This window comes from Silene latifolia, chromosome X (assembly GCF_048544455.1).
Source record: "Silene latifolia isolate original U9 population chromosome X, ASM4854445v1, whole genome shotgun sequence".
Classification (NCBI taxonomy): Eukaryota; Viridiplantae; Streptophyta; class Magnoliopsida; order Caryophyllales; family Caryophyllaceae; genus Silene; species Silene latifolia.
In genome coordinates, this window is record NC_133537.1 from 265,556,358 (window position 1) to 265,628,446 (window position 72,089).

The 72,089-nt window shown below is 40.0% G+C and overlaps 2 non-coding genes across 2 annotated transcripts; both read left to right on the top strand.

The window, feature by feature from the left end:
* Positions 1 to 18,886: 18,886 nt before the first annotated feature.
* On the top strand, positions 18,887 to 18,993 carry LOC141624464 (small nucleolar RNA R71). Its single transcript, XR_012534270.1, has one exon. It is a non-coding gene; the product is annotated as a small nucleolar RNA R71 (small nucleolar RNA).
* Positions 18,994 to 28,235: 9,242 nt separating this feature from the next.
* Positions 28,236 to 28,342, top strand: LOC141624019 (small nucleolar RNA R71). The gene has a single exon (XR_012533830.1). It is a non-coding gene; the product is annotated as a small nucleolar RNA R71 (small nucleolar RNA).
* The last annotated feature ends 43,747 nt before the right edge of the window (positions 28,343 to 72,089 follow it).

The following is a 72,089-nucleotide window of genomic DNA, read 5'->3' on the forward strand; positions in this document are numbered from 1 at the left end:
TACATTTCTCAAACACATCCTATAGGTGTGACCTTTAGGGACCAGTTGATCACCGCCATCTGTATGATAATAACGTCAAACTTTCTAGCAAACCAACCGTTATTAGGTAAACGTTAATCAACTGATTAAATATACGAAGTATACCCTTGTGAACCTGTAAGAGATTTACAAATGTTATCACACTAATTTTGTGGAGGACACAAGCTCCAACAAACTCCCACTTGTCCTCACAAGTGTATGTGCGATAACCGATTCTCATATCCTAAAATTTCTACCACTCAATGTAAAATAATTTGCAAATCCGTATTCACAAAGGTCGTATTTTACAAGCGATCTGCATCAAGAGTGGTTTTCCCGACTAGAGAGTAACTTAACTGATAAACGAATCAACATTCGAGCATGGCCATGCATTTCAGTTACAACTCCTCGAGTGGCCCTGAGAAATAACTATACCTGATAAGGGTTGGATATTTTTCTTAACTCGAATCCTGCAGATGTAAGCACAGTATGAAATGACCCAGAAAAAATCTACTTAGCCTCCGATTCACGGCACCGTGAGAAAGAAACCAAAGTCACCCAAAAACTGCCTTAATCTCAAGAGACAGTTGATAGTCAAAAGAATCGACTCTAGGAACACAATGGATGTCCTATCCACGACCTGGCACCGAATGTTTTTAAACATTTAGGACTCCATTACGTTGTCACAAAAAGTTGTCCTACGAGGTATCGTTATAATCTCGCATCTGTGATCGATCAGTCAACCGTTTGACTTATGGCTCGTTGAACCCACCATCAATCGACTGCACAATATAATAGCCGGAGTTATTAGCTCACATTGGCGATTACGGACCAAAACAAATATAATGTAATTCAGTTCACTTTGTGGCGTTCAATGTTTCAGTACAATCCACATGAAAAACAAAATATTATATATAAAACGATGAAGTTATAAATAGTATATGAAAAAGATAATGTATCAAATCCATAATCAAGTACTACAACTCAGGAACACGTTTAATTCCCATGGAATTAACATGCCCTACATGCTTATCATAATTCAACGGTTTAGTGGGAGGATCCGCGATGTTATCATCCGTCGCAATCTTGTCTATCATTATCTCCTCTTGCTCCACGTAATCACGGATCATGTGAGCTTTCCTGGAAGAATGTATGCAACAAAAAATATTGCCGAACAAATGAGATGGCACAAGGAAAATCCTCGTACACCGGGAAAGACGTGTCATCCGAGTGATGGGGAGGAATGGAAGCGTTTTGATATGATCTATCCTGATTTTGCCGATGAACCCCGCAATGTGCGACTTGGCTTGTGTACAGATGGGTTTTCTCCATTCGATCAGTTTGGTAAACCTTATTCATATTGGCCTGTAATAGTCACTCCATACAACTTCACTACTACAGATACAGGCTATAACAACGGTCAAAAACCGTTGTTATATAAAAAAGCGGACGTTGTTAAAGCGTCCGTTGTAAAAGGTTTTAACAACGGTTGGTTTTCTTAAGGAAACCGTTGTTAAAAATATTAACAACGGTTTTAAGTATAAAACCCCGTTGTGGAAAGTGTGACTCAATTTTGGGGGGAAAGTTATAACAACGGGTTTTAATATACAAAACCGTTGTTATAACTAAAGACAACGGGTTGTTTGTAAATAACCGTTGTTGTTTGTTCTTAAAAAATAAAAAAAATTAAATTAAATATTACTAGATGCATGCATAATTACGGCCCGTTAGAATTCAGATGCATGCATTATTATCGACATCACTTTGTACATATGAACGGATAATATGGAATGAGAAGGGTTAGTAATAAGATTTGAAGCAGCATTATTGAGAGATATGATGATGATTATGGCACAACTTCCTAACATATATATTAATTAAAAAGCAACTCAACCCACACATTGCTTAGTATAAATACATTGCATTATCTCAACTAACATTTCCATTATCTCAATATATTCATCTCCAAACCCTAACTGCTAAAACAAACTCTACTTAATCTTTCAAAACAAACTCCAAAAACTCCAACAAAATGAATGATTTCATCCTTAAGACTCTTACCATGATCGAGAACAACAACAACTTCATCCGCCGGTTCCTCCATATTGAGGAAAGTTTCAGGAGCTACCTTGCGGATGCTCGATCCGCACCGAAGCACGCCAAAGAAGATGGCTTGACGGAGCGGCAGCGATTGCGGCTATATGACGATATAGCAATCTGCCGAACGGAACCTCCAAATAGCCAAGGAGGAGAGGACGGATACGATAGAGCAGAATAAGATCCTCTATGAAAATATAAGAATTGCATTTTTATATATGTAATTTTTTTTTTAATTTATGTATTTATAAATATATATATATATATATATATATTAATTATGTTTATCTTGCTTCTTCATCTTGCTTCTTCATTGTTTTACTAACTAATTATGCGAACAATACTTAAACAAATAACATAATGGTCGATAAAAACACATACATGCAAAAGAAATAAATAGAAAAAGAAAATAATGACGATGAAACTAACAGTGATCTGACGGCGAGATTTACCTGATAAATACAGAATGTAATAGACGATGAAATCAACAGTGACGGCGAGAAGATAAAGCGACGATGAGAAAGTGAGAAAGAGAGAAAGAGAGTGTGTGTTTTGTGTTTGTTTGTCTGTTGTGTTTGTGTTTGTGTATTAAGGGTTGTGTTTTGTGGCTGCAGCAGACTTCTGTTTGTGTGGTTTATAGTATGGAAGGTATTGACAACAGTTATTAAACAACAACCGTTGTGAAATATGTTTTAACAACGGTTGTAAAAAACACCCGTTGTTAAATAAGTTTTAACAACGGGTTTCAAAAATAACCGTTGTGATTACTTTTCACTAACTTTGCGCCAATTTTGCGCCAAATTATTAACAACGGTTGTGCATGTGTGACCCGTTGTTAAAACTAATAACAACGGTTTTTATAACCATACCCGTTGTAATTTATTTTAGTAAAATTAGCGCCATACATTCTAAAATGTCTATTGTGATTTTCGTGAATAATCGTTGTTAAAGGGGCGTTGTAGTTGCCTGGATTTGTAGTAGTGCTTACCACCTTGGTTGTGCTTGAAAAAGCAATTTATCTTCTTGTCACTTATTGTTCCAGATCCAAAAAGTAATTTAGATGTTTATTTACAACCGTTGGTGGAAGAGTTGAAACATTTGTGGGAAGTTGGTGTGGAAACATATGATGTGTCCAAAAAGCAAAATTTTCAATTAAGAGCTTCACTTTTATGGACAATAAATGATTTTTCCGCTTATGGAATGTTATCGGGTTGGTCTACTGCTGGGCAAAAGGCATGTCCTTGTTGCATGGAAGAGAGTAAAGCATTTTATCTCCCTAATTACAAGAAAATAAGTTGGTTTGATTGTCATAGACACTTCTTATCGGAAAGACATGGACATAGGAGGAACAAGAAATCTTTCTTAAAAGGTAAAGAGGTGCGTGACGATGCTCCGGATCGACTTCCGGGGGATGAGGTATGGGAGTTGATATGTGATTTTTCAACTACTGTTGATGGTACAAAAGAAGAGTTTAAAGAGTTGGAAAAAAAATGGTTGGTTTAAAAGAAGCATTTTTTGGGACATTCCGTATTGGAAAACAATGTTAATTAGGCACAACTTGGATGTAATGCACATAGAGAAAAACTTTTTTGAGCTACTGATTCATACGATTATGGATGTAAAAGGAAAGTCGTGTTATACTATTGCTGCAAGAAAAGATATAAAGAAATTTTATGACCGTCCCAAATTGCACATTCGCAAAGACGGGTCAAAGCCAAAATCCATTTTTACTCTTGACAAATCTCAAAGGAAGGTATTGTGTGAGTGGTTACGAAAGTTGAAGTTTCCAGATAGATATGCATCAGATTTTAAACGATGTGTTGATATGAAGAAGATAAAGTTGCAAGGCTTGAAAAGCCATGATTGTCATGTCTTCATGGAACGATTATTACCCGTTACTTTGAAACATCTTCTCCCGACTACCGTGTGGAATGCAATTGTTAAGATTAGTCAATTTTTTTGAGATTTATGTTCCTCTTCAATATGCGTTGATGACATGATACGTCTCGAAGAGCAAATACCAGAAATATTGTGTAAACTTGAGATGATCTTACCTCCTACATTTTTTAATTCCATGGAGCATCTATCGGTTCACTTGCCTTACGAAGCCAAAGTTGGAGGACCCGTCCAATATAGGTGGATGTATCCATTTGAAAAGTAATAAAAGTTAACTAGTATTATTGAAATTATAACTATTATTCTTTTATACACTTTAATTTTTTTAACTTTATCAACTTTTAATTAAGCTCTACAATTATATTATAGGTTTCTTAAACACACGAAGAAAAAAATTGGTAACAAAGCTCGGGTAGAAGGTTCTATATGCAATGCATATTTAACAGAAGAGATTGCAAATTTTTGCTCACTTTACTTTGAAAAACATATAGAAACCAAGGCAAAATACTTGAAAATTGACAAAGAGGATGAAATTGATGCAAGTTTACCCGAGTTTTTTTCAAACTCATGATGATGAAGGTTGCTCAACAATTGGGGGAACAAGATATTTGGATGACAAAGAATATAATCGTGCTCACCTTTACGTTCTATCTAATTGTGAAATCTTAGAGCCATATGAAATGCAGTTTGTGACTGATTTCATGAAAGAGCATCCTAATGTGAGCAGGGATGATGTTTGGAATAAACACGAGGAGCAATTTCCATCGTGGTTTAAGAAGCATGTTATTGAGTTGAATATCGAAGATGATTTGATAAGGAGTTTAGCCTCTGGTCCTTCACGAATGGTTAGAACCTGGAATCGATACCTAGTTAATGGATTCAATTTTCATACATTCAACTATGGTAAAAATAAGGCTAGATGCAATTATGGTGTCACTATTTCTTGTCTTGATGACAATGACTATTATGGTATAGTAGAGGAAATATTTGAGATGTGCTATAATGGGTGTGACCGTGCTTATAAGTTTGTCTTATTCAAGGTTGAATGGAAGGATAATTCTATGGCCGGAACAAGAGTACATGAACGTTACAAACTCGTAGAAGTGAATCATACTCGAACATATTCTAAGTATGACCCATTTATACTCGCACATCAAGCTCATAAAGTGTATTTCTCTTCTTATCCATGCACGAGGAATGATAGAAATCAAAAGCAATGGTGGGCAGTCTTTAAGACAAAGGCAAGATCAAAAATAGATACCTCTTTTTTCCAAGAAGAAGTAGTATCAACTAGCACAATTTTGTCTCCAATTGAAGAAATCAGTTACGAGAATGGGAATGAAGAGGGTGAAGAGTTGGAAAATGAGGAAGAGGAGGAAGAGAATGGAGAAGATGTAGAGTTGGAGGAGTGGGAGGAGGAAGTAGATAATGATAATGATAATGATAATGATGATGATGATGATGATGATGATGATGATGATGATGATGATGTTGATGATGATGTTGTTGATGATATGATGATGAGGAGGAGGATGAAAATGAGGATGACGATGAAACTGATGAAGAGGATGATGAGGACTAGTGTTAGTTATATTGGTAAATTTTTTTAATTTTATTTTATATTTTATTGCAATTATGTTTTTATTTTACTAACAACATTGTTTAATAATTTTTTTTTTGCAATTGTAGATGGCAGGAGGTCGCGCAGGATGAGGTAGACAGCGAGGCGGGGGTAGTCAGCGTCGTAGTATGTCTTCTTTAGAGGAAGAGGAGACAGAGATTGAGCAACAGTCGGTCGAGGAATCGACCAATGATGACTCATCAGATCAGGGACTCGAGATTCAGTGGACTACGGATGGGAAGATGATCATCATCCGGCTGGTCTTTGGTAAGATATATGTTACTCATATGTTCATTTCATATACTCCATTAAAGTTACAATATTCAGTCTTTGTTTAATATAAACGCGTACTTGTATTTAACATATTGTATTTCAGGTTTAACTGCAGAACGGTTGTTAGTGGTTGTTCGGCAAGTACGAAATAGAAGATGACGGGGGATGTTCCTACTTGTTGGACTGACGCTACGCCCCAACAAAAAGAAGAATGGTTCAACATCTTTCGGGTATGTTTTTGTATATATTTAATTTGTTAATTTATATCTAAGTTTCAATTATTAATTTATACTAATAAAAACTTTTTATAGAAATCATTTGATTGGCCGTCGGGTTTGGAACATATTGTCCGTGATAGGTACAACGCTATTTGTACTTAAAGATATAGAGATCTCATCTATAAGACCGTGAGGAGGAAAAAGGAGCCCGAGCATTTGAAAGGTGTGTATTATTTTATTAGTTTGATTACTTGTATTTAGTTATAATAAATTTACGTGACCATTTTATTTTTTCTAACACTATTTTGAATTTTAGGTGGCGCATATGAAGGTCTAATGAAGAAACGTGCAACCCCGGAATTTAAGATCAAGTCGGAGCGAGGTTCACTCAACAACAGAGGAGGAAAGAAAGAAGGCATTGTTGAGGCTACTCACTATGGGGGATCTCATTCTTTCTTGGATCGTGTTTTGGGAGTAAGTATACATAACAACACCTTAGATTATTATTAAAAAAATTTAACCATGAAAACCATGAATTTATGCCTTGTTTGTTTTTAGAAGGGGAAGAAAAAAGGTAAGGTAGAGATGACGGCTCCCGAGCTCTTTGCAGACACGCATAGCAAGGTTGATGATAAGGGTAATAGGCATTGGACTAAGGCGAAAGACAAGGAATTACATGTAAGTTTCATTTAATTAGTCAATTTCCCTTACTAACATTACTTATTATAGGTAAATTTTTCATGTAAAAATAACCTTTAATGATATTTGGTTTGACTTGTAGGATGCTTATTTGCGTGAAAAAGAGAACACCCCCAATAGGCCCGATAATGATATTTGGTTTGACTTGGTTGAGGGGTACAAAAAGGGCTCGGTGTATGGAACCGGAGAAGCTCATGGAGTTTTCTTCAAGGCGCCAAAAGCAAGGACTTCTTAAAAGTCAAAACAAACTTATGAGCCGGGAATTCTAAGTGTCTTACAAGCACAACTTGATGAAGAAAGGCGCCAAAACGCCGAAGAAAGGCTCCAAAACGCCGAAAGGGATCAACAAATGCGGGAAATGAAAGCAAAGTTCGACAAGATGGAAGCCTTCTTCAGTTCGTGCAACTCCGGTCCCCGTCCCCATTGGTAAGATCCTAATGATCCATCCGGAGGAGGTGCTTTTGGCGCGGGTGCTTCTTTTACTTGTACTTGACTTATGTGCCCCTTTCCCAAAACCTAAGAACATGGTAGTGTTAGTTAGACTTGTGACGGATTTGGTTTGATGAGGATTTGTTGGTAAACTTGTTAACTTGGTTTATTCTCATTTTATATATGAGATTTGGTTATTGGTGTTCCATTTGTGTTGTGTTGAGAGTTTGGTTTGCTCAAGTTGGTGTTGTAGTAATAGAAATGCAGGTACGAGCAATGAAATGGATTGGGTAGTTGTAGATACCTCATTTCTGTACCTCCCGCAAAACACCCGGTGATGATTGGGCCGCATGTTTGGTACACTGAACGATTTATGACAATTTGTAAGTTTATCGTCAAGTGATAGCTCAAATACTTGTGTCTACCTCATGGTCGTCATCTAGGTGTCATTACGGTCGTTTTGGCAGTAATTAGAGTTCATTTGGAGTCCGGGTCAAAAACCGTCTTCATTTCCTAAAACCGTCAAATCCCGAGTCAGAGTAATGTGCTTGTCTACCTAAGGTTAGGATGTCATAAAATGTTGAGATTATATCTCATTTTGAGTCTCATGTCACTTCATTAGGCTAAGCTAAAAGTTTACATTACAAAATGTGCATTTCATTTAGCTAGAATGATAACCCGACCTTTAGGCCCGTTTTACGAGTTGATAACGACTGTTTTGGGTTAGGCCTATTTCACAGAAAATTTAGATCTCGTTCTTAGCTTTCCAACGCCACCTAAATCACCTTATTCCGAGTCTATTAGAGAAAGTTATGCCTAAAATACGACAGGCTGTCAAACGCGCTTTCTTGCGCAGGAGGAACCCGCTGAGGAAAGGACGCGTCAAGTACTGCGCCTCTTCCAAGGAACGCAGCATCTGCTGCTCCTTTTCCTCAAGGTTTTCTTTTTGTCCAAGTTCACTGTTCTTCTCGAGACATGGAGATTCAACCTCAGTAATCCCCCAGCGAGAGTTCATGACAGCCGATTGTTCTTCTCGAGACATGGAGATCCAACCTCAAGTTTTTGCCAGAGTTCGCTTGAGACCGACCCAAGCAGATTTCCCCCAGCAGTTCCCGCCTACGTCCTACTACCCTTGACATTTTTGTTTCCTCACCGAGTTCAACAAAGGTGTTGTTCTCTAGAAGTTCCCACACCCTAGCACAATCCTTACATAACTTTTAGGTCTTATCCTTAGCTCCTACGCTTACCCTTAGCTCCTACGCTTAACCTTAGCTCCTATGCTTAACCTTAGCTCCCACGCACCTCCGGAAACATCTCGAGAAATAAGTCTCAGGTATGGTCTCTTCTTATGGCTGGCGAGCTTCCTTACGTAGTCTAATGGACTTTAAACGACCCTCCTCGATAGTCGACATACTCTAATATGTTCCCGACGATAGGTCCTTGGTTCAGACCCCTTGAGCCGCCTCGCGTCGCCATAGTCGTCAGGTTGTAATCTTCGTTTGACCTGATGGTTATACTTTGACTTTCGCCTTGTCCAAGCCTCAATCAAAGTGGGGGCTCTGAAGATACCTCATTTCTGCACCTCCCGCAAGCCACCTGGTCGTGATCCCTTATGAGGGGTTTAGTTTTCAGTACTTGTCGTTAGGAGCACCTAGACCAAAACATAATTTATAACTTCACAAACAACTCTACAATTAGTAAAGAGGCAAGTAAAGGTCGGATCCCAAGGGACGGGAATTGAGATGAGATTTTCTATTGCAACTAGTGGTGTCTAAGGGTGTCACAATTTGGGGTTTGAAGTAGAAGATCACTAAACTAAATAGCAATAAAAGTAAACAAGCAAGATGATTAAAAAGGGATGTAAACAATTTATAAAAGGCACTAGGGTGTCATGGGGTCATAGGGGATTCATGGGAATTGATCATACAAACATATTCTCAAATTATAAGCAAGCAATTATTGTTGTGATGGAACGAGTTGGTTTATATCTTACAATCCTAGGAAAGTTTGGGTCCCGGAGCCGAATCGATTAGATTGTACAACACCTACAAGTCGACTTAATCTTCCCTACTAAACTATATGCATGTTCTAATGAGACTCGAGTTGGTTTATGTCTTACAAGTCTCATTGAAAAGATAGGTGATGGGTAAAAAATGCAAGGATTCATAGGCTCACATTTCATCAAACATAACATGTGCATAAGTTGAGATCACAACAAGCAAGCAAATAAACTATGAAAACATATTAGATTAAGCATGAATCATTCCCCATGTTGGTTTCCCCTAATTACCCATTAACCCTAGCTAAGGAAACTACTCACTCATTATCATGTTGAACATGCTAGCAAGGTTGTCAATCATACCAACAAAGTGAAACATGATGAATAAATGAAGATAATTAACAATAATTAAAAAGGGATTAAGAGAATTATACCTACTAATGATTCCAATAAGAAAGTAAAGAATAATAGTAGTACTTGATGATAGATTGGAAGGTTGTCAATCTCCCAATAATAACCCAAATAGTCTTCAATTACCCAAAATAAAGGATGAACAAGAGAGAGATTAAGGAAATAAAACTTGTATTAAAACTTGATTAAATGTTGATTACAAGATTAAAGAGAGATTTGATTGATATTAACTACTCTAAAGATTGCTAAGAAGAACATGCTCTTCTAATTAGACTAATGGGGTATTTATAGTGGGGATTAGTTACATAAATTAGGGTTTACTAAGGGCTTAAATGACGATTAAGTCCTTGAGGAATCGCCGGTCTCTAGGGAGACTCCGGTCTCTTTTTCGCCGGTCTTAGAAAAAGATGAACATCCTTCCTTGAAGTTTGTAGAAGACGAAATAGCTGTAAGGGAATCCGGGCGTCTTAGGCACGGGACGGGCGGATTTGGGTGTTTCTGGACGGGCGTCCAGCTGGGGAAGACGCTCGGATTGGCGGGGTTTTGGACGGGCATCTTGTGGAGGAAGACGCTCGGATTGTACCTCCTGGACGGGCGTCTTGTAGACAATCCGCCCGGATTGTCTTACAGCTTCGTTCCTTCTTCTTTTCTTCCTTTTTTTTCATAGAATCCTTGAGGATTTCCTCGGGGATGCAAGGATCTTTTCTCATCATTGCCCATCTACTATAGTATGTACAAAGGCCTTCTAATCTTGTCTCTCCTTGATGCTTGGTCATTGAATTCAATCAATTTAGCTTCATTTTGCCATGAAAATGCAAGGTTTGCACTCCTTTCCTACCAAGGACACAAAACCTCAAAGAATATGCAAAACAAAGGACTAAAGACAATAAATGACCCAAATATGCACTAAAAAGCATGGGAACAAGGCTAATTCGGGGACTAAATATGCTCTAATTATGGTCACATCAAATATCCCCAAACCGAACCTTTGCTCGTCCCGAGTAAAGAGGTGACAAAGATTAGGACCATTATTTAAACTAACCTAATAACATAGCCGATATGAGATAATTAGCGGGTCTCACTCCGCCCCTTCAACTCACAACAAGACAACCATGAGGTAGGATGCCTTCTTGTAAGGCAACGTGGGTTTCGTTTTAGGAGTTTGCTTTGTTGTTGTTTTTCCCCCCAATTTCTTTTGGCATTTGACATTTGAGAACACTTTCTTTTGCCATTACTTTTGATTTTTGGCATTTCAATACTTGACAACTTTTCAACTTTTCTTTGCATTTTCTTTTTGAAAATTTTCAAAGTCACCCCATATGTAGTGAGGGTGCCTTATATTTGAAGCATAGGAGTTCTATTTTTGCTCCTCTTTTCATTTGATGCATTTTGCAAACTTTCTTTCACTTTTTATTTCATTGAACTCAAATCAATTTCTTTCTGTGCCCATTCCCTATGATGACAAAAATGTGGTAGAACATGGATGATGGATGGATGCATGGTTTCAAGGGTCATCTTGGAATAAACGGTAGCCAAGGAGTTATCACACCACAAGGTACTTTTGACTACGCCTTAATCCATGGGTCAAAGGATACTAGCATGACACATCCTAGGGTGTTTTACAAGTATTCTAACAAGCAAAGTCTTAAGAAGAAAAAGCATCTACTAGGGCCTACATACACTTGTCAAGCTTCCCAAGTAGACGGTTTCACAAAATTTTTCTAACCATCCAAACTACATGCCATGATGCAACTAACATATATACAACCTAATGCATATGATTCTACCAACTAATATGCCAAGTATTCTAAATGCAATCCTAAATTCACATTGTTATACCACATCAATCAAAATAAAGCCACATAGTCATTAACATAAGGAGGAAAAAGGAGATTGGAAAGATCATACCATGCGGTCTTCAATATCCTCATGTCTCGGATGTGGCGTAGTCAATCAATGTGAACAACGATAGAATAAATACAATATATACAACAATATATACATGACTACACTACAAAGGAAATGAACTTGTTTTTGGGTTTTCAATTTTTCAAATTTTTTGAAATTTTTATTGTTTTTCGAAATTTTTTGATTTTTTTGGATTTTTGAATAAAAGTTAAGTTAGAATTCCCCATCCCCACACTAATATGGGCATTGTCCTCAATGGCCAAAATGATGGGAAATTATGCAAACATGATGCATGAATTCTACACTAAATGCAAGCTATACTATACTACACTACATGATGCATGGGTTTTTGTTTATGACGGAGAGCGTAATTTAGATTACCTCCCGTTGCGTATGCATGTACTTCCTCAAACCGAGATAGACATTATTTCTAATGTCCTAAAGTTGGGGTAGTTCATGCACACAAGATGCAATGCATGAAACTAAATTTGTCATTTTGGATTTTCAAAAGTGGGAACAATAAGAACACCTCAATGGGGCCGAGGTGTTAGTCCTCTATGTTGCTAGGACTCTCCAACCATGATCAAGATAAAATAAATAAAACAAAGAAAGAAGTAGACAAACCTCAAGAGGGTAGGAGCCTCCAAAGCTTGCTAGTCTTCCACCATATCATCATTGTCATCATCTTCCTCAATAGAAGTGTACTCATCACCACTTCCCTCTTCACTTCCTTGCTCACTTCCTTCATCATCTTCTTCTTCTTCATTAGCCTCTTCTTCTTCATTTACCTCTTCATCAATGCCTTTATCAACAACCTCATCACCGACAACCTCATTGTCACCCGGTCTCTCACCCCTAGATGCACTTGGAAAGAAGACTTCCCTATCCGCCCAACTAGGCAAAGGACATGAAGGATCAAGTAGTCCTTGCCTATCTAAATGGAGGAGGGGTGGATATTGGGCTAAGTATGCATCTTCCCGGTCCTTATAAGCTTGTTTGTGCACCTCTTGCATAAGTAGAGTCATGTAGTCATTGCCCGCTTCAACGCCTTCGGGTTTGAACTCTTGATATTTGAATGGATAGGGTGGTGTGACAATGGAGGAGAAGGGCATTTCAATTTCACCCCTTTGTTGACGGATGATGTATTCGGCTTCCTTTGAGAGGGGAAGAAGGTAGTTTGTTCTATGAACACTCAAACGGCATATCTTGGAAGGCAAAGTAAAAGATCTAGCATCATTGGTGAGCCACCCATATTTGGTGTCAAGAGGATTATGCGTAACCCACTTGTACTTGTTAATCATGGCATCCATGTCAATGAGATGACCCCCTTTTTTTGCCACATACTTGCTATCCTTGTTGAAATTCGGATCAAAGTACGTGGCCAAAAGAGTAACTCGACCTCCATTTACGATAAAAGCGGTGCCTTGCTTTCCACAATCAACATTGAGCCATATTTCCACCAAAAGCCTTAGAGAATTGTAAGGCTTGGTGAATTACCTTCCAATATTTAAGGCCGACTCAAGTAGAATACAATCGAGCTTGGTAAAGTGGTTAGTGTCTTTTCTTGCAATGATAGTATTCCCGATAACCTTGTGCCACACTCTAATGCCCGGATGGTGGACTAATAGAGCGCGACAAGCATGAAAGTTCTCAAATTTCTTCCCGAAAATCGCCTCCCAAAGAGGAGCGGGGTCATATTTTTCGGGCTTCTTGTAATAACGAGGTGAATCACTAAGACCTAATGCTTTACTCAAGTCATCAAAGGTGATGCGCCTATTCACATTGGCATGGCAAAACTCGATGTATTCTCTAGTCTCTACCTTAGTCACTTTCAATGAACTCAAGAATTCCAAGGTAAGGGAGGGGTATGTCAATTCTCTTGTAGCAAACAATTTTCCCAACCCCATGGCTTCAAAGAAGGCTTTTGTTTGTTCAAGGACACCCAATTTGTTCAAGGCATCTTTACATATGAATTTGGTGGGTAGAAAGGATTTCTTAGCATACTTGGCAAATGTATCCCTATGGGAGTTAGAAATGAAAATTACCTCCGGATAGTTTGATAATTGAGCAATTTCCGGAGTTGATGATGTTGTTGCTTCCAAGGGAGGATTTTGTTGTTGTTGAACTTCCAAGTTTGCACTAGCAACCACCATAGCCAATGAAGCTTTCTTTGCTTGAAGACATTGTTGCCTTGTTGAGAGTGCCTTTGCCTTAGGTGCCTTTGTTGATCCTTTTGTTCTTGCAATTGATGAATATACCAAGAAAAGAGTGAAAATCTTCAATTTCCAATTATACCCAAATCGATTTTAAGATGAAAGGCTTTGCCTTTGTATTTCGAAAATCGACTCAAAGGTTGAAGATTTTGGTGCTCGGATTGATTTTTGTTGGAAGAGGAGTGATTAATTGTTGTTAAAAGGAAGTTTGGATTTGATTTTGTTGAATTTGGTTGAGGAAATCTTGTTTTGGTGATGGAGAGGATGAGGGTTTTGGGTTTTGGGGTTTTTGGTAGTGTTTTGAATGAATGAATGAAGAAATGAATGTGGAAGGGGTATTTAAAACACCCGAAAATTTTGAAACTGCAGGGGAAGACGGGCGTTTTTCCTTCGGGACGCTCGGATTCTGCCTATTCTGGGTTCAGGATTCTCGCCTAAAGACGGGCCCCCCAAGGGCACGTGTCGTGAGCTAAGCCAGCGCACCGGATGCGATGCGGTGGCCGCCTTGAATTAATTTTGACCGGCGGCGGGTTGAATCCTTTGCAGACGACTTAAATACGCGACGGGGTAGGGCGTCTTTCAGCTGGGACGCTCGGATTCTTTGACTGTGGGACGAGCGGATTCTGCTGAAGACGGGCGGATTCTGATACAACAAGCTTTCTTATTTTGCACTGGCAAAAAGACGGGCGTCTTTCTGCAAAGACGAGCGGATTCTAAAGACGGGCGTCTTTCTGCAAAGACGAGCGGATTCTTCAAGACGAGCGTCGTCTCTGCTGGGACGCTCGGATTCTTCGACAGTCCCAAATTGGACGGGCAGATTCTGCCAAAGACGGTCGGATTCCCTAAAGACGAGCGGATTCCCCTTAAGGATGCTCGGATTCTCCCTGATCTACCCGGATTCAGTCCCATCCGTGCACTTGCATATCCCGTGTCATATTCATTCTTCAAATCCCGTGTTCCTCATTGTAGGGGCACTACTAAGGCATGAATAGCCTAGGCAATTGTTATCCCCACACTAAGCTAAAGCACTACACATCAATGAAATCATTAGTCCCTCCCTCACTTCTCTCAAAAATGATAATTACCTTGATCAAAGTGATCGAGGCCATTTCGTGTTCACAATTAAGCATATGTGGTCGTTGGTCAATGGTCGATACAAAACACAATTTATACTTCACAAACAACTCTACAATTAGTAAAGAGGCAAGTAAAGGTCGGATCCCAAGGGACGGGTATTGAAATGAGAATTCTATTGCAACTAGTAGTGTCTAGGGGTGTCACAAATTGAGTTGGTGTAGAAGGTCACTAAACTAGAATAACAATGAAAATAAACTAGCAAGATGAATGAAATAAGGGGTGTAAACAATTGATTAAAAGCACTAGGGTGTCATGGGTTCATAGGGGAATTATGGGATATGATCATACAAACATGTTCTCAAATTATAAGCAAGCAATTATTGTTGTGATGGATCGAGTTGGGTTATGTCTTACAATCCTAGGAAAGTTTGGGTCCCGGAGCCGAATCGATTAGATTGTACAACACCTACAAGTCGACTTAATCTTTCCTACTCAACACATGCATGGTCTAACAAGACTCGAGTTGGGTTATGTCTTACAAGTCTCATTGAAAAGATAGAAGATGATAGTAAATGCAAGGATTCATAGGCTTAGCATTTCATCAAATATAACATGTGCATGTATTAAGATCAAAACAAGCAAGCAAATAAGATATGAAAGCATATTGATTTAAGCATGAATCATTCCCCATGTTGGTTTCCCTAATCACCCATTAAACCCTAGCTAAGAGACTACTCACTCATTATCATGTTGATCATGCTAGAAAGGTTGTCAATCATACTAACATAATGAAACATGATGAATAAATGAAAGTAATTAACAATAATTAAAAAGGGATTAAGAGATTATACCTACTAATGATTCCAATAATAAAGCAAGAATAATAGAAGTACTTGAATCCTAGATTGAGAGGTTGTCAATCTCCCAATAATAACCCAAATAATCTTCAATTACCCAAAATAAAGGAAGAACAAGAGAGAGATTAAAGAACTAAAACTTGGATTAAAACTTGATTAATACTTGATTACAATATTGAAGAGAGATTTGATTGATATTAACTACACTAATTATTGATAAGAAGAACATGCTCCTCTAATTAGCCTAATGGGGTATTTATAGTGAAAATTAGGGAGGATGCATTAGGGTTAACTAAGGGCTAAACTAGTAATTACACTTTTTAAGTTGAGCAAGGAGACTCGGTATTTTCCGAGAGAAGGGCTTCTCTTTTCGTAGCTTGAAGAATGAAATCCGTCTTTGTGCGGTGAATCCGTGCGGATTAGAGTCGGGACGGCCGGATTTGGGCTGTGCAATCCGAGCGGATTCGGGAGAGGGACGCTCGGATTGTTGAGGGGGAATCCGAGCGGATTCCAAGGAGGGACGCTCGGATTGTCGGGCCGGACGGACGGATTGTCCGCAATCCGTTCGGATTGTTGGTCAGCGTCAATTCTTCTTCTTTTCTTCCCTTTTCTTCATAAATTCCTTGGGGATTTCCTTGGGGACGCAAGGATCCTTTCTCAACATTGCTCTTCTACTATGATATGTACAAAGGCCTTCTAGTCTTGTCTCTTCTTGATGCTTGGTCATTGAATACAATCAATTTAGCCTCGTTTTGCCATGAAAATGCAAGATTCTTACTCCTTTCCTACCAAGGGATCAAAATCTCAAAGAATATGCAAAACAAAGAACTAAAGATAAGAAATGACCCAAATAGGCACTAAAAAGCATGGAAACAATGGTAATTCGGGGGCTAAATATGCGCCAATTATGGTCACATTACAAAGCATAAAAATCCAAAAATGACAAAAATGCAATGTAAGAATTAAAATGCAAGTTAGGGAGTTAGAAATATTTACAAATGGTGGTTTAGGGAGGACTCCACCAAACTCTCATCCTTAGTGAGATGTCATGGGGGCATGTCCAAGGTGTTGTTGATGTTGCTCAACACCTCGAAAAAGTAGTCAAAAGCTTGTTCATTATCATGATAAAGATCTTCAATAGACCTTTGCCCTTGTTGTCCTTCATGTTGGTCTTGATTGATAGCATTACCAATGTAGGGATTGAAAATCCCTTCAAACTCGTCGTCCCAAAGACCACAAACTTCATCTACTTGATCACTAAAGATCTCTTGAGTTGATAGAGACAACTCTCCCATTTTCTTGTCTTGGCCAATGAGGCCATCCTCTTCATTGCTTGACTTTGGTGAGCTTTTCAAGCTCTCTTTGTTACAATTCACTTGCTCTTTGAATGGAGCATCATCAATTTTCTTCTTCCATTGGAATTCCGACTTCTTCCTATCATCCTTCCGGCTATAATGATCAACCATAAAATATGGTTCATGCAAACGGGGAGCTCTCATGGTCTTGTCAAGATTGAAAGTTATGCTCTCATCTCCCACTTCTAGAGTGAGCTCTCCATGCTTCACATCAATCACCGCACCCGCGGTGTGCAAGAAAGGTCTTCTTAGAATGATTGGAATGTTGGAGTCTTCTTCCATGTCAACAATGACAAAGTCCACCGGGATGAAAAATTTCCCAACTCTTACGGGAACATCTTCCCATATCCCTAATGGTGTCTTCGTCGATCTATCGGCCATTTGGAGTGTGATATTGGTGCATTTAAGCTCTCCCATCCCTAACCTTTTACTCACCGAGTACGGCATAACACTCACACTAGCCCCTAGATCACATAAGGCTTTGTTGATCGTGGTGTCGCCAATGGTACACGGTATTGAGAAGCTTCCCGGATCTTTAAGTTTTGGAGGTGAACTCCCTTGAAGTATTGCACTACTCACCTTAGTGAAGGCGATAGTCTCAAGCTTCCGGATCGACTTATTCTTTGTGAGGATGTCTTTCATGTATTTTGCATAGGCCGGCACGTGATTGATTAATTCCATAAAAGGAATTAAGACTTCCAAATTCTTCACAATTTCCATAAATTTTCAAGTTGGTCATCAAATTTGGGCTTGGCTTGACGACTTGGAAAAGGAAGTCTAATCACAATGGGCTCCTTCTCCTTGACCTTGTCTTCATTTTTCTTTGAAATTTCTTCTTTTGATGGTTCTCCATCCTTGGAGTTTTGCACAACTTCTTCTTTGTCACTAGCTTCCACAACTTCATCCTCAACTTGCTTCTTCAGTGCTTCATACCTTGTACCACTCCTCAAGTGAATGGCACTAACCGTTTCATGTCTTGGGGGATTACTTTGAGATGGTAATTGCCCCTTTTGTCTTTGTGAGCTTGAAGATGCTAGTTGAGTCAATTGGGTTTTCAACATTTTGGTGTGAGCTAGGATGTTGTTGATGGTGATTTCCTTTGCTTGACTATCCTTTTGCATTTGAGTGAAAAACTCTTGTTAATTCTTTTGCATTTGGAGGACCGCTTTTTGAACATCAAAACCTTGGTCATTTTGTTGATTGTATGGAGTTTGATTTTGGTAACCTTGGTTTTGGTTGTAAAAGGGTCTTTGATTTTGGTTTCTCATGGGAGGTGGGGTGTATGTTGGTTGAGGGTTTTGAACATTTTGGCTTTTGTATGAGAGATTTGGATGGAATTTGGTGTTTTCATTGTAATAGTTTGAATAAGGGGTACCACTGTTGTATGCTTGAAAAGCATTCACTTGTTCATTTGTTCCCCTACATTCACTTTGGTCATGTCCCAAAGTTTCACAATTCTCACATATCCCACTTGGGATTGATGAAGATGCCGTCATGGCATTAACATGATGCTTTGGTGATTTTTAGGCTTCTTCAAGTCTAGCCATAGCTTTTTCAAACTTCAAATTGATGGTATCAATGTGAGCACTAAGTTGAGCACCCAATTGAGTAATGGAGTCCACTTCATGCTTTCCTCCTCTAGTAGCCTTGCGAGGTCTACTATATTGTGAGTTATGGACCGCCATTTCCTCAATTTTGTTCCAAGTTTGATTGTCATCAACTTCGGTGAACATTCCATTTGATCCCATGTTGAGAATGTTTCTTGAGTCTTCATAAAGACCGTTCCAAAATTGTTGTACCAAGAACCACTCGCTAGGTCCATGATGAGGACATGAGCGACAAATTCCTTTGAATCGCTCCCAAGCTTCATACAAAGATTCCTCATCTCTTTGCTTAAAGCCCGTAATTTGAGCTCTTAGCATGTTAGTCTTTTCCGGTGGATAGAACTTTTTGTAGAAAGTTAGAGCCAACTTCTTCCAAGAATCAATTCCGAGAGTAGCCTTATCAAGGCATTTCAACCATTGTTTCGCAATGCCAATTAGAGAAAAAGGAAATAAAACCCATCGAATTTGGTCTTGAGTTACACCGGTTTGAGAAATCGCATCACAATAGTCGCAAAAAGTTTCCATATGAGAATGAGGGTCTTCACTAGGCATCCCCCCAAATTGGCTTCTTTCGACTAATTGGATAAATGCGGATTTGGCAATAAAATTTCCGGTTAAGTGTTGTGGTGTGGGAGTACCATTGGGTAGGTTCTCCTCGGTTGGTACGGAATGTGATGAAAACTTAGGCATTGTGGGTTGATTTTGTGTTGGATTTTGCGTTTGGTTCTCCTCGCCTTCTCTTGCAAAAGGGTTGATGAACTCAATATTATTTGGTTGAATATCTACAACCTCACCAATACCTCTCATAGTTCTCCTAACAAGTCTTCTATTGGTTGTCAAAGTCCTTTCAATTTCGTGATCAAAGGGTAACAAGTTACCTTGTGATCTTCTAGACATGCAAAATATCAAACAACTCGAAAATAATTAGAACAAACCTTGAGGAGTTTTACTTCCACAAGGCAAAGAAAGACACAACTAATAACAATACAAGAAAATCTAAATCAAGTTAACACCGTCCCCGGCAACGGCGCCATTTTTGGTCGTGATCCCTTATGAGGGGTTTAGTTTTCAGTACTTGTCGTTAGGAGCACCTAGACCAAAACACAATTTATAACTTCAAAAACAACTCTACAATTAGTAAAGAGGCAAGTAAAGGTCGGATCCCAAGGGACGGGAATTGAGATGAGATTTTCTATTGCAACTAGTGGTGTCTAAGGGTGTCACAATTTGGGGTTTGAAGTAGAAGATCACTAAACTAAATAGCAATAAAAGTAAACAAGCAAGATGATTAAAAAGGGATGTAAACAATTTATAAAAGGCACTAGGGTGTCATGGGGTCATAGGGGATTCATGGGAATTGATCATACAAACATATTCTCAAATTATAAGCAAGCAATTATTGTTGTGATGGAACGAGTTGGTTTATATCTTACAATCCTAGGAAAGTTTGGGTCCCGGAGCCGAATCGATTAGATTGTACAACACCTACAAGTCGACTTAATCTTCCCTACTCAACTATATGCATGGTCTAATGAGACTCGAGTTGGTTTATGTCTTACAAGTCTCATTGAAAACATAGGTGATAGGTAAAAAAATGCAAGGATTCATAGGCTCACATTTCATCAAACATAACATGTGCATAAGTTGAGATCACAACAAGCAAGCAAATAAACTATGAAAACATATTAGATTAAGCATGAATCATTCCCCATGTCGTTTCCCCTAATTAACCATTAACCCTAGCTAAGAAAAGTACTCACTCATTATCATGTTGAACATGCTAGCAAGGTTGTCAATCATACCAACAAAGTGAAACATGATGAATAAATGAAGATAATTAACAATAATTAAAAAGGGATTAAGAGAATTATACCTACTAATGATTCCAATAAGAAAGTAAAGAATAATAGAAGTACTTGATGATAGATTGTAAGGTTGTCAATCTCCCAATAATAACCCAAATAGTCTTCAATTACCCAAAATAAAGGATGAACAAGAGAGAGATTAAGGAAATAAAACTTGTATTAAAACTTGATTAAATGTTGATTACAAGATTAAAGAGAGATTTGATTGATATTAACTACTCTAAAGATTGCTAAGAAGAACATGCTCTTCTAATTAGACTAATGGGGTATTTATAGTGGGGATTAGTTACATAAATTAGGGTTTACTAAGGGCTTAAATGACGATTAAGTCCTTGAGGAATCGCCGGTCTCTAGGGAGACTCCGGTCTCTTTTTCGCCGGTCTTAGAAAAAGATGCGCATCCTTCCTTGAAGTTTGTAGAAGACGAAATAGCTGTAAGGGAATCCGGGCGTCTTAGGCACGGGACGGGCGGATTTGGGTGTTTCTGGACGGGCGTCCAGCTGGGGAAGACACTCGGATTGGCGGGGTTTTGGACGGGCGTCTTGTGGAGGAAGACGCTCGGATTGTACCTCCTGGACGGACGTCTTGTAGACAATCCGCCCGGATTGTCTTACAGCTTCGTTCCTTCTTCTTTTCTTCCTTTTTCTTCATAGAATCCTTGAGGATTTCCTCGGGGATGCAAGGATCTTTTCTCATCATTGCCCATCTACTATAGTATGTACAAAGGCCTTCTAATCTTGTCTCTCCTTGATGCTTGGTCATTGAATTCAATCAATTTAGCTTCATTTTGCCATGAAAATGCAAGGTTTGCACTCCTTTCCTACCAAGGACACAAAACCTCAAAGAATATGCAAAACAAAGGACTAAAGACAATAAATGACCCAAATATGCACTAAAAAGCATGGGAACAAGGGTAATTCGGGGACTAAATATGCTCTAATTATGGTCACATCAAATATCCCCAAACCGATCCTTTGCTCGTCCCGAGTAAAGAGGTGACAAAGACTAGGACCATTATTTAAACTAATCTAATAACATAGCCGATATGAGACAATTAGCGGGTCTCACTCCGCCCCTTCAACTCACAACAAGACAACCATGAGGTAGGATGCCTTCTTGCAAGGCAAGGTGGGTCTTGCCAAAAGGGCGACACATCCAAGCATTAAGCACACAAAATCAAGTAATGGATGCATCTACAAAAGAATAGCCACTTTCCTCATCTAAGTGGCTGAAATTATCTACAAGGGAAACAATTCAAGGGTACACACTCCTTCATAGATGCAATTTCTTCAAACTACTAAGCCTAGAAGGATACCAATAAATCACCTCCAAATTGTGTCAAGCTAGGGTACGTTTGTCCTCAATCGTTAAATGCTTTTGTCAAGAATAGACTCCCTATGGTGTTAGAAACACTGGAGGATCGCGGAATTTCCCCTCTTGCCTAGACAAGAAGAAGGGTCGTCCCCTCTCTACCATGCACAAAAATGGATACGATTGATAAAGGGATCGATAGATATTTGAGTTTCATTTTAGGAGTTTGCTTTGTTGTTGTTTTTCCCCCCAATTTCTTTTGGCATTTGACATTTGAGAACACTTTCTTTTGCCATTTCTTTTGATTTTTGGCATTTCAATACTTGACAACTTTTCAACTTTTCTTTGCATTTTCTTTTTGAACATTTTCAAAGTCACCCCATATGTAGTGAGGGTGCCTTATATTTGAAGCATAGGAGTTCTATTTTTTCTCCTCTTTTCATTTGATGCATTTGCAAACTTTCTTTCACTTTTAATTTCATTGAACTCAAATCAATTTCTTTTTGTGCCCATTCCCTTTGATGACAAAAATGTGGTAGAACATGGATGATGGATGGATGCATGGTTTCAAGGGTCACCTTGGAATAAACGGTAGCCAAGGAGTTATCACACCACAAGGTACTCTTGACTAGGCCTTAATCCATGGGTCAAAGGATACTAGCATGACACATCCTAGGGTGTTTTACAAGTATTCTAACAAGCAAAGTCTTAAAAAGAAAAAGCATCTACTAGGGCCTACATACACTTGTCAAGCTTCCCAAGTAGACGGTTTTACAAAATTTTTCTAACCATGCAAACTACATGCCATGATGCAACTAACATATATAAAACCTAATGCATATGATTCTACCAACTAATATGTCAAGTATTCTAAATGCAATCCTAAATTCACATTGTTATACCGCATCAATCAAAATAAAGCCACATAGTCATTAACATAAAGAGGAAAAAGGAGATTGGAAAGATCATACCATGCGGTCTTTAATATCCTCATGTCTCGGATGTGGCGTAGTCAATCAATGTGAACAAAGATAGAACAAATACAATATATACAACAATATATACATGACTACACTACAAAGGAAATGAACTTGTTTTTGGTTTTTTAATTTTTCAAATTTTTTGAAATTTTTATGGTTTTTCGAAATTTTTTGATTTTTTGATATTTTTGAATAAAAGTTAAGTTAGAATTCCCCATCTCCACACTAATATGGGCATTGTCCTCAATGGCCAAAATGATGGGAAATTATGCAAACATGATGCATGAATTCTACACTAAATGCAAGCTATACTATACTGCACTACATGATGCATGGGTTTTTGTTTATGACGGAGAGCGTAATTTAGATTACCTCCCGTTGCGTATGCATGTACTTCCCCAAACCGAGATAGACATTATTTCTAATGTCCTAAAGTTGGGGTAGTTCATGCACACAAGATGCAATGCATGAAACTAAATTTGTCATTTTGGATTTTCAAAAGTGGGAACAATAAGAACACCTCAATGGGGCCGAGGTGTTAGTCCTCTATGTTGCTAGGACTCTCCAACCATGATCAAGATAAAATAAATAAAACAAAGAAAGAAGTATACAAACCTCAAGAGGGTAGGAGCCTCCAAAGCTTGCTAGTCTTCCACCATATCATCATTGTCATCATCTTCCTCAATAGAAGTGGACTCATCACCACTTCCCTCTTCACTTCCTTGCTCACTTCCTTCATCATCTTCTTCTTCTTCTTCATTAGCCTCTTCTTCTTCATTTACCTTTTCATCAATGCCTTTATCAACAACCTCATCACCGACAACCTCATTGTCACCCGGTCTCTCACCCCTAGATGCACTTGGAAATAAGACTTCCCTATCCGCACAACTAGGCAAAGGACATAAAGGATCAAGTAGTCCTTGCCTCGCTAAATGGAGGAGGGGTGGATATTAGGCTAAGTATGCATCTTCCCGGTCCTTATAAGCTTGTTTGTGCACCTCTTGCATAAGTAGAGTCATGTAGTCATTTCCCGCTTCAACGCCTTCGGGTTTGAACTCTTGATATTTGAATGGATAGGGTGGTGTGACAATGGAGGAGGAGGGCATTTCAATTTCACCCCTTTGTTGACGGATGATGTATTCGGATTCCTTTGAGAGGGGAAGACGGTAGTTTGTTCTATGAACACTCAAACGGCATATCTTGGAAGGCAAAGTAAAAGATCTAGCATCATTGGTGAGCCACCCATATTTGGTGTCAAGAGGATTATGCGTAACCCACTTGTACTTGTTAATCATGACATCCATGTCAATGAGATGACCCCCTTTTTTCGCCACATACTTTCTATCCTTGTTGAAATTCGGATCAAAGTACTTGGCCAAAAGAGTAACTAGACCTCCATTTACGATAAAAGCGGTGCCTTGCTTTCCACAATCAACATTGAGCCATTTTTCCACCAAAAGTCTTAGAGAATTGTAAGGCTTGGTGAATTCCATTCCAATATTTAAGGCCGACTCAAGTAGAATAGAATCGAGCTTGGTAAAGTGGTTAGTGTCTTTTCTTGCAATGATATTATTCCCGATGACCTTGTGCCACACTCTAATGCCCGGATGGTGGACTAATAGAGCGCGACAAGCATGAAAGTTCTCAAATTTCTTCCCGGAAATCGCCTCCCAAAGAGGAGCGGGGTCATATTTTTCGGGCTTCTTGTAATAACGAGGTGAATCACTAAGACCTAATGCTTTACTCAAGTCATCAAAGGTGATGCGCCTATTCACATTGGCAAGGCGAAACTCGATGTATTCTCTAGTCTCTACCTTAGTCACTTTCAATGAACTCAAGAATTCCAAGGTAAGGGAGGGGTATGTCAATTCTCTTGTAGCAAACAATTTTCCCAACCCCATGGCTTCAAAGAAGGCTTTTGTTTGTTCAAGGACACCCAATTTGTTTAAGGCATCTTCACATATGAATTTGGTGGGTAGAAAGGATTTCTTAGCATACTTGGCAAATGTATCCCTATGGGAGTTAGAAATGAAAATTACCTCCGGATAGTTTGATAATTGAGCAATTTCCGGAGTTGATGATGTTGTTGCTTCTAAGGGAGGATTTTGTTGTTGTTGAACTTCCAAGTTTGCACTAGCAACCACCATAGCCAATGAAGCTTTCTTTGCTTGAAGACATTGTTGCCTTGTTGAGAGTGCCTTTACCTTAGGTGCCTTTGTTGATCCTTTTGTTCTTGCCATTGATGAATATACCAAGAAAAGAGTGAAAATCTTCAATTTCCAATTATACCCAAATCGATTTTAAGATGAAAGGCTTTGCCTTTGTATTTCGAAAATCGACTCAAAGGTTGAAGATTTTGGTGCTTGGATTGATTTTTGTTGGAAGAGGAGTGATTAATTGTTGTTAAAAGGAAGTTTGGATTTGATTTTGTTGAATTTGGTTGAGGAAATCTTGTTTTGGTGATGGAGAGGATGAGGGTTTTGGGTTTTGGGGTTTTTGGTAGTGTCTTGAATGAATGAATGAAGAAATGAATGTGGGAGGGGTATTTAAAACACCCGAAAATTTTGAAACTGCAGGGGAAGACGGGCGTTTTTCCTTCGGGACGCTCGGATTCTGCCTATTCTGGGTTCAGGATTCTCGCCTAAAGACGGGCGTCTTTCAGCTGGGACGCTCGGATTCTTTGACTGCGGGACGAGCGGATTCTGCTGAAGACGGACGGATTCTGATACAGCAAGCTTTCTTATTTTGCACTGGCAAAAAGACGGGCGTCTTTCTGCAAAGACGAGCGGATTCTTCAAGATGAGCGTCGTCTCTGCTGGGACGCTCGGATTCCTCGACAGTCCCAAATTTTCAATTTTTCAGTTCAATTGGACGGGCGGATTCTGCCAAAGACGGTCGGATTCCCTAAAGACGAGCGGATTCCCCTTAAGGACGCTCGGATTCTCCCTGGTCTACCCGGATTCAGTTCCATCCGTGCACTTGCATATCCCGTGTCATTTTTCATTCTTCAAATCCCGTGTTCCTCATTGTAGGGGCACTACTAAGGCATGAATAGCCTAGGCAATTGCTATCCCCACACTAAGCTAAAGCACTACACATCAATTAAATCATTAGTCCCTCCCTCACTTCTCTCAAAAATGATAATTACCTTGATCAAAGCGTAAAAATCCAAAAATGACAAAAATGCAATGTAAGAATTAAAATGCAAGTTAGGGAGTTAGAAATATTTAAAAATGGTGGTTTAGGGAGGACTCCACCAAACTCTCATCCTTAGTGAGATGCCATGGGGGCATGTCCAAGGTGTTGTTGATGTTGCTCAACACCTTGAAAAAGTAGTCAAAAGCTTGTTCATTATCATGATAAAGATCTTCAATAGACCTTTGCCCTTGTTGTCCTTCATGTTGGTCTTGATTGATAGCATTACCAATGTAGGGATTTAAAATCCCTTCAAACTCGTTGTCCCAAAGACCACAAACTTCAGCTACTTGATCACTAAAGATCTCTTGAGTTGATAGAGAGAACTCTCCCACTTTCTTGTCTTGGCCAATGAGGCCATCCTCTTCATTGCTTGACTTTGGTGAGCTTTTCAAGCTCTCTTTGTTACAATTCACTTGCTCTTTGAATGGAGCATCATCAATTTTCTTCTTCCATTGGAATTCCGACTTCTTCCTATCATCCTTCCGGCTATAATGATCAACCATAAAATATGGTTCATGCAAACGGGGAGCTCTCATGGTCTTGTCAAGATTGAAAGTTATGCTCTTATCTCCCACTTCTAGAGTGAGCTCTCCATGCTTCACATCAATCACCGCACCCGCGGTGTACAAGAAAGGTCTTCCTAGAATGATTGGAATGTTGGAGTCTTCTTCCATGTCAACAATGACAAAGTCCACCGGGATGAAAAATTTCCCAACTCTTACAGGATCATCTTCCCATATCCCTAATGGTGTCTTCGTCGATCTATCGGCCATTTGGAGTGTGATATTGGTGCATTTAAGCTCTCCCATCCCTAACCTTTTACTCACCGAGTACGGCATAACACTCACACTAGCCCCTAGATCACATAAGGCTTTGTTGATCGTGGTGTCGCCAATGGTACACAGTATTGAGAAGCTTCCCGGATCTTTAGGTTTTGGAGGTGAACTCCCTTGAAGTATTGCACTACTCACCTTAGTGAAGGCGATAGTCTCAAGCTTCCGGATCGACTTCTTCTTTGTGAGGATGTCTTTCATGTATTTTGCATAGGCCGGCACGTGATTGATTAATTCCGTAAAAGGAATTGAGACTTCCAAATTCTTCACAATTTCCATAAATTTTCCAAGTTGGTCATCAAATTTGGGCTTGGCTTGACGACTTGGAAAAGAAGTCTAATCACAATGGGCTCCTTCTCCTTGACCTTGTCTTCATTTTTCTTTGAAATTTCTTCTTTTGATGGTTCTCCATCCTTGGAGTTTTGCACAACTTCTTCTTTGTCACTAGCTTCCACAACTTCATCCTCAACTTGCTTCTTCGGTGCTTCATACGTTGTACCACTCCTCAAGTGAATGGCACTAACCGTTTCATGTCTTGGGGGATTACTTTGAGCTGGTAATTGCCCCTTTTGTCTTTGTGAGCTTGAAGATGCTAGTTGAGTCAATTGGGTTTCCAACATTTTGGTGTGATCTAGGATGTTGTTGATGGTGATTTCCTTTGCTTGACTATCCTTTTGCATTTGAGTGAAAAACTCTTGTTAATTCTTTTGCATTTGGAGGACCGCTTTTTGAACATCAAAACCTTGGTCATTTTGTTGATTGTATGGAGTTTGATTTTGGTACCCTTGGTTTTGGTTGTAAAAGGGTCTTTGATTTTGGTTTCTCATGGGAGGTGGGGTGTATGTTGGTTGAGGGTTTTGAACATTTTGGCTTTTGTATGAGAGATTTGGATGGAATTTGGTGTTTTCATTGTAATAGTTTGAATAAGGGGTACCACTCTTGTATGCTTGAAAAGCATTCACTTGTTCATTTGTTCCCCTACATTCACTTTGGTCATGTCCCAAAGTTCCACAATTCTCACATATCCCACTTGGGATTGATGAAGATGCCGTCATGGCATTAACATGATGCTTTGGTGATTTTGAGGCTTCTTCAAGTCTAGCCATAGCTTTTTCAAACTTCAAATTGATGGTATCAATGTGAGCACTAAGTTGAGCACCCAATTGAGTAATGGAGTCCACTTCATGCTTTTCTCCTCTAGTAGCCTTGCGAGGTCTACTATATTGTGAGTTATGGACCGCCATTTCCTCAATTTTGTTCCAAGTTTGATTGTCATCAACTTCGGTGAACATTCCATTTGATCCCATATTGAGAATGTTTCTTGAGTCTTCATAAAGACCGTTCCAAAATTGTTGTACCAAGAACCACTCGCTAAGTCCATGATGAGGACATGAGCGACAAATTCCTTTGAATCGCTCCCAAGCTTCATACAAAGATTCCTCATCTCTTTGCTTAAAGCCCGTAATTTGAGCTCTTAGCATGTTAGTCTTTTCCGGTGGATAGAACTTTTTGTAGAAAGTTAGAGCCAACTTCTTCCAAGAATCAATTCCGAGAGTAGCCTTATCAAGGCCTTTCAACCATTGTTTCGCGGTGCCAATTAGAGAAAAAGGAAATAAGACCCATCGAATTTGGTTTTGAGTTACACCGGTTTGAGAAATCGCATCACAATAGTCGCAAAAAGTTTCCATATGAGAATGAGGGTCTTCACTAGGCATCTCCCCAAATTGGCTTCTTTCGACTAATTGGATAAGTGTTGTGGTGTGGGAGTACCATTGGGTAGGTTCTCCTCGGTTGGTACGGAATGTGATGAAAACTTAGGCATTGTGGGTTGATTTTGTGTTGGATTTTGCGTTTGGCTCTCCTCACCTTCTCTTGCAAAAGGGTTGATGAACTCCATAGTATTTGGTTGAATATCTACAACCTCACCAATACCTCTCAAAGTTCTCCTAGCAAGTCTTCTATTGGTTGTCAAAGTCCTTTCAATTTCGTGATCAAAGACATCTTCTAGACATGCAAAATATCAAACAACTCGAAAATAATTAGAACAAACCTTGAGGAGTTTTACTTCCCCAAGGCAAAGAAAGACACAACTAATAACAATACAAGAAAATCTAAATCAAGTTAACACCGTCCCCAGCAACGACGCCATTTTTGGTCGTGATCCCTTATGAAGGGTTTAGTTTTCAGTACTTGTCGTTAGGAGCACTTAGACAAAAACACAATTTATAACTTCACAAACAACTCTACAATTAGTAAAGAGGCAAGTAAAGGTCGGATCCCAAGGGACGGGAATTGAGATGAGATTTTCTATTGCAACTAGTGGTGTCTAAGGGTGTCACAATTTGGGGTTTGAAGTAGAGGATCACTAAACTAAATAGCAATAAAAGTAAACAAGCAAGATGATTAAAAAGGGATGTAAACAATTTATAAAAGGCACTAGGGTGTCATGGGGTCATAGGGGATTCATGAGAATTGATCATACAAACATATTCTCAAATTATAAGCAAGCAATTATTGTTGTGATGGATCGAGTTGGTTTATATCTTACAATCCTAGGAAAGTTTGGGTCCCGGAGCCGAATCGATTAGATTGTACAACACCTACAAGTTGACTTAATCTTCCCTACTAAACTATATGCATGTTCTAATGAGACTCGAGTTGGTTTATGTCTTACAAGTCTCATTGAAAAGATAGGTGATGGGTAAAAAATGCAAGGATTCATAGGCTCACATTTCATCAAACATAACATGTGCATAAGTTGAGATCACAACAAGCAAGCAAATAAACTATGAAAACATATTAGATTAAGCATGAATCATTCCCCATGTTGGTTTCCCCTAATTACCCATTAACCCTAGCTAAGGAAACTACTCACTCATTATCATGTTGAACATGCTAGCAAGGTTGTCAATCATACCAACAAAGTGAAAGTGTGAAACATGATGAATAAATGAAGATAATTAACAATAATTAAAAAGGGATTAAGAGAATTATACCTACTAATGATTTCAATAAGAAAGCAAAGAATAATAGAAGTACTTGATGATAGATTGGAAGGTTGTCAATCTCCCAATAATAACCCAAATAGTCTTCAATTACCCAAAATAAAGGATGAAAAAGAGAGAGATTAAGGAAATAAAACTTGTAATAAAACTTGATTAAATGTTGATTACAAGATTAAAGAGAGATTTGATTGATATTAACTAATCTAAAGATTGCTAAGAAGAACATGCTCTTCTAATTAGACTAATGGGGTATTTATAGTGGGGATTAGTTACATAAATTAGGGTTTACTAAGGGCTTAAATGACGATTAAGTCCTTGAGGAATCGCCGGTCTCTAGGGAGACTTCGGTCTCTTTTTCGCCGGTCTTAGAAAAAGATGCGCATCCTTCCTTGAAGTTTGTAGAAGACGAAATAGCTGTAAGGGAATCCGGGCGTCTTAGGCACGAGACGGGCGGATTTGGGTGTTTCTATACGGGCGTCCAGCTGGGGAAGATGCTCGGATTGGCGGGGTTTTGGACGGGCGTCTTGTGGAGGAAGACGCTCGGATTGTACCTCCTGGACGGGCGTCTTGTAGACAATCCGCCCGAATTGTCTTACAGCTTCGTTCCTTCTTCTTTTCTTTTTTTTTTCTTCATAGAATCCTTGAGGATTTCCTCGGGGATGCAAGGATCTTTTCTCATCATTGCCCATCTACTATAGTATGTACAAAGGCCTTCTAATCTTGTCTCTCCTTGATGCTTGATCATTGAATTCAATCAATTTAGCTTCATTTTGCCATGAAAATGCAAGGTATGCACTCCTTTCCTACCAAGGACACAAAACCTCAAAGAATATGCAAAACAAAGGACTAAAGACAATAAATGACCCAAATATGCACTACGAAGCATGGGAACAAGGCTAATTCGGGGACTAAATATGCTCTAATTATGGTCACATCACCACCCGGTGATGATTGGGCCGCATGTTTGGTACACGGAACGATTTATGAAAATTCGTAAGTTTATCGTCAAGTGATAGCTCAAATACTTGTGTATACCTCATGGTCGTCATCTAGGTGTCATTACGGTCGTTTTGGCAGTAATTAGAGTTCATTTGGAATCCGGGTCAAAAACCGTCTTCATTTCCTAAAATCGTCAAATCCTGAGTCAAAGCAATGTGCTTGTCTACCTAAGGTTAGGATGTCATAAAATGTTGAGATTATATCTCATTTTGAGTCTCATGTCACTTCATTAGCTAAACTAAAAGTTTACATTACAAAATGTGCAAATGACAACCCGAAATTTAGGCCCGTTTTACGAGGCGATAACGGCTTTTTTGGGTCAGGCTTATTTCACAGAAAGTTCTAGATCTCTTTCTTAGCTTTCCAACGCCACCAAAATCACCTTATTCCGAGTATTGTAGAGAAAGTTATGCCTAAAATATGATAGGCTGTCAAACGCGCTTTCTTGTGCAGGAGGAACCCGCTGAGGAAAGGACGCAGCAAGTGCAGCGCCTCTTCCAAGGGACGCAGCACTTGCTGCGCCTTCTCCTTAAGGTTTTCTTTTTGTCCAAGTTTCCGTGTTTAACCTAAGTCGGTTGTTTCCGGATCTTTCTCTCCTTTCCTAAACCCTAATTCCGTGATTAGTATAAATAGAGACTTTCGGTCTCACATATTTCTCACGCGAGTGTCCGCCCTTCTCTTCTCCCTTTGCATTCTAGACCACGTTCTTAATTTTTGGCATCTACGTGCTTGAACTTTCGACCACGTAAGCTCGGATCTTTCTGAGTACCAGCCTCGTTTTGCATGACCGACCAATTTGACCAACTCCACAATCAATCAACTTTAATCAATCTTATTCGTTTTCCTCCTAGAGGGCACTTTCTTCGTACATTTGAGTCGAGCATCACTAAACGTTAACTTAGTCAATCTCGCTTCGTGAAACATGTAAGTCTGAAGGTGTATAATCCTTATTTTATTATTGTTTTTTATTTTTGTAATCATTAATGTAAGATTTACGTCGAAAATACGTTTAAAAAACCGATTTATAAAACATTGTTTTAAACCCTTTTTACGGATTTACAGGAGATAAACGTCGAGAAAGGACGCAGCAACTGATGCGCCTCTTCGAAGGGATGCAGCACCTGCTGCGCCTCTTCCTGAGGCTGCCGCAGTTCCTGCTTCCTTTCTTCTTCCTTCGTCTTTTGTTTGTCTGTTTGTTTCATTTTCTTTGTTTGTTCTTTGTTCATTAACACGATAATTCTAATATGATCATTCTAACATGTAAATCATTATTATTTAATTCATCTTTTAAATTCCCAACTTAAATCCCTTATAATTCATATTTGCGGGTTTTCGTCATTAAAATCAATTCGGGTTTTTAGAGGTTCGATTCATTAATATTGAGTCTCTGGAATTCACCATTGATATATTTTCATCTGTTTATCATCGCCGTCTTAATAACCTGTTTAACCTAATTAATTTGTCTTAGTTCGTTTTAATCCATTATTGGCCTAATTAACCTTATTTAATCTTGTAAATAATTCGTCCTAATTAGTTTTTATCCATGTTTTATCGTTTTTATGACCTCAATCACATGTAAATAATCTATTAAGCACTTCCATCCGAGTCAAATAATATAATCAAGCATTAAAATCACCAATGAATATTAACGATTTGCAATTCCGGCTTCACAGCCAGAACTGAGCTCAGGAACAGACGCAGCGTCTGCTGCGCCTCTTCCAAAGGACGCAGCTCTGCTACGCCTGTTCCGGGTTGAGTTCTGTCTCTGAACTTCCGTTTCTGCTTTGGCCTAGTTTATTAATTACGTATTTAATATACTATTATTCGTATTATCACCTAATTTGTTTGTTTATTTATTTATTCTTTCTTTTCCCAAATTATCCGTTTTAAATGTATTTTCGACATAAATCAATTAATCCAATGTAATTACTGTAATTTTCTTTATTGTATTTTTATTGTATTTCTTTTATCGTATTGCTTGTATGCTCTCACATGTAATCGATCTTAAATTTCTACTTTGACTCAATTGCATGTTAAGTTACGTGATAACCGACTTAGTATTAACTCTCACATGCTAGGATTAATCTAATGAATGTTGCATTGCATGCATATAAATCGACAACATATCGAGTATAGACAATTTCCCTAATCTTTAGTAGAGGCCGCTATCGAGGCGGGCGGGATTAGGTGTTCGGTCAAAATAAAGAGCTTCCTAATACGTACCCTCACCCCTTACTCCAGATCTCTGTGAACATCCGTGTTCATTGGCATCCACGAGAGTCATTCTAGACATAGAATGCTAAGGGTAACGAGTTCTTGGTGTTCATGTCACTACTTTGTGTCTTGACATGGCACGAGGTATTCGAACGGTTTCCAATTTTCCACAATAAATTGGTGGCGACTCCACAAATGTACAAGAAAAGCTTGCTCGCTTTTCTCCCTCGTGGTTCCACGTCCACAGTTTGGCGACTTCGCTGGGGAATAATACACTTACGTGTAGCCAAGGGTGAAACTTGAACAAGGTTAGGGAATAGTTTGTACAAGACAGTTGTTGGTTTTCATAACTCGGTCTTCCTAGATCGTTTTATTCTGCCTTCCTAGGCCCAACCCAACCCATTCGACCAATCGTCCCGTCTAGACGGTCCAAATTCTTATTTGGGCCTAAGGATGGATAGCGATAGACGTCATCCATACCATGGTACTTACTATTGTTTGTATCAAGGGCTTTCACTACTTGAGGAAATGGACTAGGAATCGGCCTTACTCCTGTTTGGTACGAGCCTCTCCACAGACCCCGGGTTTGATCGTTCGGTATGGAAACCCACCATTTTAAGCCAAAACCCTTTTAAATGCACTCATCATACCGTTATAATGCCTGTATAAATGCTTGTATGTGATCACCATTTTCCACTACAAGAAATCCTATTTCGGGCGACTTAAAATGGCGACTGACAAAAATAGTCGCCAAATTGGCGATGAAAAAAATTTCGGGCGACTGAAATCAGTCGCTAATTTGGCGACTACCAAAATCCTTCAAATTATTGGACTTGGCGACTGATTTTCAGAAAGGGCGACTGAAATCAGTCGCCAAATTGGCGACTACCCCTCTTCAGTCGCCAAAGTAGTCGCCCGCTCAACGATTATATCGACACACGCAGATCCTTTCTCCCCTCTCTCATACTTTTCCAAAAAACATAAACACACAAAACAACTCAACCGCAAACAACAAATCCGACTTGTACCCGACCACCACTCCGACCACCGCTCCGACCACCATTACTGTGACGACAAGGTTCATCCTCTCCCTTATTTCGGTTCATCCAAGGTATAATTTCTTTGTCTTAAATTTCAATTACTTTGTTTAATTTTATATTATTTTGTTATTGTAATTAGTATTAGGATGATTTGATATGTTTATATAAATATTTGTGTTGATTATTAGGTTTTTAATTGTAATTTAATTAGGTTTTGCTGAAATTGGGATTAAGGGTTATGTAAATTGGGGGGTTTTGATGGTGATGATTGTGGTTATAGTAGTGTTGTTTATTTTGATTAATATTAGTTTTATTAGTTTTGTTGATTTTGTTTATTGGTTATATTGTTTAGTGAATTAGTATAATGTTAGTAAGGTGGAAGTTATTATATGTTAGTAATGTTGAATATAGTAAGTTAGTATAAAGTTTTGTTTTTTAAAGGTAGTAAATTATTTTAATGAGTTTGATGTGGAGTATTGTTAAAGGTAGTAATAAATTAGTATAGTTAGTATAATTTTAGTTAATTAGTATAAATTAGTATAATTTTAGTTAATTACTATAATTAGTATAAATTAGTATAATATTAGTTAATTAGTATAATTTTAGTTAATTAGTATAGTTAATTAGTTTGTATGGATTATTGTTAAAGATGGTTCTATGTTTTATTGTTAAAATTATGGTTTATATATTATTTTGATTAAAATGAAGAGATTGGAACATGGATGGATGTACGAAGAAAGAGTAGATAAGAAGAGACGTCCTACCGCTAGATTTATAAAGGGGGTTCGTGGATTTATTGAATTTGCTAAACAAAATGATGAATATGATTTGGTAGAAAATAAACTTAGATGTCCTTGTACTAAATGCAAAAACGTGAAATATCTACATGCCATAGAGGTAGAAGAACATCTTTATACAAATGGGTTTTGTCCAAACTATTACAATTGGATTTCTCATGGAGAAGCATATTCTCCCGAACAACCTCAAATCCAACAAAATGAGAACTCATATAGAGATATGGTTGTTGATGCCTTTGAGTCTAATATTTTCAATAATGACGATCATCTTGCAATGAATAAAGAAGAACCACCAAATCCACAAGCAAAGGTCTTTTTTGACATGTTAAAAGCTTCTGAACAACCATTATATGAAGGGAGCAAAATGTCATTGTTACAAGCCGCCTCTAGGATAGTAACCGTGAAATGTGAGTTTAATATGCCATTTAATGTCGTTGATGCCATTGCTTCTTTGCTTGAGGATGCTCTACCCGAAAATAATGTCATGACCCGAAGTTTCTACAATACCAAAAGAATAGTTAAAGGTCTTCAACTTTCGCATCAAAAGATTGATGCATGTCCCGAAGGATGTATGCTCTTTTGGAAAGATGATGCTTTCCTTGACAAGTGCAAGAAATGTCAAAGAGATAGATATGAGACAAGGGAGGGAGATATTGTTTTGAGGGGAAAAAAAGGCAACAAGGGTTGTAAGATAGGTGGAATGAGTAAGAAACCAATATCAATAAACCCGCCATTAATTTACTTTCCACTCGCTCCAAGACTTCAAAGAATGTATGCAACAAAAAATATTGCCGAACAAATGAGATGGCACAAGGAAAATCCTCGTACTCCGGGAAATATGTGTCATCCGAGTGATGGGGAGGAATGGAAACGTTTTGATATGATCTATCCTGATTTTGCCGATGAACCCCGCAATGTGCGACTTGGCTTGTGTACATATGGGTTTTCTCCATTCGATCAGTTTGGTAAACCTTATTCATGTTGGACTGTAATGGTCACTCCATACAACTTACCACCTTGGTTGTGCTTAAAAAAACAATTTATCTTCCTGTCACTTATTATTCCCGGTCCAAAGAATCCAAAAAGTAATTTAGATGTTTATTTACAACCATTGGTGGAAGAGTTGAAACATTTGTGGGAAGTTGGTGTGGAAACATATGATGTGTCCAAAAATCAAAATTTTCAATTAAGAGCTTCACTTTTATGGATAATAAATGATTTTCCCGCTTATGGAATGTTATCGGGTTGGTCTACTGCTGGGCAAAAGGCATGTCCTTGTTGCATGGAAGAGAGTAAAGCATTTTATCTCCCTAATTACAAGAAAATAATTTGGTTTGATTGTCATAGACACTTCTTATCGGAAAGACATGGACGTAGGAGGAACAAGAAAGCTTTCTTAAAAGGTAAAGAGGTGCGTGACGATGCTCCGGATCGACTTCCGGGGGATGAGGTATGGGAGTTGATATGTGATTTTCCAACTACTGTTGATGGTACAGAAGAAATGTTTAAAGAGTTGAAAAAAAAATGGTTGGTTTAAAAGAAGCATTTTTTGGGACCTTCCGTACTGGAAAACAATGTTAATTAGGCACAACTTGGATGTAATGCACATAGAGAAAAACTTTTTTGAGCTACTGATTCATACGATTATGGATGTAGAAGGAAAGTCATGTGATACTATTGCTGCAAGAAAAGATATAAAGAAATTTTGTGACCGTCCCAAATTGCACATTCGGAAAGACGCGTCAAAGCCAAAATCCATTTTTACTTTTGACAAAGCTCAAAGGAAGGTATTGTGTGAGTGGTTACGAAAGTTGAAGTTTCCAGATGGATATGCATCGGATTTTAAACGATGTGCTGATATGAAGAAGCTAAAGTTGCAAGGCTTGAAAAGCCATGATTGTCATGTCTTCATGGAACGATTATTACCCGTTGTAGATACCTCATTTCTGCACCTCCCGCAAACCACCCGGTGATGATTGGGCCGCATGTTTGGTACGCGGAACGATTTGTGACAGTTCGTAAGTTTATCGTCAAGTGATCGCTCAAGCATTTATGTCTACCTCTTAATTGTCATCTACGTGCCGATACGGTCGTTTTGACAGTAATTAGAGTACATTTGGAGTCCGGGCCTAAAACCGTCTTCATTTTCTGACAACCATTAAAATGCCGAGTCGGAATGTTCTGGAATGTTCTAGATATTTCTATTCCATATTTTATAAATCTTTTAGTCTTTGGTAAACTATTTCCCGTAATATTCACACAAAATATTAAAGAAATCCAAATTATTCCGTTATTCCATAAACTAAACACGGAAATCTTTCTTCCGCAAGAGGAAACCACTTAGGAATAGACGCAGCAAGTGCTGCGCCTCTTCCAAGAGACGCAGTGCCTGCTGCGCCCCTTCCCAAGTCCTTTTCTGCGAATTTTTCGTATCTTTTCATATCTTTTCGAGATTCACTTCCAAAGTTTCTCCGAAAAACCCTACTTCCTCCACGTGATTAGTATAAATAGAGACCTTCGGTCTCACATATTTCTCACGCGAGTGTCTGCCCTTCTCTTCTCCCTTTGCATTCTAGACCACGTTCTTACTTTTTGGCATCTACGTGCTTGAACATTCGACCACGTAAGCTCGGATCCTTCTGAGTACCAGCCTCATTTTGAATGACCGACCAATTTGACCAACTCCACAATAATCAACTTTAATCAATCTGTTTTAATTCCTCTTACGAGGGCACTTTCGTCTACATTCGAGTCGAGCATCACTAATCGTAAACTTAGTTCATCTCGTTTCGTCAAACATGTAAGTCTGAGGGTGTAAATCTCTTTTTTGTTTATTGTTATTTATTTTTTGTAATCATATTGTAAGATTTGTGTCGAAAATACAATTAAAACCGATTTCTAAAACCCTTTGTTTAAAACCCTTTTTACGGATTATCAGAGGACAACCGTCGAGAAAGGACGCAGCACTTGTTGTGCCTCTTCGAAGGGACGCAGTACCTGCTGCGCCTCTTCGTGAGGCTGCCGCAGTTCCTGCTTCCTTTCTTCTTCCTTCGTCTTTTGTCAATTCGTTTATTTTTCTTTTGTTTTCATTTGTTCCTTGTTTTAATATAACAATCTGAACATAATAATTTAACATGTATATTATTAATCACCATTAGTAATTAAGTCCATCTCTTAAATTCCCAACTTAAATCCCAAGTAATTAATATTTGCGGGTTTTCGTCATTAAAGTCAAACCGGGTTGTAGAAATTCGATTCATTCATATTGGGTTTCTGGAATTCGATCTTTGATATATTCCCATCTGTTTATTATCATATTCATCATTAGTCCGTCATTAATTCATCGTATTTAACCTAATTAATTTGTTTAGTTTATTAATTTGTTAATTAACCTTATTAATCTTGTATAATTCGTCCTAATTAGTTTTTATCCGTGTTTTATCGTTTTTATGACCCTTAATCACATGTAAATAATCTGATAATCACTTTCATCCGAGTAAATAATATAATCAATCATTAAAATCACTAACGAACATTAACGACTTGCAATTCCGGCTTCACAGCCAGAACTGAGCCAAGGAACAGACGCAGCGACTGTTGCGCCTCTTCCAAGGGACGCAGCTCTGCTGCGCCTGTTCCTGGTTGACTTCTGTCTCTGAACTCCCGTCTTGCTTTGACCTAGTTTTAGCTTACGTATTAATTAACTATTAATCGTATAATCACCCTAATTTCTGTTCGTTAATTTATTTATTCTTTCTTTTCTAAATTATCCGTTTTAGATGTATTTTCGACATAAATCATTAAACCCGATGTAATTATTGTAATTTTCCTTTATTGTATTTATCATTGTACTTTTTATTGCTTGTATGCTTTCACATGTAATTGAACTTAAATTCCGATTCGACCTAATTGTATGCTAAATTAGTTGTTTACCGACTTAGTCTAATTCTCACATGCTAGGATTAAAACGTTGGATGTTGCATTGCATGCATATAATCGACAATATATCGAGTATAGACGATTTTCCCCAATCATTAGTAGAGGCCGCTATCGAGGCGGGCGGGATTAGGTGTTCGATCAAAAGAGCTTCCTAATACGTACCCTCACCCCTTACTCCAGATCTCTGTGAACATCCGTGTTCATTGGCATCCACGAGAGTCATTCTAGACATAGAATGCTAAGGGTAACGAGTTCTTGGTGTTCATGTCACTACTTTGTGTCTTGACATGGCACGAGGTATTCGAACGGTTTCCAATTTTCCACAATAAATTGGTGGCGACTCCACAAATGCAAACGCTTGTTTCCCAAGCGCCCCCGTGGCCCATGTCCACAGTTTGGCGACTCCACTGGGGATAATACACTTACATATAGCCAAAAGGGTTTAACTTGAACAAGGTTAGGGAATAGTTTGTACAAGACAATTGTCGGTTTTCATAACTCGGTCTTCCTAGATCGTTTATTCGGCCTTCCAAGGCCCAACCCAACCCATTCGACCAATCGTCCCGTCTAAACGGTCCTAATTCTTATTTGGGCCTAAGGATGGATAGCGATTGACGTCATCCATACCATGGTACTTACTCTTGTTTGTATCAAGGTCTTTCACTACTTGAGGAAATAGACTAGGAATCGGCCTTACTCTTGTTTGGTACGAGCCTCTCCACAGACTTCGGGTTTGATTGTTCGGTTTGGCAACCCACCCTTTAAACCAAAACTCATTTAAATGCATTCAGCATCCCGTTATAATGCTTGTATATTGTTTGTACCATACGTGATCACCCTTTTTTATACAAAACCATGACGATTTTTGTAAAAATTCAAAATCCTTTTTTAACATATAAAATTTCGAACTTAGGCCTAATGCTAGCGCAAAACAAGCCGAAACACTGTCCAATTGTCGAGTCAAAATTCGGGCCTCAAAACCCATTTCAAAACTTCACTTCGAGTCCACTCCTACAACTACACTAAAGTTGACTAGGACCAACATTTTTCAAACTTTGTCATTTCCTCAAAATTCACTGACACAAGTGGCACATTCCCACTTCATGAGTCCAAACATTTCTTTTCAAGTAAGTGTGCTAGAGTGGTCGATCGTGTTTTGATTCATCGTCGATCTCTTATTCAGTTTCCAAGATGCCTGGAACAAGCGACGTGAACTTCAATCAACTTCAGGATAGTAATGATCAAATCCTAACCGCGCTAGCTCGTCTCCAAGTTACTCAAGACCAAGTGTATGATTGCCTTGACACCATTGAGGGCCGAATATATGCCGTGGAAACGAGGATGCCTCCTCGAGAAAGTAAGATCGCTGATGACTTCGTGAATGACTTCGGGGACGAAAACCCTCCCATGGGTATGACTGCAGCTGCGAAACGACTCCAATACTTAGAGGAGCAATTGATGTATCTTAAAGGGAATGACATTTATAGGGAGAACAATCGCAAGTATGAGGCCGTGAGTTCCAAGTTGCCAACCAACTTCAACATGACGGATATCCCTAAATTCAAGGGCATGAAAACCCTTTGAACCATATCCGTGCCTTCAAGGATTACATGTCTATCAAAGGCATTAAACCCGAGATGTTCTTAAGGATCTTTCCTTCATCTCTTGACACCATCCCAAAACAATGGTTCTATTCGCTAGAGCACAAGAAAATCGCTACTTGGGACGATGCCGCAATCGAGTTTGCTAAACAATATGCGGATAATGCTGAAATCCAAGTCAGCATGCGCACTTTAGAGGTTCTTACCCAAAATGACAAAGAAGGTTTCACCGATTTCCTAAGTCGGTGGAGGAAGACTAGTACTCAACTTGTTGAACGTCCGGATGAGGCTACTCTTGTGGAGAAATTCGTGGACAACCTAAAGCCCATCTATGCAAATCATTTGAGGTATCAAAACATCAAGACTTTCAAAGATTTGACCGTACTAGGGACAAGGATCGAAGATGACAATCGTAAAGGGCTCTTGTCCAAAACGATAGGTCGTGGATACCAAGGCTCAACAAGTCGTTCTTACGGCTCTACTAGCAAGACTGATGAAGTTAACCTCCTTGAGCCATCTAAAAAAAGTACCCCTCCAAGGAAATTCACAAATCTAGAGGACACATATTCCAACGCTCTAAAAAGATTGATGAAACTCGGGAAACTTCAACCCATAGGCCCTACGCCTGAACCAGAAAAGAAATCCAAGTTCTGGGATAAGAATTCATACCGCGAATACCATAGAGGTAAGGGACATGATACAGAGAAATGCTACAAATTGAAAAATGTACTTCAAGACATGATTGAAGACGGTCGCCTACCAATACCACCTGGAGGTAAGCCTAACAACACTAAGAATCCTCTTGGAGTTCTAGTAATTACAAATGAAGAATCTACCATAGATTGTTCACATCTCATCTCCCCAGTCGAAGACGAAGTTCATGAAATAGAAAATGAAGGGAACTACTCCACCATTTCCCCAACCATCACTGATTTCATCGCATGAGCAAAAAGTGTGGATAGGCAAATCTTGGAACTAGAGAGTGCAGTGGCAACCTTACGTGGCCCCAACGCCACACCTAAAGAACGTGCACCACTAGTTTTCTCTTAAAACACTACAATGCAAGAAGTAGTAGCCATGGTTGATGAACTAGTCGACCAAATTATCCAATTAGAAGCTGAAATCATAAGAATGAGGGAGCTTGCTACTATCAATGGAATATGGGCCGATAATGACGAAGATCTGTATCTCACTGAACACTACTTAGTCAAAATCAGTGAGGAAATAGTCCAGAATTGTGAAGATCAAGATGTAGATCACCTCACTCGTTCAGGACGCCCATGCCAAAATACTTCCCAAAATGGTCCCATAGCAAACGGTCCAACCAATGTAGTCACACCAAATGATAATGAAGAAGGCTCTACCGACCATCTACTAAAGCAACTACAAAAGACAAAGGCTGATCTTTCAGTCTGGCAACTAGTGTCAAGCTCATTCCCACATCGCCAAGCTTTACTACAAGATTTGGCCAAACTAAATGTGGCACATAACTCCACACCCGACGATGTGGTCAACTTGGTCTTCCAAGAATCACCAAAGCTAAGTAATCCTATTACTTTCTAGGATGAGGATTTGCCACCCTTCAGCGCTAGTCATAACTTGGCTCTTTATATCACCGTCATTTGCTTAAAGAAGAATGTGCCAATGACCTTAGTAGATGATGGCTCCGCAGTCAATGTCATACCCTTGAAAACGGCATATAAATTAGGCATGAAAGAATCATATTGGAGTCCTACCAATCAAGGTGTTCGCGCATATGATGGTACACGACGAAAGGTGGTGGGACTTGTTGACCTAACCATAGCCACAGGGCCGATTGAGCGAAAGGTCAATTTCCAAATAGTAGACATTGAGGCATCCTTCAACATACTTCTGGGAAGACCCTGGATTCACGCTTCCAAAGCGATAACATCCACACTCCACCAGAAAATCAAAATCCCACTAAATGGTAAGGTGGTGACGATCACTTCGTCGCCCATCAAGGCAATCATCGAAAAGAAGTCAAGCAATCAAGTTCTTACAGATCCAGTACACGAGCTTGGGGGCTTCCATATCATAAACGTCATAGAGAGTGAATTGGCACCATTATACTTCAATCCCTACTCTAACCTAGTGGTCAATCATATACTCAAAACCCAGGGATAATTCCCGGGAATGCCTTTGAATCCTATCCGAAGGAGCACCATTGCCCCCTACAAGGAGGGTAATTCACAAAGAATACCCCTTGGATTAGGATACAAACCCACCAAAGAGGAAGTTCTCGAGATGCTCACTCAAATTCAAAACCGTAAGAATGTGGGAATCCAAATGCGACCCTATCTCCCTACCCTAAATTGGTACTTCGTTAGGGAAGGAAGTCAAGAACTCTTTCATGGATTTCCCGAACCTTGGAATTACCTCGAAAGGAAGTTAGCCGGAATTCAGATCTTTCATGATTGCTACTTCATTCCTCCAGAAACGGTTCCTACCGTCAAGACTCGTCAAGCACCTTGCCTAGACGAACAAGCCGTAAGTCTACTATTTGGAGAAGATCGATTTGTTAGAGCCGCGCAGGACAAGATCATTACTATGATACTTCAAGATGATCACTTCAACCCTACCGCGTTAATCACAGAAATCAACACCAATCAGCAGAAAGGATGGAGAAAATCGATCAAGTGGACAAACAATCAAGGAAGACTCTTCAAGCTCACTACTGGAAAAGGAGAGATGTTCAAAGGAGAACCAGAAGACGATGAGTTCGAGTCAGAGTCGGAGTCAGAGTCGGAGTCTAGAGAAGTTCCTAGAGAGTCTCCTCCTGTCGTCATTCCCACTCCCCTCGTCTCTCCTAGCCTAGTATCGAATAGCAACAGTAGTTCGGGAAATGTCCCAACCACTGTCCCTTTACCGCCACTGACCACAGATCAGATGGCTTCTTTGTTTCAACTTTTCTCAAATCTTAATATGAATAAATCAGGTTCTGCTTACTCTTCGTGTTATCTTATATGCAATTCTGTTTACGATGATGATGAGAATGACCCAGACCCTGACTCAATCGAGATACCTCCCTACATAGCCAAATAAATACTACAAGAGGGGGAAGGGGGACCAGTGATAGAAGATACTGAACCCATCAACGTAGGAACTGAACTAGAACCCCAAGAACTTAGGATAGGGACAACCCTGAGCCCCACCGAAAGGGCCAATTTCATAGACCTCCTACACGAGTTCAAAGACGTTTTTGCTTGGTCCTACAAAGATATGCCAGGGATCGACAGGGAGATTGCAGAGCATAGAATCCCAATAAAACCAGGGTTCAAACCCGTGAAACAGAAGCTTCGAAGAATGAGGACAGAATGGGCTCTTAAGATCAAAGAAGAAGTCGATAAACAATTCAAAGCCGGGTTCATCAAAGTTTTCGAGTACTCAGACTGGGTAGCTAACATAGTACCCGTACCCAAAAAGGATGGGAGAATCCGTGTTTGTGTTGACTTTAGAGACTTAAACAAAGCAAGCCCTAAAGATAACTTTCCTCTACCACATATCGACATATTAGTGGATAATACAGCGGATCACGAGTTGCTATCCTTCATGGATGGATACGCGGGATATAATCAGATCAAGATGGCCTTAGAGGACATGCATAAGACCGCCTTTGTCACTCAATGGGGGACCTACTGCTACACGGTTATGCCGTTTGGGTTAATCAACGTCGGAGCTACATACCAACGCACCGCAACTACGCTCTTACATGACATGATGCGTAAAGAAGTTGAGGTATACGTAGATGACATTATTGTCAAGTCCAAGGAAAGAGAGGGACACATTGCGAACCTTCTCAAATTCTTCTCGAGGCTACGGAAGTACAACATGAGACTCAATCCTCAGAAATGCGCATTCGAGTGACATCTGGCAAACTCCTGGGATACGTGGTTAGCCAACGAGGTATAGAAATAGACCCTTCAAAGATCAAAGCTTTAATCGAAATGCCGCAACCTCAAACAGAGAAAGAATTTAGGGGATTCCTAGGCAAGGTACAATACATAAGCCGATTCTTATCGAAACTCACCATGATCTGCGAACCCATATTCAAGAAGTTAAAGAAAACAGATCATACCATGTGGGATGGTGACTGTCAGAAGGCTTTCGATCGAATCAAGGAAATACTAACCAAACCGTCAGTGCTCATGCCACCCCAACGAGATCAACCTCTTGGTTTATATCTCACGGTAACTGAAACGGCCATGGGCGCCATGCTATATCAAACCGTAGGAAAAGAAGAAAGAGCCATCTACTACCTTAGTAAGAAGTTCTTGGAGTACGAGTGCAAATACACGCCACTCGAGAAGACATGCCTCGCTCTTGTGTGGGCAACGAAGAAGCTACGCCACTACATGCTTAGCTACCCCGTCAAAATATTCTCCAAAATGGATCCTGTCAAATACCTCTTCGAGAAACCCGTTCTCAATGGACGTCTAGCGAGATGGACTTTGATGCTCTCTGAGTTCGATCTTAAGTATGTACCTTTGAAACTCATAAAGGGGCGCGCCGTTGCCGAATTCTTCGCAGACAATCCCATCAATGATACACAAACGATAGACACTTGGTCATTTCCGGATGAGGATATACTCCAAACAGATGTAGACTCCTGGGACCTCTATTTTGATGGAGCATCGAACTTAAGAGGATTTGGAATAGGGGTGTTGCTCATTTCTCCTGAAGGCGAGCATACACCAATCTCTGTCAAACTCGACTTCGAGGTGACAAATAACGCTACGAGAATCTGGCTTTGTCTTATTGGATTACAAGCGGCAGTAAGTTTAGGCATCAAGAATCTTAGAGTACATGGGGATTCCTTTTTAATCATCAATCAAGTTACGGGATCTTGGAAAATCTGAAGCGAAAGTCTGGCACCTTATCAAGCCAGAATAGACCAAGTAGCCCAATTCTTCGATCAAGTAACCTACTTACATCTACCTCGAGAAGAAAATCAATTCGCGGATGCTCTTGCAAAACTCGCATCTTTGATTAACATGCCGGATAGTATGGTAGAAATGCCTTTATGCATCGAACAACGATCAGAGCCAGCTTATGTGCACCAAATCACCGATGAAGAGGAAATTACGGAGGAGCCTTGGTTCCAAGCAATCCTAAACTTCAAACTCAATGGCACCTATCCACCGGAAATGGACAAAAGGGGACAACGCGCTATCCGTTTGCTAGCTTCCCAATACGTCCTCATGCAAGGAGAGCTATATAAAAGAACACCTCTTGGTGTAATCCTACGTTGTCTTGATCATTCACAGGCACGAAAAGTGATGGAAGAAGTCCATGATGGAGAATGTGGCCCTCACATGAGTGGACCCATGATGGCAAAGAAAATCACACGCTTAGGATATTATTGACCACGATGGAATCTGATTGCATCAAATATGTGAGACATTGCCATAATTGCCAGATCTTCGGGAATGTACAACATGTTCCTCCCTCATTGCTTTACACCATGACATCTCCCTGGCCAAATTCTGCTTGGGGAATTGACATCATCGGCAAGATCACTCCAGCCGGAACAGGAGGTCACTGTTTCATCCTAGTAGCAATCGATTACTTCACCAAGTGGGTAGAAGCGGCTTCTTACACCAGTCTTACAGCCAAGAACGTGGCAAAGTTCATACAAACCAATATCATCTGCCGATATGGTTGCCCACATGAGATCATCATTGACAATGGATCACATTTCCAAGCTGAGACTGAGCAATTGCTAGCCAAGTACAAAATCAGGCATCACCACTCCTTGCCATATAGACCACAAACCAATGGCGCGGTAGAGGCAGTGAACAAAAACGTTGTCACAATTCGCAAGAAAATGATTGACAACTATAGATATTGGCCGAGCAAGATACCCTTCGCTTTATGGGGATACCGTACATCCGTTAGGACGCCCACTAGGGCTACTCCTTTTTATTTGACCTACGGCTTGGAGGCCGTACAACCAGTCGAGCTAGAAATACCATCCTTGCGTATTTTACTTGAAAGTCAAATACCCGAAGCCGATTGGAAGAGGGATAGATAAGAAGAGCTCATCCTTCTGGATGAACGAAGGTTACGTGCATTACATAATGTGCAGACATATCAGGCGCGTATCAAACGAGCCTTCAACAAAAGGGTTAAGCCAAGGAACATCAAAGAAGGAGATTTGGTCCTCAAATCCATTAGGGCTCTTTTACCTGTCGATCCACGAGGAAAATTCAAGCCCAATTGGGCCGGGCCATTCCTAGTCAAGTCCATACTTCCAGGGGGTGCGGTTAGGATCACAGACCTAGACGGGAACGAATTTACCAACCCAACAAACCTTGGCCAATTAAAACGTTATTATGCCTTGAATAGGAGCAAAAACGCGCCTCGCGTAACCTCACGTGTCGCTCTTGTGGCACGAAATAAACGGCCCCGGGCCAAGCTGAATCAAGCTAATGTCATCTTGCTCTTGCATTGTGACAATTTGTCATTCTCATATCATCAAATAAACTAAATTGCATTTTCAGAGTAAGTAAAGCACATGCTTATTTTCTAAAAGTTCATTACAAGCTCTTGCTTAGAACAATTATTCTTTTACATTTACTCGAACTACGCGCAAGGGTTTGATTTCATTTTTTAATGAATACGTAGGCAATCCTTCATGGGATACAACCCACTTAATCGCTTTAAATGTAAATAGAAGGACATTTGCAAATGCATTTGAAATTCGACAAGAATGATGAAAAGAAAACCACAACGGTTTCATAACCAATCAACCTCTTTTATTTCATTCATAATAATAATACGTTACATAATAAAATCATAAAAAAAAATAGGCTAGGATTCTAAAAACCCCACCTTTTTATTACAACAATAATAATAATAAATAATAATAAAAGACATAGGCTACTCTTCCATTTTCCCTTTGCCTTTGTCATTCTTATCATACTTTTTGTCGCGACCTCGAGCCGGACGCTCCTGCGCCACTTCCGACCTAATCACCAATGGTCTCTCTCGTGGTCTTGCTTTGCCATTCTTGCCAACCACCATCTCGACGGCGGGGAGAAGTCTTTGTTTCTTCGAAGGATGAACAACTCGAAACCCGGCTTCTTCCTCTCCCTCGGTCGGATGCTTCTCCTTCGCCTTTTCCACCTCGCGAACCTTGTAGTCAACTGGTTCACGCTTCCTCGATCTCTCGCGTTTCTCGGAGTAGCGACTTTCCTCCACTGCATATAGGAATCTGACACCCATAGAGCACTGACAGATGAATTCAAGAACCAAATGTTCCTCTGAGCCCATTTGATGGCCCACTCTCTTCGACTCTCCGTAGTAAGCGCCACGGCAGTTTGCGGGACAGTGTCAAGCTTTGGGATCATCTGCTTCAATCCAACCTGCCTCATCAACCTCTCCGGGAAGATGCATATCATAAACTCCAAACCGGGAATGCGAACAGCTCGGGTAGGATCCGGGAAGATACTCAAAGTGATGATTTGAGGTGCCACCATGGTACGATCCATCTAATTAAAGGGCTATCTTTACTTTTCAACTTGTTTTCCCAGTAGTTGCACACTCGAGTGAAGTCCACCATGTAAAGCCTGGTCCTCATTGCAATCGAACGAGCATGGTAAGAAGGAACATTAGCTGGGGGCTCGATCAATCGAAGACGCTCCATAAGCCAAACCTACCAAAAGCGGGTAAAAGAAAACGAACAAAAAAAAACAAAAAAAACGAAAAAAAAAAGAGAAAAAGAACAAAAAATATTCTTTTACCTGCAAAATAATGGGACTTCCCAAATAAGGTAGGTCGCGATTGGCTTTCCTGTTATCCAAGCCCAATAGGATCTCTCCTAAACACAAACAAGCTGGGCTCCTGCGCAGCTCCATTTGCTCAATCAGGCTCAAAAGACGAGGGTCGCCCCTCATGTCCTCATCAACATGCCCTTGAAGGACATATACATGTAATAGGCAGAATCCGAATGCCCTTCGCCTCGCAACATAAGAAACAGTAGGATCAGCCTTATTGATGAAGCGATCGATGAAATCCAACATTCGCACTCCTTTAGAAGTCACAAGACGGTCAACATCAGCTCTAGCCAATCCAAGCAAGTCTCTAAACTTATTCTTATACTCTAGAGAAGTGGAGGGAATAGCAGGCAAATGTTCCGGATCCCAACCACCAATCGCAGCAATCTCCTCGGGAAATAGGCAAATATCGCCTCCAGGGAAGGTAAATACGTGATGATTCGGGTCCCAATAGTCAAGACAAGCGTCGAGAAATGGTTTGACTACCTTGATCAATTTCAAGCTCAAAAGTGCTCCAAAATTATAAGCACCCATGTCATACTTATCCACACTAGAGAACTCATTTGTCCATTCTTTTAGACGAATTTCAAGAGTATTCATGTTGTAGGCTTATTTTGGGAGTTTTGTGTAATAAGTCGAAGAAAGACGGAAGAATTATGTGAATAAAACCTCCTTCGACGTCTCTATTTATACTAAAAGCTGTTTCCTAAAGTCCGTCAGAACGGACGATGGGAAACAGGCAGCAGTCTGCGCCTCTTCGAAGGACGCGACTCTTCTGCGCCTCTTCCGGTGCTTTTTTCGTGATTTTCCGCGTTGGATCTTTCCTAAATTCCTCAACGAATAATTTCCTATTCATACGGGTTATTATTTTGGTAAATGCGTCAAGTTACCATATTTCGTGTTACCATATTTCGTGGGCACGCATCTCGAGACGATATCGATATTTCCGTCATTTTAGCACACTTGTACATTTCTTTTTAATTTTCTTTTTTGGGGAATCATTTCACCAATTTAATTTCATTTATTCTTTTTTACATTTTGGTATTTAATTTCATTATATCATTTTTCGAACTTTACCTCTTTTCCTTTTGGGGAATCATTTCACTCTCCACTTCAAACTTACATGTTTTTATTTTTTTCTTTTTTAGGGGGTAACCCTCCCTACCGTCCGGTCATTTTCGACCAAATTTTTGCATTTCTGGTCATATCTTTTTGCATTTTCGAGTCATTGTTTTGCGCTAATTTAGGCCATGTGTACAAATATATGTTCTATATGATTTCTGTGTAAACTTCGGCAGCATGACGGCGTAAACCGTCATCTACCAAACCTGTTCAAAGCTAACCTGCAGGAACAAACAAGGCAACCCAGCAGCAAAGGCACGCAAGCCATCATATATACAACCAAAAAAGGGATATGTACACCAAACTGGGGGCTCGAGCCCCAAAACAAAATCCAAATGTCCGGAAATGTATAAATGTACAAAAATACAGCCAAAAACAAGAAGCAACGCGGAAGCTACTGCTCGTCGCCGTCTAGCTCAGCAACTCTCGCCTCGAGAGCAGCAACCTCGGCGTCGCGAACCTCGAGCTCCCTCAGCAGGCGAGCCGTCTCCTCTCGGGACTGAGCAAGCTCTCGCTCCAGCTCGCGCTCCCTCTGCAAACGAAAAAAACAGGCTCATGTCAATCATTTCAAGCATTAAGGAAGACTAGAAAACTCAAAAATAAAGTAAACGGAAGGTTCATACCTGACGTCCTCGGCCACCAGCGAGTGCCTCGACGGCAGTAGCCCGCAGCCGGCTGGCTACCCTCCACAAAGCCACGAACCGGGATGGCGCGACCTGCATTTCAAAAGAAAAATGTTTAGCAATTGAGCAAACTTGAGCAAATTTATTCTTACACGAAAACTATACAGTCTAGAAGACTCACCCTCCGAATCAGATCCTGCCAATCATCCAAGCCAGCATCTCTCACCGCCACGTCAAAGTCACGTAGCTCGGAGATCGTCATCATCCCTGTCGTGTCGGTGTACTCAAGGGTCTCGGGGTACTCTGGGGGCTCGATGCCCGCCGCCTCGACCTCCTGCAAAGTCAGATGATTTCCGTTAACCGATGATCCTTCATCATATGCTCAAACGATCAAAAAATGAAAAAGGGGCAAAGCACTTACCACAACCGGCCAGTACGCCAACCTCCCATAGAGGAACGCCGAGTAGTCCTCACCAGGAAGGAGGAGGGCGTCGCCACCGACGCCAGCCAGGTCAGCCTCCCTCTCAGCCTCAAAAGGCTCCCTAAACATCGTCCGAGGAGGATCGATGGGAACCTTCAAGACATCCCGAGAGCACTGCCGAGCTAAGCGCTCGCCCAAGTACCACAGAGGACCCATCGACGTCCTCAGCAGCAGCCGGCTCGAGCTCCTAGGTCGAAGGACCTCAGCCACGAAAGGAGGAGCGCCAGCGTACTCCTCCCAAGGCCTAGGCACCCACTAGAAAAGCAAACGAAGGGTCATTCTTATGATCAGTTCTAAAAGAAAAGACAGACCAAAGGTAAGGTGAAATACTCACGCCGTCCAGCTGAAGAGCGTTCACCTCCCGCCGACAGACATCGTGTAAGGAATGCCGACTCCTCGTGCGGCACATCACCCAATCCCTCACGACGGGATAGGCCTTCTCCACCGGCTCCGTCCTCTTAGGCGCGAGGCCCGGAAAGTAGGAGTACACCCACGCCTGTAAATCAAGATAATCAGCAACGATCTTTCGTGACTTGATAAGAAAAAAAATGATCTTTCATGAGAAGAAGTGAAGGTTCATACCTCCAACAGCAGTCCAGGGCCGACAACAGTAGGAGAAGTTCCCTTCTCCATCAACTCTGGACGAACTATGGCCCTCATGAAGCGGATGAGGACCGCAAAACCATCAGTGACCCAGTCCCAACGGCCTACGAAACTCAGGTCAGAAAGAAAGGGAAGAAGCTTCGTCGAAAGCCTCTCTCCCTTGTCTCCGAGGTAAATCGAAGACAAGAACCACCAGAGCCACAAGTGGACTCTCTGCTCTACATTGCAGGGAGGAGGAGCCATCTCCCTCCCCTCGATCACCACCAACGCTGGGGTCTTTCCCGCGAAGTAGTCCCGCATGTAAGAACTAGGCACCAAGCCAAGTTCCAGCCAATCAACCTCCTGGCCTCCGCCGAGTCAACCCTCAAGGCCGTCTCTGGCCACTCCACCACCTCAGTCCCACACGGCAGACCAGAAATCATGCCGTAGTCCTCCAAAGTGACCCCCACCTCACCAAAAGGCATGTGAAACGTGGAGGTCGTGTTCCAAAACCGGTCCAAGAATGCTCGAACGAGACTGAGGTTAGCCCGAAGCTTCCTCCTCGCAATATCCCTCCAAGCCTGCACCAAGGCACCGAACGCTCCCCGTTCAATCATGGCCCGCTCCTCTGCCAACAGCCTCTCATAGCATCCCATCGCCGTCGTGTAGCCCGGGAATGACCTGATGTTCCCGACCTCCTATGTTGATTTGAAACAAAAGCTATCTTTAGCTCAAATGAAGAAGAAAAGGAATGACAAACAGAGATGAAAAAAGATGAATGAAGAGTTATGAATCCTATTTACCAAGCTCTTCACCGTCCTGTAGGACAGGTGACCCTCCGCAACCCAGAGCAGGTGCCTACTGTCCCAAGTCTCAGCCCACGCAGGTGCTCCCCTCAGATGCCGATCACCTCGTCCAATGTTGGCCCATCTCGGGGCCTCCTCCTCCTCCTCAGCACCCTCCTCCTTTAGGACCTCGTCCTCAGCAGCCATAACCGCAGCGGTGAAAGCCTCCTCCAACGCCTCCTCAAGCACCTGAGAAGGGTCAACAGCAGTGTCCACGTCCATGGGAGCCCTCCCAGACGTAGAAGCCTCGTCACCTGCAAGATTAAAGTAAATTTAGGCCGCGTCAAGTGACGACAAGCCTTGATTAGGGGATTTTCGAGTTTTCGGAGCTCCGAAATCGCTCTTTTCTCGTCATCTTTGGCAATTTTCCCACAAACCCGTCCGATCATGTGGTAATTTAGGTCAAGTCAAGCCTTAGTTGAAGCCTAGTCATGGGTTCGAGTCGGAATTTCGGCAGCATTTCGTTATAACGACAATTATGCCCTAGAAAAGTGTCCTGCAAAAGCCGTCACAAACCAAAATTCCGAGATGCTAGGAAGTTTACCCATCATACAAGGATTCCAAATATCAAGTTTTGTCGCAAGTGGGCAATCCTAAGGCTATTTTCGAAGCAATTTACGGTCTAGCTGTGAAACCGTCTCAATTTCACTCAAATGCTCAAAACTTAACGAAAATTCGAAAAAAAATACATGGTTATGATCCTTATATTACCAATTGGCCATTTACAAAGTCAATTTTGCAAGGCAAAATCATTTGGGGGAAAAGCCCCAAATTTTCGACTAATTAGGGTAAAAAAACCCTAATTTTGTCGATCCCATTTGCGCAAATACGGAAGATAAATGCAAGATTGATACACATACCTCGATTAGTCATGGCAAATGCAAGCTGTTGGATCAAATTTTGACGGAAATGGTTGGAATTTTAGAGAGTAATTGAGATTTTATGTTTCGGAATAATGAAATGATACCCCTGTTTCATCGGGTTTTTACGCAGAAAAGACACGCCCAGGAATAGACGCAGCAGGTGCTGCGCCACTTCCAGGGGACGCAGCTCTTGCTAGGCCTCTTCCCCAGCTTCCCTTCATACGAGTTTTCAAAAATTCGTTATGAGGTCGTTATTTTTGTAGGCCCATCTTTGGTGCGCCTCTTCCTTGATGCTACATCACATATTTGGTCCGTTTGACGTATGTTCTTCGCCCGGATCCACATCTTCCAAGCCAACAACAAATTATCACTTTATTTTTTTTACCCAAGACCTAGCTTGTCACAACGAGCATCCCTCTTTGACAGGTGTTTCGACACACCTTTATTCTGTTCCCCCAGCGAGAGTACACGGATAGACTTTCCCTCTCGAGACATGGAGATCAGTTCCCGATTATGTTCCCCCAGCGAGAGTACACGGATATACTTTCCCTCTAGAGACATGGAGATCAGTTCCCGATTATGTTCCCCCAGCGAGAGTTCACGACCGACAGTCACTTCCTCTCGAGACATGGAGATCAACATCGACCCCAAATTCTTCCGAAGTTTGTTTGTTTGAACACAAGCGATTTCTCCCAGCGAGTTCATCTGTGTCCTGCTGTTTTCTCCCAATATCGCGTTTTGTTTTCCCTGGAGTTCCAAGGAATTTCAGGTATGGTTTCTTCTTATGGCTGGCGAGCCTCCTTACGTAGTCTAATGGACTTTAAACGACCCTCCCCGATAGTCGACAGACTCTAAAATGTTCCCGATGACAGGTCCTTGGTTCAGACCCCTTGAGCCGCCTCGCGTCGCCATAGTCGTCAGGTTGTAATCTTCGATTGACCTGATGGCTATACTTTGACTTTCGCCTTGTCCAAGCCTCGGTCAAAGTGGGGCTCAGAGATACCTCATTTCGCACCTCCCAAAACCACCGGTTATGATTGGGCGCATGTTTGGTACGCGACGATTTGTGACTGTTCATAAGTTTATCGTCAAGTGATCACTCAAACATTTATGTCTACCTCTTAATTGTCATCTACGTACCGATACGGTCGTTTTTGTGATAATTAGAGTACATTTGGAGTCCAAGGGCCTAAAACCGTCTTCATTTTCTGACAACCATTAAAATGCCGAGTCGGAATGTTCTCGAATGTTCCGGATATTTCTATTCCATATTTTATAAATCTTTTAGTCTTTGGTAAACAATTTCCCGTAATATTCACACAAAATATTAAGGAAAACCAAATTATTCCGTTATTCCATAAACTAAACATGGAAATCTTTCTTCCGCGGGAGGAAACCACTTAGGAATAGACGCAACAAGTGTTGCGCCTCTTCCAAGAGACGCAGTGCTTGCTGCGCCTCTTCCCAAGTCCTTTTCTGCGAATTTTTCGTATCTTTTCGAGATTCACTTCCAAAGTTTCTCCGAAAAACCCTACTTTCTCCACGTGATTAGTATAAATAGAGACCTTCGGTCTCACATATTTCTCACGCGAGTGTCCGCCCTTCTCTTCTCCCTTTGCATTCTAGACCACATTCTTACTTTTTGGCGTCTACGTGCTTGAACATTCGACCACGTAAGCTCGGATCCTTCTGAGTACCAGCCTCGTTTTGCATGACCGACCAATTTGACCAACTCCACAATAATCAACTTTAATCAATCTGTTTTAATTCCTCTTACGAGGGCACTTTCGTCTACATTCGAGTCGAGCATCACTAATTGTAAACTTAGTTCATCTCGTTTCGTCAAACATGTAAGTCTGAGGGTGTAAATGTAACACCCGCGAATTTCCCTTTTTGACATTTAAAATTTATTAAACCGTTTAATCACTTTATTATATATTTTTGAATTATTCAATTTAATTAATTTTATGTCAAACACAATTTTTATAAACGTATTATATAAAAGCTCGTTTATATAAAAATACGTACGATTAAATTATATCTTTAAGGCATGATTTATATAATAATATATGTATACGTATTTTTGGTCGGATAATAATGGTGACAGTAATAATAATAATCTTCGTCTTAATTTCCGTCTAACATTAGACCGTCACATTTCATTTTGTACCTACCCTAATACGGACCAACCGTATGTCGACAACACACACCACTATCCACCCCACTCTCTACATTTATATATTAGTATATGTTATTATATATTATCATTATTAGTAGTATATTATATTATTGTTGTTACACTACTCTACCCGTGTCCCACCCCCTCACCCCTTCTTCTTCTTTTTCGAATAAAACAAGCTATAGCAGCAGAACAAACAACAACAACAGCACCATGCTCAACCTCCATTTTCGCACCCTTCAAACTCCGATCTCGCCTTCGTTTCTCAACCAAACTCCATTATTTTTGTACCATTAGCTTCCTCGTCCCTCCCTCGTTCTTTCTAGGTAAGAAAGCTCATGTTTTGATTTAGTTTCGAAATGGGCATCTTATTACAACTCGGTTTTAGTGACTCATGTAACTCGTTTTTCTTCTTTTAAGTTGAGGACCTTGAAGACTGAAGGAAAGCACGCGTTTTTGGATGTTTTACTCCGGAATTCGAGAGCAAAGGTAACGGTGATAGGTTACTCGACAATGAGTCGATATTCCGTCCCTTCAACTCGGTTTTATACTCCTTTCTTTGTAAAGTTCGACTCTTTAAGCGTTATTGAAGTCTTATTGTTCTTACTCTCGTCCTTCGAGTGCCCGTATTGATTCTGTTTCAAGCACGGGTTTGAGCAGGATTTGCTTTGTTTTGTTACGGGTTTTGCTATGCAAAAATCTTTGGATTTAAATGGTTTTGAGTCTTGTCTTTGTTCTATATCCATCTGGTTTTTGGGTGATCTTTTGCGGGTTGTTTAAGTCCTGTTTTGGACCAGTTGTGGGTCGGGTTACGAAGTGTTGTGTGGATGTTGGTTGTAGGCAGTCGAGGTGGGAGTTGCGAACCACTGTCACGGTCTCTGTGGGATCGAATTTGTATGGTTTTTTTGCAGGTTGTCCGACTTGATCGCGTGAGCTGTGTTTAGATGATTGTTTGGTGGGTTGTTTTGGGTTTGTCGTGGGTGGTTAGACATGGTTTGAGGACTGTTCTTGTGCGGTCTTATGTAGCTGTACTGGATTGGCTTTGAGTTACCTTGTGCGGGCTGTTTTGTGACGGTCAAGCAGGGGTCTTGGTGGTTGATTAGGTGGAGTAATGGCGGGTTGTTTGGTGACGGGTTTGGGGTTGTGCAACAACCCCTGAGTCGTGGCATTAGTTTGCCATTGGCGCAAAAGATGACCATTCGAAATTATACTGTTTCCGTCTCATGTCTTTATAAAATAATTCGTTAAATCCGTTCATTTTAATACTTTCCTTTTATGGTTTATACTTATAAAATCCCATTATTTAATTGTTTAAATTACCGTCTCAAATATGTTCATGTACTCGTCTCATTATTTAGTAATGTGTCAAATTGGGCCGTATGATCACCTTGCCTTCTTCTTTCTTTTGCCTTAAAAATCATTCATCTAGTGAATGGTTGTTGGGCTAGTTATGTTCTACATGGTGGGCTCACTTTCCCATATTATTTGGGCTCACGATATGATATTTGTTGGGCATGACTTGTGGTTAATGGGCCACACTCATACTTTGGGTGCATTCGGCGCCAAATTTGGTATATGTGAGTCGTTTAATTTCCCGTCTCGTGCTTTATATAACGTAATCCGTTAAACATTGTTCTTTATATATATATATTTCTCACATGATCAAATTGTTGGATTTCACATGATTATATGTTTGTTTTTACATGAGTATTAAGTTGGGTCTAACATATCTTGTTTGTTGGGCTTAATGTGATTTAATTGTTGGACTCCTCATAATTTGTTTATTGGGCTCATAAATGGGTCACTTGGACTTGGTCACATTTTATCCCATATATTCCATATAACGTAAATTATTCATTATCGCTTATTATATTTTATCTAACCGGCATGTTAATTTATAAAATGAAAGATTTATTATTATAAGACGTGTGAGTTATTAAAAGTTATTTTGGTGAAGAGTTATACTCTTAATAATGACTTGAATTGCTCTGTTATGAGAGTCTCGGTCCTATCGGATACTAGGGGTGAGCCATAGGCCCTCTAGTTGCGATATGATCGTCGGGACCGATGTTTCCATCCGTACCTATGGTGAGATGCAAGCCATAAGTATGAGTGTGACATTAATAATCCCGTCCCATGTACTTGTTTATTGTACTTGTTTATTCTATTTAACCGGCATGTATAATTATGAAATGAAATGTTTATTTATATGTTACAAGCATGAAAAGGTTATTATAAATAATTACTTGCAAGAGTCGTATTCTTGTAGAAATGTCATATTACCATCGTATATGCTTGACATACATTATTGCCCTGCTTATGCTGTTCTGGCAAGCACGGGTTTGACCTACTTGTGCTGTTCTGGCAAGTACGGTTTTGGCCTACTTGTGCTGTTCTGGCAAGTATGGCTTTTGGGCCACTTGTGCTGTGCTGGCAAGTGAGTCTTATCTTAGTGTTTCCGCCACTTTCATGTTGTTCTTGCGATTGGGGTACTCGATCTCCATTAGTAGTCGAGTCTTGGGTGCGTGTTGTGCTGGCGCACGTCGAATCGGGATGTAGACCCGAGAATCTGCAGATTTAGACTAGGACCGTATTATTATCATAGTCCTACCTGGGGAAATTATAGTCTAAGAGTGATAAATATCTTGCATTATTTGGATGGTTACTTCGGTCATATCTCCTTGAATTACGTGCTCGTGGCTAAGTGGTCGTGTCTGTTTCCTTGTCTTTCTCCTCCATTTATTGTTGCTCATGCCTTACCTGTTTATTCCATCATTTCTTTATTCCTTGTTGGTTTAAACACGTATGATCCCATGTTTAGTTATGGTTCGATTCACTCATGTCTTATCTAATATGATTGTTTGGTTATGTTCTTTGTTATGTTCGTTTCAACATATTCTGGCTGGGAGAACCTTGAGTTACTCCCCACTGACTGTGGCGTTCATGTTTACATGAATGACAGGTTGTGAAGATGCTTACGTGGGGAAGACGTGTGGGCTAGCGAGAACTAAACCCTTGGACCTTAGCTTCTAATTTAAAAACCCTTTATATGTTTATTCGTGGGATATCTTTTCCCCGCCTTCTAAACTTGGGTTGTAATAACCTAATTTTGTCTATTATTGTATGTGTTTCATTTCATTTTGGCACCCGCGTGTTAGTATTTAACTAGTAATCTAAAAGTTTTTAAAATCTCATAAAATTCCGCTTTAATTTATTAGTTATATTTTCCGCTTTATCGCGGGGTGTCACAGTTGGTATCAGAGCCTATGTTGCTCCCGACGCACACACGTGTACCCCAAATTTAATTTGAACTTGACCTTGAATAATGAATTAGAGATGGGTAGACTTAAGGACCTAAGGTGGTAGTCTGTAGTGTGTTTGCTCTTTGTTAGGTTCTAACATGTTTGTTGATTGTCATTTAATATTTGTTGTGCCCTTGGATCAATGACCGTGAGTTTACCTACATGAAGATCAAGATTTGGTGCCTATTGCCGGAAATTGAGGATTTGCTCAACTTTGAAGAATGCTTCTACTTCCTTGAAGATGTTCCTCATTCTTGGTGTACCTTGTCTTATTCCTTATCTCTTGTGTTTATCCTTCTTTTAAACTCTCTTCTATTTTACTTTGAAAGCTACTCTTGTACTCCTAACTTGTCCTTTGTTCCTTGCTTATCCTCCCTTAACGCCTTTTGATGGTACTCTTTCTTATGAGGAATCTTGACCTTGGTTGAAAATTTGACTTTTGAGGAGATTGTTGTGTTTGACCCTTAAACCTGGTTTTGAGAGGATTTGATGTTGGAAGGACTTAGGTAGTGTGATGCGACATACTTGATGGTTCGTATACCTAGATCCTTGATAAAGTGAGTATAGTTAATTGGTGGATTTTGTGTGTCAAGTGTGAGTTGCATTGGTTACTAAGGTTAAAGAACATAGTTTCAATTTATGGTTTTAGGAACTTTGAGGTGGCAAAGTGTTGTTACAACTAAGACCTTGTTACTTGAGAACTCGATGGCAAGTAAAGTTCTAGGATATCGGATTTGGAGGAATATACCTTGAGATGTTAATGACCATAATGGATTGGTGATGTGATTTGGTATTAGTTGGCTCTTGAGAGTTCTCCAGTTGAGAGAGACTTAGTATTGAGAAGTATTTGTTAACCCTATAGTTTTATAAACCTTGAGGTTGTGTTGAATACTTGAGATGATGGGATGATGTTGTGGATGAGGGTAGTAGAGTGGACTTTTATGAAAGGAGTTTTAGGTTGACTTGTTACTACCTTACCCTATATGAGAATTGATACCGTCGTAGAGTACCAAAGATAAATTTATATTTCCAAACTACTACTATAGATAGCGGCAGTCAGGGTCGAACCACAGAGAGGCGATGCAATTATTAGTTGTCTGATTTTAGTCTTAAAATAACAAATGAGTGGGGTTTTTATTTGAGTTGTTCTATAACTAAAGGCAGTAAAAGTAAACTAAAGAAACGAATGAAATCAAATAATAAAAGGAATGCTAAGATGGTCGGTTCACTATAGTTTCGGCGGCAGTATCCTAGGTAGGTCTAAAACAATCACGTGAGACGGGAAAATAAGAAGTCCTCTCGGTCCATTCTTAACAGGTAGCATCTTTCGATCTCGCTACGGGTCCCTAATATCACTAATGCTAACTTTCGTCCTGAAAAGTGATTTAAAAGTCTAAATTAACTCATCTCTCGATCTCATTAATTTAGTCGTCTTAATTAGGCAGTCTATTTCCCTCCCCTATATTTCGATCTTATCGAGTCGGTCAATTCCTAAACATTCAACTAGTCGCGTTCACTCGATTCGTCAAATATAGCAATTAAATTAATTAAAACGAAGGTAAAACTCACGGAACCGGTCGATCGACCAGGTAGGCCGGTCGATCGACCATGGCGCGATCTAGGTCTTCCTAATTCTAATGCCTCCTAACCTACAGATCCCCTACATCCTAGCACAGGGTATATAGCTACTCATGTTTACGATAAAAACAACAACAAGATTTACGAATAAAGATACTGAATTCATGGTTAAATTTACTAAACAAGCAAATAACATGAGACGATAAGTTGGCTTTGGGAATTCTAACCTAACAATTCTATACTACGAACGAATTAAAGCAGCGAGTATTAAACGAAGGAACAGAAAATACCGTAGGGAGAATTGAAGAGGAAAGATCAAAACCGAATGCAAAAAGTAAACTTTATTGACGGAAATAATCTAAACTATCGAATTGTATGTTAAGAACTTGATGATAAATCTGGATGATTATTCTGAAAACTAAGGTTACGTTATATAAGAAATATTATGCAACTCTTATTCCTAAACCTAATTACAATGGGCTTCAGAATTCTCGTTCTATTAACTTGCGTCAGAATTAACGATTTGGTTGACCGACCACTGAGACCGGTCGATCGATCGAATCTGCTGAGCAGTGAGCTCACGTAAGTGGGTGCTCGTCGATCGACCATACAGGTCAGTCGATCGACCACTGTAGCTGGTAAACGCTTCTAAATTCTTGATAAAGTTGTCTTTCAGGCCTCGAAATGCGCACCAAGTTCGTTTCTTGAGTAAATACTTCATGTCGAATGCAATGCAAGGTACTCGGGGACGGATTTAGCTCAATTTCCACTCATTTCCGCATAAATCTGCAATATTACATAAAAATACGAAAGTAGACGAAATGGGGCAAATAGTAGCATAAACTACATAATTGAGCTCTGAAATGCGTGTAAAATAGGGTGTAAAACATCATATAAAAGACACGCATCAAACTTCCCCAAACCAAACCCTTGCTTGTCCCCAAGCAAGAACTAGACTCGATCCTAAAACTTAATTGGAGCGATTTCAATCTCAGAGCGAAATGCAACTATAAAGCCTAAACCAGTTTAATGCAACAACTAACAATCAATTAGCAATATGAATCATGCAAACGAGTTATGTAGTCGTTAAAAACTGCTGAACCGTCAACTGTAGAGACTTATCAAATCGGACTCTCACGGGTCGCTCATATCACTCAATAAATACAGGTGAGTATATGTAAGGATAGAAAGAAGTAATATTGTAAAGACTCTCACCTAACTACGACCTATAAGAACATGCCTGCAATCTAATATGAAAATAATCTCTACAACCATACATATGCATTCCAACCAAACAAATGACCATGACACATGCCGAGGTAAATATGCATATGTGAGGCAATGGGTAAGAAGAGGCAAAACATTTATGGAAATGTGGAGGCATAGGTGATCAAGCTAGTACCCAAACAAAACCATATGACAACATCCACTTCTTGCTCAAGATTTCCAATAAAAACCAATGCTAATTATCGAGCAATAAACTCACAATCTCCAAAAGATGTAACTCCCCAAATGATGATAATAAAACATGGGAGTGTAAATCACCAACTCATAAAGATTCAAACCATGTGATTTTGTTCTTTCTCGGGCTTCAGTCGATCGACCAATGAGCCCAGTCGACCGACCAAAAATCGAACTTGTTTTTTTTCCTTTTTTTTCTTTTTGTTTTCTCTTTTTTTTTCAATTCTATTTTTTTCTTTCCTTTTTCATCTTCCCAACATCATCTCAAAATGAGCATTAGCTACCAAAAACAAAGTAACAATCCCAAGAACATAAACTACTAGCTTGACAAGGGTAGGCTAAGTGTAGGATGTAGTTAACGGGACAAAAAGGCTATTTTTGGCAGTGTGGGGCTTATGGGCAAAATGAACAAAGGGGTGACCTCTTCCGCATGTGTCAACAAACCACAGACCGAATGCATACAGGTATTAAGCAGATTAAGTTCATATTTATGCAAATTTATGTAACATGTCTCATAAGGAGTACTACTCACAATCCTAGATAAACTGGTCATGAATGTCACCAGTTATAGGCTCTAAACCTCAGAAAATGATGTAGTTTGCCAAAAATCAAAGTCAAGTCTCAAGTCCAGCAAGTAAATTAACGAAAACTCGTAGACTATGCATATATGATTCTACTAATAACATGTCAATTAGCAAGGCTTAGGCATAAACAAATGCAAATGCAATGTCATCATTGAAATACTACCATTCCGACTCAACCTATATGCTAAAATAAACGTGCAATTTCTTTTGGATTTTTGAAATTTTTTCAATTTTTTTGAATTTTCTGTATATATGGAGAAATTAAATAACAATGCAAACAGAATAATTAAACGTGAATGCAAAAACATATGAATGCTACGCAAAACCCTTCCCCAAACCAAATCACACAATGTCCCCATTGTGCAAAATCATATAATGAAATAAAAAGGGAAACGAGAATTTTGCGATAAATTAACTAAACAAGACATGAAGTAAGGACTCGGAAACTCACAAGATTTTAAGCGCAGCAAAAGGAAACCTCCCCAAACCAGCGTGAGCTAGGAGGTTTCAGTAGCTAGCAGTGCTACCAAAAAGTACTTGAAAAGACAGAAAAGTACCGCGCGTAATTCCGAGAAAACAATTTATTAAACGCAAAATTACGTGTAAAATAAAGAAACGGAAGAAAACAGAAATGAGTCGGAGAATAAAGTGGGGAAAAGACTCCCTCAACTCCGCAAATCGACCAAACACAGCAGGGGAATGATCGAAAACAGCACAAAGAAGATCTTTGGGCGGTCGATCGACCACATCACCCAGTCGATCGACCGAGTGAACAGGAACGAAGCTCCGGAATTTGTTGCTCAGTCGATCGACCATAGGAGGCAGTCGATCGACTGGAAAACCTGCTGTAAGTTCTGATTTTCTTCGAATTAGCTCAATAAATTGAGCCAACATGGTCTATAAACGCGCCCAAAATTGCGCAAAACCCAAAGTAACAGTCTAAAGTATTTAAAATCCTAAGCAAACTTATTAAAATGCGAAGTCTCGCACACACAAAAGCAATAAAAAGAGTCTAACGAAAGCAATAAAATGTTTTGTAAAGTCTTAATCAACTAATAGTTGATCAAGAATGGCCACGGAATGGCCCACTTGCTCAGCTCCTGGCTACAAGAAGTAGCCTCTACAGTGCTCATCTCCTCAGCGGGGCTCCTATCAACTTCAACATCCGCAGAACTCAACGGATCAACAGCTTCAGCATCTCCCCAACCAATAACTTCATCTGACTCGTCAAAATCCAAATCGGACTCCGTCACTTTGACTGGCTCCTCATCAGGCTCCTCATCAGTGCCATAGCTAAGACATCCTAAGCCGCCTCTTTGAACGATTGGCTCCTTCACAGCTGGAGCAACATGCGGCTCTTCCTTCCCCAAACCAGCTCCTGCAACATCCAAAACAGAAAAATCTTCCTCCAATTTGCTCCCAATCTGGGGCGGAGGTGTTACAACAGGAATAGATATAGGGGCAGGCATATCGACAAAGACAAAATAGGATTTCTTTTGAAACCACATTACAAGTTACGGCCACATGGGGTCTTTCTTCTTATTGTCTGGGCAAAGACGATGGAATGTTTTCCTACTTTGAAGGTCAATGTCCCTGAGCCAACATCTATAATGTACAAGCGGTGTGTGAGAAATGGTCTACCCAGAATGATAGGAATGTGAGCATCCTCGGGCATATCTAACACAACGAAGTCAACAGGGAAAAAGAACTTTCCTATTTGCACGGGAATGTCCTCTAAGACTCCTATAAATTTGGACCGCGGAGCGATCATCGACCATGTCTTGTCATGTTAGTAACTGCAAACCTAGTCATTTTCAACTTCCTAGCAAGACTTAAAGGCATGACACTAATACTGGCTCCTAGGTCATATAATGCCTTCTCAATAGAAAAGGTGCCAATATTACATGGGACTGAAAAACTACCTCGGTCTTCTAGCTTATGGGGTGCAGTATGGGTCAAATAGGAACATGACTCCTCAGTTAGTGCGACAGATTGCACAGTATCAAGTGGCTTCTTTTTAGATAAAAGTTGCTTCATAAATTTCATGTAAGCAGGCACTTGATTAACTAATTCAAGAAAAGGAACTTGCACATTTAAGCTACGAATAACATTTTCAAATTTGTTAAACGATACATGTTCCTTTGTCGGCACCAATCTCTCTGGGTAAGGGGCTATAAGAAGTAACTTAGCCCTCTCCTCTAAATCTCTCATGCCGGCATCAGTGGACTTAGGCTGAAAATCCACTACCTTCTCCTTGTTGAAGCTCGAGCCTTCTTCAGATCGTCTAAAAAATGAGCCATTAATCGTCATCGGGTCATACTTTGGAACCGGAACTGACCCATCAGCATTTGGGTCTTGCCTCAATATTTTCAGTCGTCGTACCCCGAAATAAGTGGTCCCTCAAGTTATATGGCATTGGAGGACGAAAAGGTTCATGATCAGCAGCACTGTCAGTCGATCGACCATGTTGGTCAGTCGATCGATCGACTTCTGAACGTAACAGTAGATCTTGTTCGTGCTTGATCGATCGAGGGTATGTCAATCGATCGACTGACATGCCTGCTGATCATCTTTTTCTTGCCACTGTTCGTTACTGCCTTCTTCTTACTTGGTTCCGCCTCATCTTTTCCAGTAGATTCCTCGACCATAGCGGGCCCATCAAGGGTAGACCCACTCCTCAAAGTAATGGCATTAAGAGTCTCTTTTTGATCCGGCTGCGACGGTAATTGCCCCGGAGCTCGAGTTGCACTTTTGCTCGCCAGTTGGGCAATTTGGCTCTCTAACATCTTCATCCCGGCCTCTCTAGCTTGAGACTCCTTTAGCAACAAATTTTTCAACTCGGCAAAATCGGAGCCATGGGACTGCTGCTGCTGCTGCGGAACATACGAAGGCTTTTGGTACGGCGGCTGCTGCTTATGAGGGGGCACATAGCTTTGTTGCTGCTGCTGCTGCAGTGGACCCGGAATAAGGACATTCTGGTTAGTCCACCTCAAATTGGGGTGGACATTAGAGGAATCGGGATATGTACCAGTCTGCCTATAATGTTGAAAGGCAGCACATACTTCAGTCGAACTAGGACAAAAATCCGAAACATGTCCCTCAGCTCCACACCTCTTGCATACAAAGGGACCGTCTGAAACTGCATTAACTTTACAAATCCCTCCTTTTTGAGATCCCCCAAAATCTATCTTGTCAAACCTCGCAGTAAGGGCCTCTATTGCGACTACAAAGAGTGATTCGGTGACCTCCTCTCGATTTCCTCTAGAATTCACATGCTCACTTTATGGGTGGCAATGTCATCAATGATTTTCCACCCCTTCGTCTCACCACTATTTTCTTGAAATCTCCCATTATTTTGCAAAGCATCTAGGATAGCTCTTTGATCATCATAAAGACCATTGTAGAATTGGTTGCACAAAAACCATTTCTCAAACCCATGGTGTGGAATGGTTCGCACTAGTCTCTTGAAACGGACCCATGCCTCATGAAAATCTTCATCAGGACCTTGTTTAAAGCTCGTGATCTGAGCTCTAATTGCATTGGTCTTCGAGGCAGAAAAATATTTCTTGTAAAATGCTAGGGCCAGCGAATTCCAATCAGTAATCCCGTTAGCAGCTCGATCCAAATCTCTGTACCATTCCCTTGCAGCATCACGAAGCGAGAATATGAACATAGTCTCATTCACACGGTCTCGGGTCACACTGCTTGGTGGGGGTATGGAAAAGATGATAATCAATGAATGTCTCCATATGTTGGTCGCATCTTCATTTCGGCTCCCGAATTGGTTTCTCTCAACCAAGTTAATATAAGACGTTTAAGTTTATTTCGAATTTTCTATCCGTCCCTGGTAATGCGAATCCCTTATAGAGATTCTCAGCTGTCGGCTCGGAGTGACTAGCTATACTTGCTTCTTCAGCCATATCTGGAGATGTGACGGTCTCAGCCGAAGAAGTGGAAACAGGAGATGAAGGTGGATCCTCCTCGAATAGCTCGTTCTCGTAGTAACTGGACAGAGTACTCAGCTCTTCCTCTGTCGGCAATACTCGAGATGATCGTCTCAACTCACGCAAAGTCTTCTCAATCTCAGGATTGAACGGTAGTAATTCACCACCCTATGACCTGCGCATAAGAAGAAACTATGAGTAGAATATAAGTAGAGTTTAAGGAACAGATGTCCATTAAACTGAGAAAAGACTAAAATAAAAACAACTAAAAATTTAAACAATTGCCTCCCCGGCAACGGCGCCAAAATTTGATACCGTCGTAGAGTACCAAAGATAAATTTATATTTCTAAACTACTACTATAGATAGCGGCAGTCAGGGTCGAACCACAGAGAGGCGATGCAATTATTAGTTGTCTGATTTTAGTCTTAAAGTAACAAATGAGTGGGGGTTTTGATTTTAGTTGTTCTATAACTAAAGGCAGTAAAAGTAAACTAAAGAAACGAATGAAATCAAATAATAAAAGGAATGCTAAGATGGTCGGTTCACTATAGTTTCAGCGGCAGTATCATAGGTAGGTCTAAAACAATCACGTGAGACGGGAAAATAAGAAGTCCTCTCGGTCCATTCTTAACAGGTAGCATCTTTCGATCTCGGTACGGGTCCCTAATATCACTAATGCTAACTTTCGTCCTGAAAAGTGATTTAAAAGTTTAAATTAACTCATCTCTCGATCTCATTAATTTAGTCGTCTTAATTAGGCAGTCTATTTCCCTCCCCTATCTTTCGATCTTATCGAGTCGGTCAATTCCTAAACATTCAACTAGTCGCGTGCACTCGATTCGTCAAATATAGCAATTAAATTAATTAAAATGAAGGTAAAACTCACGGAACCGGTCGATCGACCAGGTAGGCCGGTCGATCGACCATGGCGCGATCTAGGTCTTCCTAATTCTAATGCCGCCTAACCTACGGATCCCCTACATCCTAGCACAGGGTATTTAGCTACTCATGTTTACGATAAAAACAACAACAAGATTTACGAATAAAGATACTGAATTCATGGTTAAATTTACTAAACAAGCAAATAACATGAGACAATAAGTTGGCTTTGGGAATTCTAACCTAACAATTCTATACTACGAACGAATTAAAGCAGCGAGTATTAAACGAAGGAACAGAAAATACCGTAGGGAGAATTGAAGAGGAAAGATCAAAACCGAATGCAAAAAGTAAACTTTATTGACGGAAATAATCTAAACTATCGAATTGTATGTTAAGAACTTGATGATAAATCTGGATGATTATTCTGAAAACTAAGGTTACGTTATATAAGAAATATTAGCAACTCTTATTCCTAAACCTAATTACAATGGGCTTCAGAATTCTCGTTCTATTAACTTGCGTCAGAATTAACGGTTTGGTCGACCGGCCACTGAGACCGGTCGATCGACTGAACTGCGCTGAACAGTAGCTTCTGTAAGTCGTGCTCTGGTCGATCGACCATGCAGGTCAGTCGATCGACCACTGTAGCTGTTAAACGCTTCTAAATTCTTGATAAAGTTGTCTTTCAGGCCTCGAAATGCGCACCAAGTTCGTTTCTTGAGTAAATACTTCGTGTCGAATGCAATGCAAGGTACTCGGGGACGGATTTAGCTCAATTTCCACTCATTTCCGCATAAATCTACAATAATACATAAAAATACGAAAGTAGACGAAATGGGGCAAATAGTAGCATAAACTACATAATTGAGCTCTGAAATGCGTGTAAAATAGGGTGTAAAACATCATATAAAAGACACGCATCAAGAACCTTGTGGAATATTTGAGGAATCTTTTCTGAGAATTTAGAGTTGGAATGAGTGTTTTACCATTTTGAGAAACCCGTGGTTGACACTAGTTGGATATGAGTATAGCTTTGTTGGAAACCTTGACCTTGATCTTGTGGAAGTTGTTTGTGGATGTTTGAGGATTTAGAGTGACGAGATCACACTTGTGGTGAAATACCTTGTTTCATGGAATAACTTAGGAGGAAGTAACACAAATGTTTTGAGGAAATCCTTAAGAGTGTTGTGGTTATGAGTTTTGTTGTTAGGAAGTTTTCGAAACCGTTTAGGATGATGTTGTTGTTTGAGGTTTGAGTGCCTGGCTTCCCTTGTTGTCTAATTCCCCTTTTTCCTTGGTCACGAGTGTTACCGTTCATACCTCTCTTCCTCGCTTCATCTTGCTCCTCCCTTAAGTTTGATGTTAGTGACCTATAAAAACTTCATCTTTGACATCCTTGTTGACCTAACTTCAATTCTTACCCTATGAAATTCATCATAGCTCTTTTGATTAGTTAAGTTTGAATTCCCTTAGCATACTTGTATCTATGATGTCTAAGTTACTTTTCTTTTCGTACAATTTCTAACCATTTCAAGCTACCAGTTTTGATTCATTATTAAAAGTTTATGTTACTTTTGCAAAAACATAACCATTTTAAAAGGGTTGAAAATGGAAATTTGATTTAGCTTCCTATTTGTTCTTTGAAATATAGACTTTGTTATCATGATTTTAATTGCTAAACCTGTGATTTCTTTAAATTTTAACCAATTTCTATTAACTTTGATCTATTTATGACCTTTTGTCAAAGTTTAATATTACATTTTCAGAAATTTGACTCCCTTTCGAGTTTTAAAAGTGGAACCTTCATTTCTATTTTGGATTTTGCAAAAGAAAATTTGAGTGAATTACCTTTCTCTCTTGATTTTAACGTTGATCGGATGTTAGAACTCGTTATTGGAGACGTTTGATAACTTGTTCTACGCTTGTCGGCGAATGGTTTTTGTTTTAAATTTGTCTTTGACTTGGAAAGTGAGCGTTCTTGTGTGCACGACAAGAGCAATTTCGTTCCATGAATGAGACTTATACTTTTGAAAACTCTTCGTTGATGTTTTGAAAGTGTTTTGATTTTGATTTATACAAATGATTTGCCTTTCGACTTGGTTCTGTCGGAAGATTTTAGTTGAGACTTTTGAAGAAATTTTAATTCTTACAAGTAATTAACCTTTTAATGTTTTGGTTATCGATTATCGATTTTAAAAGTTCAGTTTTATTTTTATAACCCTTCTTTTCTACCTTTAAATTTCGAGGACGAAACTTTTTAAAAGATGGGGTGATTGTAACACCCGCGAATTTCCCTTTTTGACATTTAAAATTTATTAAACCGTTTAATCACTTTATTATATATTTTTGAATTATTCAATTTAATTAATTTTATGTCAAACACTATTTTTATAAACGTATTAAATAAATGCTCGTTTATATAAAAATACGTATGGTTAAATTATATCTTTAAGGCATGATTTATATAATAATATATGTATACGTATTTTTGGTCGGATAATAATGGTGACAGTAATAATAATAATCTTCGTCTTAATTTCCGTCTAACATTAGACCGTCACATTTCATTTTGTACCTACCCTAATACGCACCAACCGTATGTCAACAACACACACCCCTATCCACCCCACACTCTACATTTATATATTAGTATATGTTATTATATATTATTATTATTAGTAGTAGTAGTAGTAGTAGTAGTAGTAGTATATTATATTATTGTTGTTACACTACTCTACCCGTGTCCCACCCCCTCACCCCTTCTTCTTCTTTTTCAAATAAAACAAGCTATAGCAGCAGAACAAACAACAACAACAGCACCACGCTCAACCTCCATTTTCGCACCCTTCAAACTCCGATCCCGCCTTTGTTTCTCAACCAAACTCCATTATTTTTGTACCATTAGCTTCCTCGTCCCTCCCTCGTTCTTTCAAGGTAAGAAAGCTCATGTTTTGACTTAGTTTCGAAATGGGCATCTTATTACAACTCGGTTTTAGTGACTCATGTAACTCGTTTTTCCTCTTTTAAATTGAGCCTGAAGGAAAGCACGCGTTTTTGGATGTTTTACTCCGGAATTCGAGAGCAAAGGTAACGGTGATAGGTTACTCGACAATGAGTCGATATTCCATCCCTTCAACTCGGTTTTTATACTCCTTTGCTCTAAAGTTCGACTCTTTAACTGTTATTGAAGTCTTATTGTTCTTACTCTCGTCCTTCGAGTGCCCGTATTGATTCTGTTTCAACACGGGTTTCGAACAGGGATTTAGCATGTTTTGTTACGGGTTTTGCTATGCAAAAATCTTTGGATTTGATTGGTTTTGAGTCGTGTCTTTGTTCTATATCCATCTGGTTTTTGGGTGATCTTTTGCGGGTTGTTTAAGTCCTGTTTTGGACCAGTTGTGGGTCGGGTTACGAAGTGTTGTGTGGATGTTGGTTGTAGGCATTCGAGGTGGGAGTTGGGAACCACTGTCACGGTCTCTGTGGGATTGAATTTGTATGGTTTTTTTGCAGGTTGTCCGACTTGACCGCGTGAGCTGTGTTTAGATGATTGTTTGGTGGGTTGTTTTGGGTTTGTCGTGGGTGGTTAGACATGGTTTGAGGACTGTTCTTGCGCGGTCTTATGTAGCTGTACTGGACTGGCTTTGAGTTACCTTGTGCGGGCTGTTTTGTGACGGTCAAGCAAGGGTCTTGGTGGTTGATTAGGTGGAGTAATGGCGGGTTGTTTGGTGACGGGTTTGGGGTTGTGCAACAACCCCTGAGTCGTGGCATTAGTTTGCCATTGGCGCAAAATATGACCATTATAAATTATACCGTTTCCGCCTCATGTCTTTATAAAACAATTCGTTAAATCCGTTCATTTGAATACTTTCCTTTTATGGTTTATACTTATAAAATCCCATTATTTTATTGTTTAAATTACCGTCTCAAATATGCTCATGTACTCGTCTCATTATTTAGTAATGTGTCAAATTGGGCCGTATGATCACCTTGCCTTCTTCTTTCTTTTGCCTTAAAAATCATTCATCTAGTGAATGGTTGTTGGGCTAGTTGTGTTCTACATGGTGGGCTCACTTTCCCATATTCTTTGGGCTCACCATATGATATTTGTTGGGCTTGACTTGTGGTTAATGGGCCACACTCATACTATGGGTGCATTCGGCGCCAAATTTGGTATATGTGAGTCGTTTAATTTCCCGTCTCGTGCTTTATATAACGTAATCCGTTAAACATTGTTCTTTATATATATATTTTTCTCACATGATCAAATTGTTGGATTTCACATGATTATATGTTTGTTTTTACATGAGTATTAAGTTGGGTCTAACATATCTTGTTTGTTGGGCTTAATGTGATTTAATTGTTGGACTCCTCATAATTTGTTTATTGGGCTCATAAATGGGTCACTTGGACTTGGTCACATTTTATCCCATATATTCCATATAACGTAAATTATTCATTATCGCTTATTATATTTTATCTAACCGGCATGTTAATTTATAAAATGAAAGATTTATTATTATAAGACATATGTGAGTTATTAAAAGTTATTTTGGTGAAGAGTTATACTCTTAATAATGGCTTGAATTGTTCTGTTATGAGAGTCTCAGTCCTATCGGATATTAGGGGTGAGCCATAGGCCCTCTAGTTACGATATGATCGTCGGGATCGATGTTCCCATTCGTACCTATGGTGAGATGCAAGCCATAAGTATGAGTGTGACATTAATAATCCTTTCTCATGTACTTGTTTGTTGTACTCGTTTATTCTATTTAACCGGCATGTATAATTATGAAATGAAATGTTTATTTATATGTTACAAGCATGAAAAGGTTATTATAAATAATTACTTGCAAGAGTCGTATTCTTGTAGAAATGCCATATTACCATCGTATATGTTTGACATACATTTTTGCCCTGCTTGTGCTGTTCTGGCAAGCACGAGTTTGACCTACTTGTGCTGTTCTGGCAAGTACGGTTTTGGCCTACTTGTGCTGTTCTGGCAAGTATGGCTTTTGGGCCACTTGTGCTGTGCTGGCAAGTGAGTCTTATCTTAGTCTTTCCGCCACTTTCGTGTTGTTCTGGCGATTGGGGTACTCGATCTCCATTAGTAGTCGAGTCTTGGGTGTGTGCTGTGCTGGCGCACGTCGAATCGGGATGTAGACCCGAGAATCTGCAGATTTAGACTAGGACCGTATTATTATCGTAGTCCTACCCGGGGAAATTATTGTCTAAGAGTGATAAATGTCTTGCATTATTTGGATGGTTACTTCGGTCATATCTCCTTAAATTACGTGCCCGTGGCTAAGTGGTCGTGTCTGTTTCCTTGTCTTTCTCCTCCATTTATTGTTGCTCATGCCTTACCTGTTTATTCCATCATTTCTTTATTCCT